Source organism: Conger conger, chromosome 12 (assembly GCF_963514075.1).
Source record: "Conger conger chromosome 12, fConCon1.1, whole genome shotgun sequence".
Taxonomy (NCBI): Eukaryota; Metazoa; Chordata; class Actinopteri; order Anguilliformes; family Congridae; genus Conger; species Conger conger.
The window spans coordinates 3,119,026-3,190,510 of NC_083771.1; the positions used below are offsets into that span (position 1 = coordinate 3,119,026).

General features: G+C 42.6%; 3 protein-coding genes across 7 annotated transcripts in view; 2 read left to right on the forward strand and 1 right to left on the reverse strand.

Annotated features, from left to right (window-relative positions):
- Positions 1-4,252: 4,252 nt before the first annotated feature.
- Positions 4,253-35,545, reverse strand: LOC133142261 (cyclin-I-like). Of its 5 annotated transcripts, none has more exons than XM_061263370.1 (15): positions 35,114-35,545; positions 33,855-33,966; positions 33,600-33,652; positions 32,923-33,018; positions 29,943-30,013; positions 29,552-29,790; positions 28,875-29,006; positions 28,211-28,328; positions 26,994-27,065; positions 26,684-26,819; positions 26,089-26,217; positions 25,823-26,000; positions 24,666-24,803; positions 22,924-24,246; positions 12,993-13,130 (listed from the first exon to the last, which is right to left on the reverse strand). In XM_061263370.1, exons 1-14 carry the CDS (start codon positions 35,258-35,260, stop codon positions 22,949-22,951), a joined length of 2,919 nt encoding a protein of 972 aa, XP_061119354.1. In that variant the 5' UTR covers positions 35,261-35,545; the 3' UTR covers positions 12,993-13,130; positions 22,924-22,948. The 5 variants fall into 5 exon arrangements, 4 of the variants coding, with proteins under 4 accessions (XP_061119356.1, XP_061119355.1, XP_061119354.1 ...); XM_061263369.1 differs by lacking the exon at positions 12,993-13,130 and adding an exon at positions 19,988-20,984; XR_009710167.1 differs by lacking the exons at positions 12,993-13,130; positions 22,924-24,246; positions 24,666-24,803; positions 25,823-26,000; positions 26,089-26,217 and having other exon boundaries at positions 26,755-26,819; positions 28,875-29,014.
- ccng2 (cyclin G2) lies at positions 16,853-22,507 on the forward strand. Its single transcript, XM_061263373.1, has 8 exons — positions 16,853-16,941; positions 17,984-18,114; positions 18,524-18,661; positions 18,961-19,211; positions 19,545-19,623; positions 19,715-19,813; positions 20,307-20,509; positions 21,639-22,507. The coding sequence occupies exons 2-8, from the start codon at positions 18,010-18,012 to the stop codon at positions 21,787-21,789; spliced, it is 1,026 nt and encodes a 341-aa protein (XP_061119357.1). The 5' UTR covers positions 16,853-16,941; positions 17,984-18,009; the 3' UTR covers positions 21,790-22,507.
- A 4,363-nt stretch (positions 35,546-39,908) lies between the features above and the next one.
- Positions 39,909-71,485, forward strand: part of atp8b1 (ATPase phospholipid transporting 8B1) — a 35,608-nt gene continuing 4,031 nt past the window's right edge. Inside the window, exons 1-25 of the mRNA XM_061262277.1 lie at positions 39,909-40,417; positions 54,661-54,830; positions 55,955-56,052; positions 57,334-57,447; positions 58,296-58,394; positions 58,964-59,025; positions 59,252-59,324; positions 59,696-59,766; positions 60,041-60,123; positions 60,810-60,968; positions 61,244-61,332; positions 61,626-61,816; positions 62,887-63,095; positions 63,557-63,600; positions 64,137-64,293; positions 64,702-64,890; positions 66,024-66,136; positions 66,541-66,705; positions 66,974-67,085; positions 67,175-67,250; positions 67,410-67,539; positions 68,089-68,368; positions 68,943-69,166; positions 69,499-69,582; positions 69,781-70,026. Of these exons, the coding sequence (XP_061118261.1) occupies positions 54,677-54,830; positions 55,955-56,052; positions 57,334-57,447; positions 58,296-58,394; positions 58,964-59,025; positions 59,252-59,324; positions 59,696-59,766; positions 60,041-60,123; positions 60,810-60,968; positions 61,244-61,332; positions 61,626-61,816; positions 62,887-63,095; positions 63,557-63,600; positions 64,137-64,293; positions 64,702-64,890; positions 66,024-66,136; positions 66,541-66,705; positions 66,974-67,085; positions 67,175-67,250; positions 67,410-67,539; positions 68,089-68,368; positions 68,943-69,166; positions 69,499-69,582; positions 69,781-70,026 (3,222 nt within the window). The 5' untranslated portion in view covers positions 39,909-40,417; positions 54,661-54,676. The remainder of the gene's footprint in view (positions 40,418-54,660; positions 54,831-55,954; positions 56,053-57,333; positions 57,448-58,295; positions 58,395-58,963; positions 59,026-59,251; positions 59,325-59,695; positions 59,767-60,040; positions 60,124-60,809; positions 60,969-61,243; positions 61,333-61,625; positions 61,817-62,886; positions 63,096-63,556; positions 63,601-64,136; positions 64,294-64,701; positions 64,891-66,023; positions 66,137-66,540; positions 66,706-66,973; positions 67,086-67,174; positions 67,251-67,409; positions 67,540-68,088; positions 68,369-68,942; positions 69,167-69,498; positions 69,583-69,780; positions 70,027-71,485) is intronic.

Below are 71,485 nucleotides of genomic sequence, written 5' to 3' on the forward strand. Positions count from 1 at the left end.
TGCTAATTAAATGGGATGGAATGCACAAGAACATTTCAACCTTACGCCCAAAATAAAGCTGTAACAGGACTTTTTTTCCAGAATAAATTAATCCAGCTAAACAGCGGCCTGTGGAGAGATTTCTGTACCTGCTCACATTCTGTTCCCTGCAACACATCTTAAAACGGATATCATCAAAATGAAGACAATGCAGTAGGTACCTCAGGGCAGACTGAAAAGCAAAAACACATTCATTAACCCAGGAAACTGTGCTACAGGTGGATTTGTTTGACATATCCCTTGTGGTTTTCCACAGGGTTAAGAGGACAGCTGACGGCCAGGGCAGGTACCAGATATAACATGTCGTGAGTGGGTAATTTCAGCCCAAACTTACTTGGAAACTCTTCACACTAATGGGAAACTTTGAATAAGAACACATTGAGTTCCCTTGGAATTGAATAAGAAGATATTGGGAGGAGGGATTGGTGGAACTGAACCAAATAAATATTTGTAAACCTTTCACGTCATGTAGCTAGTTAAAGTCTCAGTTTATTCTGAGAGAGCCTCAGGGCAGCATGTTTCTGTGAAAAAAGTGTGTTATTGTTTACAGAACAACTGAAAACCTGCCTTTAGCTAGCATATACTTTCTGAAAAGGAGGTAAGAATACAGAAATGTTTATGATTGGGAAATCTCCTTTCAATTCTCTGAAGAAAAAAAACCTTGGCTGTTGGAAGACTATTTACTGCAGCAAACCACAAGTTTCTGAAATGAAGGTGAGGAATGATATACACACACAATCTATAGAGAATAATCATTAGTTACAAACACAGTTTTTACAAAGTGGTTTAAAGCGTATTTGCATCTCTTCTTTTGGTCTCCCACCAAACCCTGCAGCCATAATTTCAGCCCCGGGGGAATTCAGTGACCAGCATCCCAGGAATGATGCAACGTTTCTGCGGCCCCATGCTTACACAAAGGACTCGGGGTGACCCGAAACCTTCAACAGGGACTTGTGCTTGAGAAACGCCGCAATTGAAGAATGCCTTTTCACTTTAGGGGACATGGCAACCGGACGCGTCATCAGTTCCTCAGTTGACGCCGGCCGCTTAGGGGCAAAGCCCCCAGTTATGCTCGGTGGGGCCTTGAGGAGATGCAGAAGGTCCCTAGGGCCACCTTTGCCAATGTACTGCCATGGCTTTTTACCGCTGGTGTCCCTCAGGGCTACATTGGCTTTGAACTTGTGCACCAGGAGGCGGACGAGCTTCTTGTGACCGTGGATAGCTGCCAGGTGTAGGGGTGTGTATCCACAGGTGCTTTTGGCATCAATGTCCAGGCTCATCCCCATCTTATTGACCCCGTACCAGAGCGTGTTGAGCACCCGATGGTCCCCGTGCTTGGCAATCCAGTGCAGCACCGTGTACCCAGAGATGAAGTCCCTCTTGGCCAGAAGACCGGGCTCCTCTCGTAACAGCGAGTAGATGTCCGGCCACTTACCGGCAGCTGCCTTCACCATCCAGTCGTGCTCTTTGGGATCGAGAGGCACAGACGTGCTCCGATGGAAACCGGCGCCATCGCTAATCCTGCCACTGCCCTGGGAGGAAACGTCCCCGTTGCTGTGCGTCCGGGGGGGTGCGGCGTACCTGATGCTCATGGAGGACGACAGCAGCCGCAGACGCTTAAGCCGCGCCGAGACCGCGTCCTCGAGGAAAGGCTGGTCTAGGTCCGTCCCCAGGCTGCGACACAGGCGACTCCGGACCTGGCTGCGGGTCCTCCGAGCGCCGGTGCGCGAGGTCGCGCCGGCCGCGGTTCCCAAACCGGCTTCAGAAACCTCAGGCTCTTCGTCATCGAGGTTACCCATGGAGCGGTGCAAGGGCCCCGCTTTCCTCTCCGAGCCGTGCAGCTTGGAAAACAGCCTGGCCTCCTGAGCACGCCGGAGCATCTCGCGCACCTTGGTCCCCTGCCCGCCAGGCAGGTCGTTGTAATTAAGGCTGTCTTCGCTGGACCATGCCTCTTTGGACAAGCTCCGGGGCCACGCGCCGTCATCGTAAGGGGGCTGGAGGAGGTCACCGTGGCTGGAGGATCGTGCGCGGTGATGTTCTGCTAGACCTCCAGGGGAGTTACTTCGGCTGTTATCAAGGGGTAGGCTGTGACGCACAGGCTGGGGCCGGAATAGCACCTCCTCTCCACCGTCTTCCCCAGAGTGGGGACTCAGTCTGTCATTCAACCTCGGTAGGCTGCCGTTGCTGTGGGCTGCTAGCTGGTAATCAGGCAGATTAGTTGCAGATTCTGAGCAATCCAACAGACAAGGAGTGGAACTTGAAATTCGAGGATTACGTGCCAGCAGGTTATGCAAGGGCTGCGAGGCACTAACCGAATCTGAGCTACTCTGCAAGCTTTCATCACTCGGTTGTCTTTGGACATTATTCCAACTAGCATCGTCAGGAACAATAATTTTGATCTCATTGTATCGACCATCTAATGATGAGGATAATGACTCACTTTGCTCAATAGGCTCTTTGGACTGTTCCTGTTCGGCAATGCAAATATTCTCCTCTACAACACCTGTCAGAGCAGGTGATTCTGATGAAGGAAAAACAGCTTCACTATCAACTCTACCAGTCTGTACTTGTTGACATGTATCGCCACTCTCACCTGATTGCAAATGCAACTCGGGTGGTTTCAAAGTACAAGGGCGGTTGTCTGTACTGACGGTTAGGGGTGGCGAATGCTCAGCCGTCGATGAAGGTAAGATATTGGCATTTGTTTCTATATTAACAGTCTCTGTAGGCCTACTGCTGTTTACAATTCCCGCTGCCAACAATACTTTGTCAGAGTTCTTCTGAAGCGTGCCATCAGTGGACGGCTCCTTACCTTTAGCTTTTAAATCTGTTTGACATTTCTCCGGGATTCTACTTGAGTGCTCCCTCGGAAAAGCTTCTTTTGGATTTGAACTTGCGGTTTTTGGTGAGGGGGTATCCCCGACGTATCGAACCAGACTTTTGTATTTTTTCCTGAGCACAACAAAAGACACACCTTCTTCTTGTTTTACCACCGCCACCGTATTCACAAACCTCTTAAACAATTCTCTGTTCTGCGCCCTGTCTTCGTCGTCCCGAATGAACCTTTTGAAGTGAGATAAAAGATCCGCATTTTTTACTTTTCCGTTTTTGCTGCAAAGAAATTTCAAAACTGCGTCCTGAGTCAATTCGGTGGCCATTCCGAACTTATTTTTGCGCAGACGTCTGTTCCTGCGTTCGGTCCGTCTGTAGACGGTTTCTGTTTTTCGGAGACTCCTCCCTATTGCTACTAACTCCACCTGCAGTTGCATACCTGCGTTGAACTGGGCGCGATCATGAAGCCGCACATAAAAAAACACCTTGCACTTTAACGAGGTATTTAAGTTAATGCGTCGGACATCCACGTTCCGTCGAGGACGTTAAGTCCAACAGAACATTGAATGTATTTGGTGCGTTGATTTTCTCAGGTGACAGTAGCCTAGAACACCTTTTACAAAGTAATCTATATTTCAGTTTAATTTGGGACCTGCAATAGTTTAGTATTTCATTTCTAGTCGTTTTAACGTAGCTACAAAGCAATGTAGCCGACCAATCTCTCTGAACAGTGCAACTTCGTGAATGACTGTCACAAAATATTTTAACGATTGCATGATGGGATATGGAGTCCAGACGTTGTGATTTTGAACTTTGTTTGACAAGTTCCAGACTACAATTCCCATGAACCATGTTTCGGAATGCAACCCCCTGTGAAGCACATTCCATTCAGGCGATTTTTCATTGGATGTCCAGAAATCTAAATGGGCACTATGTTTGCACCACTGTATACGTTTATTAGAAAGAACCAGGTGATGACAATTAGCAACGGCTTTTTTGTTCTTTATTTGCACATTTTAAGTTTTCCGAGTGGTATCAATTTAATATTTAATAACATGAACCACTACTGCATAGTTCTAACCCAATGCAACATTTTAGGGTTTTAAGTTTGAGCTCTAGTGACTATTATGGTATCAGCACTTGGCCCTAAACTTACAAATACAAGTTTTACAGTACCAGAGAAATACACACCTATATATAACCAAATCTGACAATGTGCCGTTTCCAGATTGTGGCGATTGGCTATAACCTCTTAATCTGGGACTCTTTTCTAAAAACAACAACAGCCTGCAGCCCGAGTTGAATCAAAAGCATATTTACCTCCCAGAAATTCCAATCTAGTCAGTACTTGTCGTAAAAAGAGTACAGCAGACAAATAGGACTCAGACGATTTCTCTTTATTGGTGCCACAGTGTCCAGCAGTACAGATGCAGTTATCAGTGCCAGGTATAAGAATGAGCTTTTTGCATTAACAGTGAGCTTGTAATGAATGAACAGCAAAATAAATGTGAATGATTTAAGCTTTTTTTTGGTATATTCATTTGTTTTTTTTTTTTTGTTTTGCAGTTAAATTTTTCAGAAAGTTTCACAAACTGAGTCTGCACTATGACTGCCCAAGTTTAATCGTATGTAATACTATGGTTTCTTTGTATAGTATAAGTGACATTTAATGCTTTTTTGTGAATTGTGATAGGAATATTTTGTCAGTATTAATGATAAAATGCGAGTTGCTCAAAGAGCAGTGGGATGTTGTGAAATGAATCAAACCTAGATGGCAATGCAGTCTACACCACAGACATCTCAGCGTTATTCCACACGACTTCACAGCCTCGACCCGGGCAGCCAAACACAAAGTCTACACTTTTTGACAAAACACGTTCTCTTGACATTCAGTTTTACTCTTTGGAGCATGTCCTGTTATTAACTTGGAAACAACACCAACACAACATGCAGCGAGAGACTTAGGAAAAAACAAAACTTGAAACTTCTTGAACATTTTGAAAATAAATCAAGGTGAGAAATGCAATGAGCACTTAAGCCAGACAACTGTAAATGGAAAAAAAACAAAAAAACACAGGGGAAAAAAGTACTTCTACTTTTTTTGGGGGGAAATTTTTACATTATATACTTTTTTTTATTTTTAATCTTTTTTTATTTTTACATTTTCTATTTGTGCTCAAAAATGGTTATGAATCAGCAGCTTTTTTTGTGTTTTTGGCTCGATCCATCCTGGAGATAACGCACCGGACTGCGGCTTGCTTTCCTTCCTGCGGCTCACGCCAGAGGGGTAACGGAGGTGCCTCTTCCGTTCTCTTCTAGACGACGGGGACGGGCTGCAGGGGGGGGCAGGGCGAGCCACCGCCCTCCTGGCGGCCCGCGCCCTGCCCCTCCCCCCCGTCCGGACCGGCGTCCTCGTTGTAGAGGCGCTTGATCCCGTCGTAGAACTCGTCCACCTCCATCTCCTCCACCTTGCGCTTGGCCCGGGCCTTGCAGAGCGGGCGGAGCAGCTGGGGGTGGCCGAGAGGGGAGGGGGCGGGGCCCTGGGGGTGGGCCCTGTCTCCGGTAGGCTGGCCCGGGTGACGGACAGGGTGCTCCCGCGGGGCCGCGCCTGCCCCCCTCTCGCGTGACGCTAGGCTGTGGCAGAGGGGGTGGTAGATGTACACAGTGTTGGGAGGTAGGGAAGCCTGGTGCGTGGACAGGCAACGTGCCACAAGCTCTCGACAGCCGATGAGCTGAGAGCTATCGATCTGGGGGGAGGAAGCAAGATCGAGGTTACACTCGGTGCCAATAATCATTACATTTATCTAGATTAAGCAGATGTCATACCATGCCAACATATACACTCTGAGCACTTTATTAGGGACATATTAAGCAGATGTCATACCATGCCAATATATACACTCTCTGAGCACTTTATTAGGAACATTTTTACTTTACTACACCTACTTATTCATGCGATTATCTAATCAGCCAATTGTGTGGCAGCAGTGCAATGCGTACAATCATGTAGATACAGGTCAGGAGCTTCAGTTCTGTTCAACCAACAGAATGGGGAAAAAATCTAAGTGGCTTGACTGTGGAATGATTGTTGCTGGCAGACAGGGTGGTTTGAGTATCTCAGAAACTGCTGATCTCCTGGGATTTTCACAGACACTATCACTAGAGTTTGCAAAGAATGGTATAAAAATAAAAAATAATAAAACCAGTGAGCAGCAGTTCTGCAGACAGAAATGCCTTATTAATGCGAGACGTCAGAGGAGAATGGCCAGACTGGTCGAAGCTGGCAGGCACATAACAGTAATGTAAATAACCACATATTACAACAGTGGTATGCAGAAGAGCACCTCTGAACAGGCAATGCATCGTAACTCTAAGTGGATCGGTTACAGCAGTAGAAGTCTAAAAAAAATAAGTAATAAAACCTAAATGTGCTCAGTGAGTGTATATATCTTTAATATTTCTATGAAACATTACCACGAGCACTGAAAGAGTAAAACAGACTAAGACTAACCAGAAAGGCCTGTTACTGTTTAAACCTCCAAGCACCGGTCCTGTTGATAAGTTGCTTTATCAAGGTCACCTCCTGGCAGGTGTAATTAGGTCTGCAAGACTGACATGTGACCATATGTGAAGGTAAAAACTACATTCTGATTGGATACTTCTTGCCTTTGATCACTAGGAGCCATTTTTTTCCATTGGCTGAATTAATCAGTCGATTAACTGGGACGCTTCAAACAAGACCTGGGTTGAATATTACATTACATTATAGGCATTTAGCGGACGCTCTTATCCAGAGCGATATGCAATCGTTTTGGATTTAAATAGTTTTCTGTGCTCGCATGATCTTGCCTGGTCCAATTGAGCCAATCAAGAGGACCAGAAGGCAGGGTATGCTCACTTTCAGAGTGTTTCATAGGTTCCAGTCGATACAGATAAGCTCAGTAAAGTGTAGAAAAGTATTTGAATTCAAAACAATTAAGGTCTGCTTCAAATCCAATAATAAACATTAAAGCTAAATATTCTTCAGAATCCAATGCTAGCTATGGACTACTTCCAAATCCCTGCCCTTGACCATGGTAAGTGGCCGGCGGTTTGAAGCAGTCCAGACTGCGACAGAGCTGGTAAGTGCTTTTGGTTTCAATGCGCTGTTCGACTTGAGGTCTAATTATTTGCTTACTGTTACATGGCGTCAGTCTAGCTGAGTCAGGTGTGCTGTTGGAAGTTTGCCCATCTCAAGTCCTGCCATCGAACTTATAACCAAAAATGTCGATGCAAATTCCCCTTCGGGAGTTGGAGTGCCTGCATTTCTGCACAGCAACCAACACGATGTGGGCAAACCCAACGACCTGGGTGTGGGTGATTCTGTACCACTTCCTTTTTCTCAGCACAACAGTGGCAGCATTACATGCATAAAAAGGCTCCAATTTCACATTAAAGGGAAGATCTTTGTTAAAATAGGGAAGATTTGTGTTAAAAAATTGTTACAAGACCATTGCAAATCCCTTCCTATCATTGAAATGGCTTACTGACATGTCAACCCTCTGCCTGTGCTTATAGTCCTTAAATTCAGGTTTCAAAATATACAGTTGACGGCCTGACACAAAACATTGTATAATTGTACAATAATTCAAGCTCATTGGTTGAAAATTGGTTCTAATTGCCACAGCCAGTGGCGTTTTGTGCTGCGGTTTGAAGGTTTTTGTTGCTGCTATTCCTCTCTTGACCATTAGAAATCCAAAATGACCTACTGTACCTTCATGAAGACTGATCCGTTCTTATCCAAAATTAGCTACCTATCAAAAAATTGTATTATTCATTGGAATAATTAATATGTTCATCTAAATAGCCTTAGTCTCTTTTAGAGACAAGAAGGTAATTGGTAAATAAGACGCCTAATGCTTTTGCCCAAATCAATCATTTAATCAAGTTTGATTTATTATAGTAAATAAGATATTGCAGCATCACTCCTCAAAAACCCTGCCCCAGAATGAGACCAGAGTGAACAAGGACGAGGAGAAAATGCAAGGAATGCAAGGAACTGCATAGTCTCCAGAAGAAATATCGGTCGAAGCCGACATGGGGTCTACAGTACAGGGGTCGTGGTGACATGCAAGAGCTGGGCTTACAGTCGACAGTGAGGGTACCTTAGGGGCAGCCTGCAGCCTAGTGGTACATGACTGAGACCCGGGAGGTTGGTGGTTCAAGCCACAATAAGATCCACAGCTGTTGGACCCTAGAGCAAGCCCCCGCATTGTCCCCCGCCTAGTCTAATCGAAGTCGCTTTGGATAGGAAGCGTCAGCTAAATAAGAAACGATTCGCCGTCATTATTACCTGCGCCTTCTTGAGCAGGTTGACAGTGAGAGCCAGCCAGTCGGGACAGCGTTTCTCCAGCTCGAGGGTGATGAGGGCCAGGGCCAGCATGGAGCCCTTCACGCGCAGCAGCGCGCTGTGCTTCAGGCAGTGGTGGAGCTGCTGCGTGAGCAGGCCCACGTGCTGCGACGGGTTCACCCCCTGCAGGCCCTCCAGGAACTGCCACTTGCACAGCAGCACCATGGCGTGGAACTGAGGCAGGACGCGGAGCGGGAGAGAGGGAGGCCATTCGTGTGAGTTCACCTTCGTTTAAAAATCACCCTACTCGCTTCTGTTACTGAGATGTGTGTCGCTCGGTTTTAAAATCGGGAAATGTTGCAGCAAGGTCAATTGTTTAGATCAGTGGTCTCCAACCCCGGTCCTGGACAGCAACAGGGTCTGCTGGTTTTGTAGGGACTGAGCACTTATTTACTCAATTAGAGCAGTTGATTACACACTTAACTCGCCTCGCCTGGTTACCTGGCTCTCAACAGAAACAAAAACCAGCAGACCCAGTAGCTCTCCTGGACCAGGGTTGGTTGGAGACCACTGGCTTAGCTCACATCAGCAGTGGTACAAGTGAGCACACGTTTGTTACATTATATTATACGACAACAAACAAGTGTTTCCAGAAGAAAAGGCAGCAGCAGTGCTTGAGGCCGGAGCCTGGCGACACTCACGATCTGAAGGAACTCCAGAGGTGTAGCCGTGTGCAGGTCCCAGTTCAGCTTGTCCAGAACGATCCTCTCCATCCGCAGGATCTCGGCCGGGGAGCAGCCACAGCCGCTGGTCCGGGCGAGATCTCGCAGGGCCGGGACACGCTGCGGAGAGACAGGACCGGGTCAGGCCACCTTGCTTTTTCACAAAGCTAGAGGTACTACAGTTGTGAAAGCCCATCTGAACATTGCCCTCATGAAGATTCCCCTTTTCTAGCCTTTTCACCAAAGGTGGTTGAAATAGCTATCGACTGTGGAAACATTAGGGCTGCTTAAAATTCAAAATCAAACAGTATTTTTAACCCATTCCGATAGAAATGCCCCGTGTGTGTTTTTTTGTCAATGTGTGAAAGAAACCGAAAATGTTTCCAAGGTGACAGACTAACTTATGTACATTGGCCAATGCTGAACTAAAATCATGGCAAACTTGTGGCAAAGTTCTGATTCCCGCAAGGGCAAACAGGCATCCTGCCATTCAAACAGGTCAAAGGAAAAACAGGTTGAACAGGATTGTTTTTTGTTATTTCTTGTAGTGTCTGTATCTGTAAAACCCTGTATTGACATTGGCTACAGGCTCTTGTGCACACCTCAACAGAGTGGCTCATATACTTGGTGTAGGAATGCTGTTTGCCAGGTCTGCCACTACCACTCAAAGGCAGTTTCAGGTAGCACTCATTTAGCATAGACTCATTTCTTTTAGGCTTTTATTCTTTATTTGGATTATGGACTTTAAGGTGTTATAAAAACACTGTGAAAGTATCAAAACGCAGTCCCCAAATAAATCCACACAATCCGTATGGAGAAAAAGTGCATTTAAATGAGCCATTTGGACTTCTGTGAAATTATGACAATCGTTTGCTTCAGCACGGCCCACATTGTAGCCTGAACAAATCTCACCGGCCAATCAGAACAGAGGTTCATTGATATCAATGAGCTTTAAAGGTACAGTCACTAAAACAGCCTGTTCTTGGTACAGCTCATGAGGCGCTGGACAACTGGATGTGCAACTGGATATTGTTTTTGGTACAACAAAAAAATATCAGGACTGATCATACATCACTGGAAAAGTGTACAACGCGGGACCTTTAAGTCACGCTTCCTCGCTAAACAATCACATTATATACTTTTCTGCAGAAAAGCCCTGGACAGGTAATCCCTCTGGCCTACAGTGGCGTGTTCCCGGGGGTTCACCTCGTCTTCCTCGCAGGTCTTGGCAGCCAGGAAGAAGCACGTGATGGCAATGCAGCGCAAGTACTTTGGACGGGCCTGTGGACAGAGGGAAGGAGAAGAGGACGGTGTCATTACCCTCACTGTTCAAATGGCTAAAAACCGCATACATAGCTGGCGAGAGACACAAGAGGGCATCATCAGCTGCGTTCTCTCACACTGTGGGGCTATTGAAATGGCCACCAGTCCCCAAATCTGTGGCGAGATCTCAAACATGCCGTACATGCAAGGAGGCCAAAGAATATTTCTGAGCTAGGGGTGTTTTGTCAGGAAGAATGGGGGAAAAATTCCAAAAGCGACAACTGAAAGACTGGCCATAAGAGGCATTTGCAAGCTTGTCATGGCTGCCCGAGGAGGCAGGGTTCTCAAACTTTTGCACAGGGCCCTCTTCCTTTTTTCATCATTTTGAAACAGTAAAAAAATCTTCAATGGCTAACTGCATAAAAAGCTGCATCCTTGCTTCCTGGCGAGAGACATTATCAGCTGCATTCCCTCACACTGTGGCCCCACTCATCTCTGACTGAGCAAATTCAACTGGAGAAGAGGACTGCATCCAAGATACAGGAAGAGCAGTCTGTCCCAATTTGGAAATGCTTCCTGTGTGCACTTCCTGGAAAAACTGCATTAGCTATAAACAAAAATATCCCCAACACAACACGGCAGAAAATACAACTCAATCGACTTTGTACCTTTTGGTGCCTTTTTGTAACAGCACTGCCCCTTTAAGAAGACTCCAGAGGCAAGTTAAAAGCACCATATTTTAAAATGGGTATCAGGCATTTACATGCATGACTGAGCTTTGTGAATCCCATCTTGTGAGCCTGGAACTTGCCCCCCTAGCGTACCCCAGCCAGAATCAATGATGCAAAATGATCTTGCAGCTAGCAGCTTTACCTAAGTGTGAAGAACTACAAAACCCCTACTGCAAAGAAGCAACCTTTTCCACTTTCCACTCTCTGACACTCTTAATTTAAGTTATTTGTTGAACTAAAAGTTACTAAGAGTTATTCAATTTTAATGTTTTATTCATACTAACAATTACAACCCTCCACAGATCTGTCCAGAAAAATTACCAGTCAAAAGAGACACCTTGCCATTTTCTGTTTATAATTAAACAATTCATATGTGGTCAAAGTTCAGATTCTCAGCTTTTATTACACCAAATGTACCAATTTTTATACATATTGGTTTCACCCTGTAGTAATAACAGCACTTTCTATACACAGCCCCGCATTTCAATGTTTGAGACAAAGTAACATAATGTCAAATAAAATAGTCATGTTTTGACTTTGGTTGCTAAGTCATGCCTCATGCCTGTGACCTATCAGGATAAAAAGTGCTACAATTACTACATGGTGAAACTAAAATGTATAAAAATTGGCACATTTGGTTTCATAAAAGCTGAGAATCTGCACTTTGACCACATGAAATTTCAATTACAAACAGTAGAAATAAAATATGAATTAAAAAAAGCCAGAAAAAGGCAAGGTGTGTCCAAACTTTTGACTGGTACTGTAAGTATTCATCAACACATTTCTTCCACACATTTCAAACAAGTCACAACACATTTCTTACAGGTTAGCGGTTATCATACTCAATCTTTATCAGACTCCAAGTCTACTTTGACAATCCATCATAAACCATGACACTTTCCTCATTATTTCACCCACCACCTGCAGTAATATAGCAATAAAGGACGCGCGTCTGAACAGCAGTGGCATAAATATTCCCCCTATGACATAAAAGTCAGCATATACCAGCTCACATAAAATAGGTCAACATATACCACACACACACACACACACACACACACACACACACACACACACACACACACACACACTCAGCTCTCCCTCACTTTTTTTTCATCAGGAAAACACTTCAGAAATCAAACATGAATAGGCCCCTACATTTACGGTGGCTAAAAACCTGTGTGGATTCACATGCACGGCCACACGCACACAGCTCTCCCTCACTTTTAAATCAGGAACACACTTGAGAATCGAACAGGAATAGGCCCCTACCTTTACGATGGCTAAAAACCGGTCCAAAATGCTGATGGCCAGGGAGAGGGTCTCTGGATAAAGCCTGAGGCTGCAGTGCATGTCTGAGAGCCACTGGACCGCCTCATCACGCTGAGCAGGAGAGACGTCTGTATCCTGAGGGTGCGCGACACAGGACCGGGAGAGGGAAGGAGAGAGAGGGAAGGGGAGAATAGGAGAGAGCAGACTGGCCTTGAATGACATGCAGTGTGTTTCCCCCTTCCCGTCACTCTCTCTCTGCACCCAGACAAGCTGCACGCTCATTGCTAGGAAACACTAATATGCTTTCAAATTAATTCAACTATTACAGATCTGTAATCACTATAATCAAGCTGAAAATTAAAACTGAAGTTAGCTGACTGACAAATCAGTGTAAAATTTGCATAATACATTTTTTAAAATCCAATCTACATTAAATCGATAGTGGAGTTCTACGGTACATAATGTGTGCAACAAGGATAGCTCTTGTGCTCAAACCACCCTGAATTTCAGTGAACTGCTTTAAATTAGAACCATACACAACAGGCTCATAACTGGACTCTCAAAGTGAATTACACCTCTCCCTCTGGTCTCCAGTATGAAAAGCCAGTTACAAGCTAAATTGTCTTTGCAATTTGGGTGAAAAGTCATCCGTATTATGAACTAGCCTACAAGGAGTAAACTTGTGAATTGAATTGTAAGCTATCAATAAGCTACAAGACCATTGTCCCTTGCTTGTCTGCTCATATTGGTTGAGTTGGGTCGCTTTTCTGTCCCATGACAATCACCTGTTTGGATGGGTTTTTCGGCACGTACACCTTCCACATCTTAGCTTCCCTAGAGGCTGCCTTTTCCAGAAGAAAAGACAACCTCTGGCTCTCCAAGGGTTCTGCGAGTTTCATCACAACCCCTGGATGTGCCTACCACCCCACTGGATACAGCTACCTGCGCAAGACAACAAAAAAATTGGGTTAGCACGAGAGTGTAAAACATGAAAACACAGTTCATGCCAAGCCGCAAATCAAATCAAATAACGCAAATAAAGACTCCAGCTGCTACATCTACAACATGAAAGAGGATCATACATTTCCATAAAATAATGCAACTGTGCAGCTTATAACAAGAACACCCACACTCATTTCAGCAGCAGTGCGTGCCCTGATTAGGACGTTGGCCAGCTGGTCTCCCAGAGGCACAGAAAATGCAGTGACAAATATGACAGGGAAAAGTGAATTTGTTGAAATGGAATCGGGGTCATAATATCTCAACCACACAACCCAAGCCACCCCGCCCCTGCCCCTGCCCCCCCCCCCCCCCCCCCAAGTTAATTACAAATATCCTGTCATGTTGAAATAAATAGTAGGCATTCTTGTCCAAAGAATCAGGAAAATAACGTTAAAACTATTTGATTCTGATATTTTTAAAGACAAGCAGAAAATACAGATATTGGGCAATGTGCTCCAATTCTAAGATATGTTCAAAGAGGTTTGAATAATGTTCATAATGCATTCAATCATACCTGGTATTACAATAAAATGAGAAAGACGTCAGAAGTATGACTTTATGATTACTGGGGGCGAGTATGATTCAATTTTGCGAAAGGAAAAAATAGATCTCAAATTGGACCATACAGAAATCTGCCCTGTGATTAACACCAACTGTGCAAACACCCACACATACGAAATGTGAATGCCATATGTATTATTTCAAGTTGAGAATAAATTTGATTCAAGAAAATTGCAGTGACTGCATCAAAGCGGAACTGAAAGACGAAACATTATTTCAAGAGGGGCATATTGGCAAGCATCCTTTAAAAGGAATGGATGTGTGCAGAAACGTAACGACGCATTTAAGGCAATTTATTGGGAATGGACAAATTATCGGACGTTGACTGGTGTTTGTAATGCAACCCCAAGACCATGACTATAAGTTACCCATATATTCTGTTATAGCTAGCTATGGTAGCAAGCTATGGTAGCAAGCTTGGTAATGCAATTTCACTTTCAATTTTCATCTTATGTGAGCCCAAGAACAACATTGCCGATAAATATGGTTTACTCGAGCAGGATATACACCGAGCATGTTTAACTCTAAATAAACAAAGTGTTTATCATAGCCTTTATAGCGTTTCCCATCAACAAACCATCGACCGAGCTACAAAAAAAGCTAGCTAGTGAGATATGCCTATGAACAAAAGTAACACCTGTCTTTTGTTGGTCAGTATTTCTGCTATCTTGTTTGGAGCAAGACTACCAGTTGGTGATAACGTTAGCTAACTAGGTTATTTTAGTAAATGTTAGCTAAATGCAAAGGTATGTATGTAGCCAGCCTAACGCTAGCTAGTTAACCATAAATGCCAAATAACAAGGAGACACAAAGTAACCTAGCTAGCTAACAACGAAACCACATTCGGTCGTTGCAACGATTGCAACAAAATGCAGCTAAATAGGCAGATAGCGGACTATCGTGATTAGCTCAACAACATTCACTGATAGCTAACTTATCTGACGAATAAACCTCCAGCGAACTTAGTTAGCTAGCTATAAAGACTGGCTCGATGGAAACAATCGAGATGACAGATTAAACCAGCTAGCTCTAGCTAACGTTGGCTACATTCACTGGCACTACCAAATGACAAGTTAAACATTTCAGCTAACGTTAGCTAGTTAGCTTGATGTAGACGGTCATGCCAGCCAGCTTGCTAGCGATTCTTTCCACGAAGAACAGTAATTAACGTTAGCAAATATAAATGTTAGCTAGACTAGCTAGCTGTAATATTTCCTCACCTCCCCTGCAAAGCTGTGAGGGTCACAGTTTGACTTGGCGATCATCCGGTCCATTAAACTGAAGTGAAATTAAAAGGCAAATCTGCTTATGATCTTTTTAATCGTCCATCTTGAATTACTTGTTGTTTTTATCTGGGGGTAGAAAAAAGAAGGGGATCCTTCCCAATTGATATTAAAAATAAAACGGACGGAATATAGACAACACGTCTACTTCCGAGGAGGAGGCAGAAAAGGAAGGACACAGGTCCGCCCACTTTCTATACTGCGCAGTCCATATCAAAATATTCGTGCATTTTCACGTAAATACCGTTGCTTTCCATAAAAATGTAGAAGATATGCAAATATGAATATGTTTACTTTTTAAATCACCAACAGTTGTACTATATAACTGCACATAATATATAATTTGTAAATGTTGTTCTTGGGACTAGTTTCTCTGGCGAACGAACACACTGTAATAGTTGTTCTGTAATTCGTTTAATTCTCCTTCCTCGCAGGAAACAAGGCAAGGGAGGTGACTTACGGACACGGAGAGAAACGGGACTTCACCTGCTGTAATTATTTAATTTGAACATTGTTTTCCAAATATGTATTATTCATATTGTAACGTCTGACTGTAAACGTCCACGATTAATGGCCAAAGAATAGTAAACCAATACACTTACTGTTAGCTCATCACTGTGAAGGCTGTGACTGACAGACTCAGACTGACAGATGTGAACATGGTCCTTGCCATTTCAGTAGCTTGGAAGAAAATAGCGACAACTAACGATATAATGCTTCCAGTAGAATATTCCCATTTATCCCAGTGCTATATTTCTACGTGCAAGTTTCATATGAAGACAATGCAAATGGCATCCATGTTGTAATTATTCTACCACAACAGTCTCATTTTACAACTGCAGTCGAATTGTCTGACCCAAAAGACTTTAAATTACGGAAATGATTACTGCAGTGCATATAGACATCTTGCGACTGAAATTATTTGCTGTAATGTTTTTTTGCAAGACTAACAATACATTTAGCAAACATGAAAATGTAATAATTTCCCAAAATTAAAAGAAATTAGCTAAAATCAATTCCTCTCCTCATAAAGCAATACTACTATTTAGCACAAGTGAGTCTTGGTAATAGATGTGCTGCATATAAAAAAGCTATTTGAGAACTCAGCGCATTCGTTTCTGTCAACATTGCAATTGTATCAAAAGTAACCAGATACATTTACGTTAAATGTTTATATAGCTTCTTGAACGAATTTAGCTTGGCTCGTCAGTAGCAATCTTAAATTCAAAACAAGCCAACAGCTCTTCGTTACCGCCTCTTGAGCTACTGTGGATTAAAATTAGGAAAATGTAACAGTTAGGCTGTATAACGCTCAATAATACACTGGTAACGTTAGCTACATTATTCGCCTCCCACCCCATACCAGAGCAAATTAATTATCTTGCTTCCAACATAGGTAATGTTAAAAAATAAAGGTCCGTTTACGATTCAATTTTCAAACAGGCCCTTATGAAAATGTAAAGGGTTTGCCTAGAATCGTTATCCTGGCCAAAACGCAAGATGCTCTGAACCAATCACAAAGCTTTATTTTCTTATTTGAAGCCAATAGGCGGCGAGGATTTCGGCGGACTTTTTGAACACAACAACACAGACTATTTAAAGCAGTTTTCGCCCAAAATGAACTAAGACGCAAATCATTACAGACGCATAACAACACATTAGTGTGATAGTCAACAAAACGGCTGAACTGATTTGTTAAAATTCTTCAAGAAAAAAAGTATTATTTTATATTAAAGCGTTTAATTATGAAGGCAATAATACATTCTTTCGTTGTGATTGGCCAGTTTACCATGACGTACCCATCGCTGGGCGTGGAAATTACCAACAACAAAGAGGAAATATAAGGAATCAGAAAACGCTCAACTGGCAGTCTTGGACACGAAAAATAATGCAATTCTAGGATACAGGTAATCAGATTTATGAAATAACTATAGTTATGTAAAGGTTGAGTTGAGTATTTAAAATAATGTTGGAATGTAGTCTTGAAGACTGGCTAGCGGAATTTGTTTTTTTAAAGTTGGGCAACGTTCACTATAGCGTCAAACTAGGTAGACTAACGTTCGAGGACATCGCTATTTTATTTTGGAAACGGCTAAGTTGAATATAGCAGTTCTCTCACTTAGTGATTAAACGGAGGATGTAACTTTAAGGTAACGTTAGCGTAGCCGTACTTAGGATACCTAGTCGATGTTACGATAGCCGTCTTGCTTGAATGTTATTGTTACTAGCGAATGTCAATTTACGAATCTCAAAACGAATTTCCAAAAAAACTCGAATGTTATGTCAATAACCGAAACATACTTTAAATTTTGTAGCGTCCAACTGAAATATTAGCCATCAGACCTGTATTCTAGCTATCTTGTTTGATATACTGTCGATTTTACGTTACGTTCGTTTGACCAAAGTTACACAAAAATATCGTATTAAATGCAACATGTCGTATTCGCCGGACAACAGTAGGTAGTGAGTTGCAGACATTACTAGCAGGTTCAATTACGTTAGTTATCTGAATCCGATTCATGTAAAACAAAGCATAGTCGTTATTTAGCGAAATAGCAGGCTAGCTACGTTAGCCATGTCACGTAGCCAGCTGAAGACTGAGCTAATCCAGCCCTTCCCCCCATAGTTGTTTTCCATAGTGGTAGTTCTTCTTCTTCGGTGTCTATTTACTTGGCTGTCGTTTTACTTCACCTCGCTCAATTGATCCCTTATGCTTATTTCCAAAACGATCGTTACATTGTAACCATTTGATATACATTTTCATGTTGGTTAGCTCACGAATTTGACCACATCCTTCATATTTTTTAGGCGTTAGCTGACGAAACCGAACACCAATTCCCTGCTGAGAAAGGGGGTTGGGTTATAAACCTTTCCCCTGAACATACCGAGCGTATGATTGTAGGACATATATAAACATGTATTGATTCCAATTTTTTTTTTTTGTTGAAGAAAACGGGAGACGTTGCATTTGAGACATGGAAGCCTTTAAACTTATGAGGGAGCTGAAGGCAAATTTCGAACAAGAGTCGATCTATCTACCGAGGGAGAAGGGACTGAACCTACTGGAGTCTACCCTGGAGGTAACCTAATTATAAAGCGGCCTTTGACCATGTCCGTACCGTCCATCCCCCCCACACGAAGACGACACGAAGGCGAATTCCTCATATGCCTTTTTAAAAACCTTATTTATGTACATTAAAATGTCAACACGTTCCGGCTGTAAGCAAGCCTTCACTAGGACAGTACTTATGCATCGGTCCCAAGAGAGGCTAGATTTCGCCTTGGATTCTTGTGCCTTTGTAAAACTGCAAGCTAGTGCCGGATTGTGGTCTTGAAAAATATTTATAAAAAAATGTTTGGGTTCCCCCCCCCAGAAATATTAACGGAGGCGGGCATCTGAATTATAAATAACGTAATTTCTTTTTTGTCGAACACAATTCAAATGTTACAAGATTGTAAGATGCAAGTATTTTTTGTTTCCCCCCTCAGAATGACAAACAAATCTCAGCAAAATGCAGGGATGCCAAAGTTGAAGATCTTTGGAGCCTGACCAGTTTTTTCGGTTATAGTACACAGACCTTTGTGCAGGCAGTCAACCTACTGGATAGGTTCCTGGCCATGATGAAGGTGATTATTATTTTCAAGAGTTTTAATCATTGACCTCTGTCATAATGCTATACCTTAATTCTCAGTAAAGTGAAACTTAAATTCCCTGTTTAAAGGCTTAAGTTTGCTTTTGTCAAAAGTAAAAATAAAAAAAATTCACAATGTCCTGAACACAATCTTAACATATTACTGAATATGCTAATGTGGTGATTCAGTTTATTTATAAGTGAGTTGATGTTAACACTACTAACTAGAGTTTTTGGATGGCAGAAATTAATTTGCTGGAATGAGCATTTATCATTTTTCCCTCTCCTCACCAGATCCAACCCAAGCACTTGTCCTGCATCGCCATCAGCTGTCTCCACATAGCAGCTAAACTGGTTGAGGAGGAGTGCAACATCTCATCCCCCCCTGACCTGATTCGCATCAGCCAGTGCAAGTTCAGCAGCACAGACCTCGCCCGAATGGAGAAGATCATTTCAGAAAAACTGAACTTTCAGTGCAAAGCTGTCACTGCCTTCACATTTTTGCACCTATACCACGAAATAACCCTCTTGCATACTTCAGAAAGGTACGAGCATTTTGAAGCATCTTTTTGGGAACTGAAATCAAAGCCTGATACTTTTACATCGTGTTCACTACTTCAGGCCATTATACATATTTAATGGCAGCGGGTTAACTCTGAACAATGTTCCATGTGTGTGTAATCGATGTAAAGGCCTATATGACACTATACTGGCACACAAACAGCTTTCAAGATAAGACATTTGCCTTGCTAACCCAGATCATTGCTTCGAGTCTTGCGTCAGTTGTTGCACAACCTTGTTATAAGTCTCTCTTATGCACAATCTCAAGGGGTCTATGACTTGGCCCTGAAGTTCTTCACCCTTTTTCATTTCCCAAGGAAAAGCAGTATGAGTCTCGACAAACTGGAAGCCCAGCTAAAAGCCTGCCTTTGTCGAATCGTTTTCTCAAAAGCCAAAGTAAGAACCCACTTTGTCCAAATTGCTTTCTGAATCAGTACACTGTCCGATGCCTGGATGCATGTCTCACGCACATCCTCGTCTCTTTCAGCCGTCAGTGCTGGCACTGTCCCTTCTGGCCCAGGAGATCGAAGCCATCCAGTCTGTAGATATGCTAGAAATCGCCCAGTGTATTCAAAGGCATCTAAAGGTAACCATGTGAAATTTGTTCAGTACATAATGTTTGACAGGGGTCACCGACCTTTGGGCAAACATAATGGCGGTACTGTGGTTAACAGGGAACTCAAAGCAGCTCCTGCTGTTATTGGTTCTTTTCAGTTCCCCTGCTCAGACAAATGTTAAGAACAACGACTCTGCCCACAGAGACCATAATAATAAGCATTCAATACAGCTTAAAGTACAAAATGCATTATCCATTAATATTCAAATAAACTTGGAGTACACTTGGCAAGCAGATTTAGAAAAGTTCACAGAACACAAGCATTTGACCTACCTCCTGCATTTTATGGACCAAGTACTCTGAAGCGATAGGATTTATTACAGAAAGGAAAATTGGGAGGCATTGATACGTTGCATGCTATCTTTTACAGTTGGGAGTCGTCCCAAAAAGTTTCTGCTGACCCACATGGATTATGTAACGCAACTGGGGTGTCTAATGTTATGATGCATGTTGGTCTTTCCAGATCGCTGACGGGGAGCTCCTGTACTGGAGGGAGTTAGTGGCCAAGTGCATGACGGATTACTCTTCGCCCGAATGCAGTAAGCCAGACAACAAGAAACTGGTGTGGATCCTGTCCAGTCGAACGGCACAGAATCTACACCGCAGCTACTACAGCGTCCCAGAACTGCCAACCATTCCCGAGGGGGGCTGGGATGAAAGTGCCAGGTAATGAAATCAAAAAGTCTAAAAGCAAAACAAAAATCTCAAAACGCAAAACAAAAATGCACAACAGTCTGAAAAGCAGGATATGAAAATGTCCAGGCAAAAAACGAAAATAAAACTGACAGTAAGGACCGGGAGGGGACTTTGCCTCAAGTTGGAAAATCCCCAACAGACGTAGACTAATGTGTGTAATGTTTAGGGAATTCCTAAAATGTTGTTCAGTGGTTTCATTTGAAGTACTTGTCTTTGTGAGGCTGCTGGTCATGATTACTAAGGAAACCACCCCCAAATATGCAGGGAGTTTCACGTATGTTTAACACGTCACTGCTGTTCACCTCGCCTGTTAGACCAGCCCTGTCTTGCACTGCGACTCTTACATGGTGCAATATGTTCCAATGACGAGTTACATCCTACCGAGAAATGTCCTTAGCTGAGGTCTTGCTCAACTGCTTCCAGCTTAGCCACCCGTTTCCCAGGTCTGAATTTGAAGACCAAAGTGTGATAATTTTAATATTATACATTTGCAGTGCATGACAAGCTCTATGCCAAGCAATAGCAATTAATCTTCCTGTACAACCTTTTTTCATCTGCTAATGTAGTTAAAGGTACAATAGGTAAGATGTGTTAAAACATTGTTACAAGATTTACATTGTAAATCCCTTCCTATCATTGAAAAAGGCTCACTGACATGTTGACTCACCCTCTGCCTGCGTTTATTGTCCTTAAATTCAATTAATCAAAATCAAATTAAATGTTTCAAAATATGCAGTTGATGGGCCGGCACTCTGTACCAAAACATCGTGTAGCTGTACAATAATTCAAGCTCACTGGTTGAAAATTGGTTCCAATTACCACAGCCAATGGCGTTCAACGTCAGCACGTTCACAGAGAAGGGGGAGGATTAAACAGTGTTGAGCGTGTTTGTTGCTGCAATTCCTCTCTTTACCTTTATAAGTCTATTGTACCTTTAAGTACAAAATATTCTGGTTTACAAATTTGATTCAAAATTGCAATTGCACCATTGTATTTTATGGGTCCGATTTGTTTTTTTTGGGGGGCCAAAATGGCTTGTGATGGTACTCAAAAAAAGTGTATATTAATGGAAGTTTGCCTCTCCCTCCCTTGTGCACAGTGAGGATTCCTGTGAGGATATGAGCTGTGGAGAGGACAGCCTGAGCAGTGACATGGAGGGGCCCAGTTCCCCACCCCACTTTCCCCAGCGTCCCTCTGCACTACACAGCTACAGAGACCCCGCATACCTGGGTGCTACCTGTCCTTTCTAGCTTTCAAATCATTTCAATTGGGGGCTCTGTTGTTCTTGTGGCACCTAATCCTCTCAACGCACAACAAATCGATTATACTGTACATCTTTTTTGCGGTTGCGTTAGAAGTTAAAACGTGGACAGAATTGCGTTCTTCAGGCAGCTTGGTGATATTGAACGTCTGTAGCTGTGGGGTGCAGTAGTGTGTGCGTGTTTGGATTCGCCACATTCCAGGTGACTTAACAGCACAAAGCTGAGGTGCAATAAACCTATAAACAAGGACTGTTCAATACTAGGGAGTACTTTCCTAGTTTGTGTACTTTGCACTGTTTTGTATATTGCGCATGATTTATTTATGGTGAATGCTGTTAGCGAGGTTGGCCAAGTCGTGTCACCCTTCCAATTTTTTTATTTTTTTTTCCCGGTTAAGTTTAATATTCATAAGTTTGCATGGTGTAGAAATATTGTGTTTGTGTAAACCTAAAGGTGCCAACTGAAGCATGATTTATTACTGTGTGATAGTCGTCGTTTTGATTATATGGGAAAATAATGCTGACTGAATGTCGCAATGTAAAATATGTTCATAGTGGAAATGTTCCAATGTAACTTTGTAAAAAGGCAAAAAAAACAAACAAACTTTGTTATTAATATGCTGTAGACTAACTTATTTTTAAAACTATTTTCTTGGTTGGCAAAAGGAAACCTGCAAATAAAAAAAAAGAAATACCTTTTCCAGTCATTGCTTCAGACTCTTTGTATTGAAATGCTCTACACTGAACATCACATTTCACAAATTAAACGAAATATTCTCACAGCTGTAGCAATTTTACTTCGAGGACACCAATGTCAAATGTTTCCACTCCATGTCGGCTGACAAATAAGTAACTGACAATGACGCAGATTGTAAACTGAATACACAACCCACCCCACCTTTGACTAGTGGTACATTTTCAGGATATCGCTCCTCAGTATGGCACCATAGAAAATAATGTAAATCCAACGTCAATCGCCATTTACAAATCACAATAGAAATAGTACAGAAAACTCCACATATTGCAGTCAATCGTTGAATATCATTGAACGCACGTGAGAGAGCAAGCCGACCAAAACAGATGCATGCCGTTACTAAAAGGAGACAAAAGATGGATAACTTGCCCCAAAGGTCCATCCTTTCCAGCGATCAGAAGCCCATTCGTGGCCTTTTCTTTCGGGGCTGCGAGGACGTGGAACCCTTGTTAGACGCAGCCACACAGGGGTTCCTCTGGGACAGGGAAATGGCAGAGCCCTGAGAGCAGGACGCGAGAAGCGGTGGCAGTCCGCTATCCTCGTGCCCCTCCGACGGTCCCCGAGACCCAAACAAGGAGCTGAGGTAGTCCTTCTCTGGCCTTCTGGCCTTCCTGGGTGTCGGCTGTAACCGGTCAGGAAGGCCGTCCGCCGTTTCCAGCGTGGCAAGCGGCGAAACCTCACACCTGCTCTCTTGGGTCGACGACACCTTGGCCCTTTCGGGCAGCGGGAAGGCGTCGGGGACGGAGGGATTAGTGGAGATGCTCTCCACATCCGAGCAGGCGCCCTGGCTGTTGGGGCCCGAGGACCAGCCCGACAGGTTGTCCAGGTCGGACTGGAGGCTGAGGGAGGAGGCGAAGCTCTCGGACAGGCCGACCCGCCAGTGGGCCCGGGCCCGTTTCTGCCGCTGCCGCTTCCTGCGCAGGGCTGCCACCTTCTCCTGCCGGTTCATCCCCAGTTTGTCCTCCCACCAGCTCTTCCAGCGTCCTCCCCAGGACACCGACAGCCTCTGGCTCAAGTTGTCGCTCCAGTCGGCGGTGGCGACGGGGTCGGGCAGGGGGACCGCGTCGAGACGTCGCAGGCGCGTTTCACCGTGCACCAGCACGTCCTTCCTCTTCATCGCTTCCTGCAAATCCTCCCTCAATCTCCGGAGCTGGTCTTCCTCTGGAGGGTTTCTCCCGGGAGCCTGACAGGAGATGAGGCCTTTGGTTTTCATGGTCCAATGGGAGAGGACTCCTTCTGAGGTGGGCCTCGGACTCTCGAAAAGAGCCTTCAGCCACCAGTCCCACTTCGACGGGACCTCCTTGCTGACCACCTGTATCTTCATCGGGTCTTGTCTGAGACTGGAGCCTGTCTGATTGGCAGAACACTCGTCCCTACTGGGCATCTCAGTATTGGAAATTCTAGCTATATGCTCATCATCACTGATAAGCTCCACGTCACAGCGAGAGGTTCCAACTCCCTCACTCGTGGATACACCTCCAGAACATCGTCCACTGTTGTGCGAAGCATTTGAGATATCTGTGGTCACACTGTGTTCCTCATCACCCCCTGTGGAATCCCTTGGTTGTTGTGTGTCTGTGCTGTCCTGGGCTGGTTGGAGTGTCAGAGTTTGGTAAAAAATGTCCCCAGTTTCAGAGAGCTGCAGCACACACAGACACTCCTCAGTCTTGTTGTGGTGTATGGCTGTAAAACCTAGGGTGAAAAAAAACATGGTGAGCCATTTCATCTTATAGATGGTGGGAAATGCCACAGAATAAACACTACATTCAAACAAGAAAAAACGTAACTGAAAAAAACGAAACACTGCAAGCATTAGTACTAGCAATGTAGTTTTGTAAGCTGCCCTACAATTGCAAACGACTTGCCCACTTCCTCATAAAGACGTCAATAAATAGACTTCAGGTTACACAGAAAAATTTCAGTTTTGTAAAAAATACAAATAATTTCAGGTACACATTCCCTGAATATAACGATTTCAGGAATGGAAGCGGGAGCTCATTAGCTCCCTGCGACTCGCGTTAGTGACCCCATTCCACGGTCAGACCTTGCATAAGAGGGCTGAAACCTGAAACCACAGGCCTGGAGGGCGTAATGAAGGGGGAAGGGCTCACCGGCAGTGGGCTCCCCCAGCCGGTCCCGTGCCTGCTGGAGTCTGTGGGGAACATGGAGGCGGAGGCTGCCCAGGCCATCAGCCAGGCAGGGCAGTTTCAGTGGAGGTCCCATAGAACGGCAGGCCGCTTCTTCACCTCCTGTCAAGAGGAGCAACGTTACATTGCATTACATGTTATTTAGCGGACGCTTTTAGCCAAAGTGACTTCCAGTTGATTAGAGTAAGCAGGGGGACAATCCCCCCCTGGAGCAATGTTGGGCTAAGGGCCTGCAAGGGGGGAAAGACAGTGAACAAACTTAAACAGAACTGAACCGCTCGCAACCTCTATTGCAACTAATCTCTGCTTTGTGCCCAATTTTCTTTTCTTTTTTTTTTTTTTTTTTCCCCATCGGATGACTTTGGAATGTTTGATTAATTCATAAAAACCCCCCTCACTTATTTTTAGTGATAATAAAAATACACCACGAAAAAAAAAAAACACTAGTGAGGATTTCTTGAACCACACCCCAAAAAAAAAAAAAAGAATCTCCCCTCCCATTCCTCAACATGCACTCATGAATTACTCCTGAACTGCTTTCTTAAATAATCGCCTCTTCCATTTGAAAGTGCATCGATGCGCTCCTCTCTTCTTCATGCATGGAATATTGCATTGTGGGATTTCCCTTCTTGCTGGAAGCCAGCATTTTACACCCTTGGCATAAGGGAGGAAAAATGAGGGAGCAAGGGAATATAATTGCTACCTCCCGTTTCATAATTCGGAAACCGAACCCCCACTTGGCATGGCCTCAGCATACAATTTGGAATCGAACCCTGGACTAAACGCTCAGCTACCCTGCACTTACCCTCAAAAGAAACTAAAGCTTCCCTCACCCCGACTTACCATACCTTGATTCCATCCACCATTAAATAAACCCTTTGCACTAATTGTGTGGACGTGGACGTTGTTTGTTTGAGTCTGATAGGACATGATATACAAATAAAGCTACTTATAGTTAGAATTATATAACCACCAGTTGTATAACCGCCAAAAAATATTTGAATGGTATGAATGTATTGCATGATCCTTTTTGCACTGGGTGACCCACATTAAACCATACGCAATTAAAATACGTGTTTTGAGTGTCAAATGTTGCCAGTGTCGGGCTGTGTGGAACTTACCAGAGTACTGCAGGAACATCAGCTCCTGGGATCGCTGGGAACCCAGTAGCACTTTGTTGGTTCTGCCCTGTGGCGAGCCAGCCAGGACTTGGGTGAACAGGGGCGGATCCACCAGCATGTGGTCCCACTTGAGCATGGGCAGACAGGGAAGGCGCTCGTCCATGATGTAAGCAGAATGCTGCGGAAGAAAACGCCTTTCAATTTTCCAGATGATCATATCCCAAGGTCTAAGAGGCTAACTCAAAAACAGAGGCAGGCTTCAATACCTGAGTGGTGACGAGGTGGTGATAAGCATTGACGTCATTCAGGTACTTGGACAAGATCACCCTCTCCCCACTCTTGCAGTTGGGAGTTTCTCCAATGCGAAATAGAGTGTAGCTGCACTTGTCTGAGGACTGGAAATGGCAGAGTTGAGGAATACCAACCAATGCTGACAACTGAAGCCTTTCCTTTACAAAAACTTTGGTTATCAAGCTGAAGAAGACCATCCAACACATCATTGTGTGTCAACTGTATTAAATACCATGGAGCACTGTTTTTTTGGGGGGGTTTTTTGGCAGGATTTCGCTTTAATCCAAAGCGACTTACAAGTGCATAGGTTCTTCCACAAGTTAAAGCAACACACCCATAACTCGTAAAATACACATGAAGTGCTGTTCTAAGCATACAGTCATCATAAGTCATCAAAAGCTTAAGGAAGTTGTTACCATAAAGATGAACAAGCACTGCTTCTATTACAAGACATGTCACAGTGTCTAAAGAAAGTCATTTTGAGGTTCAGTTACATTACTGTAGGAGGGTGGTGACAATTGTTTGCAGTAGTCACATATTACATTGAATGGCAAAGGCAGAGGTCCTCACCCTGGTGTCTGTAAGCTCCATTCCGGTTCGGTCAGTGAACTGAATCACTTTTGGGTGGGCAGAGAAGTCACACCATCGCCATGAGGACTGGGCATTAAAGTACAGGTTTTCCTCTTCTTCACGGATTTTCGACAAGCTTAAATATATACGACGCAAACAGTTTTAAAAAAACGCCATGCAGGAAAAATACATTCTCAACCCAAAAAGGCACAACTCAACTCAGTAGCCATTAACAAAACAGTTATTGCAGCACAGCGGACAACTTCACAGTGAAAACAAATCGATTGAAAGACGTCATTTAATGTCTCACCCCTTTCCTACAGTCCAGAGATAGACCGCTCCATTCTCACTCGCCACCAGCAGCTCTCCAGGGATATGGGGACTACATGAACAGGAAATGGACACTGAGGACACAGGTAATCCATTACCACCATTTACTAAACATCTACATGCCAGCATTATAGTGCAGAAAGTAGCCTTAGGCAACTCAAAACACTCTTTAGCTCTAGGAAGAACAAATGGGGAGTGAAAATTTTATTTATTTTTTTTTAGAAAAAAAGTGATGTGTTGAGAACGTAATATTCATTGCGCAAACTCCACACAGACAGGCCCTGGCCAGGATTTGAACCCAGAACCTTATTGCTGTGAGGAGACACTGCTATTCACTCAGCCACCATGTCACAGAAACAGGCCAGCATGGCAACTGAAATTTCTGCAAAACATTTCTTCAGCTAGTGCCGTTTTGGTCTGGGTATCAGCGTACAGGGATGCATTTCCAAGCATATCGATTTCTGTTCCTTCCATTTGCACTTCATTGAGCCTTACCATGTTCACCGTCAGCCGAAAGGAGATTCAATCGGGCACTGACACCACAAACAAAACTAAACTAAACTATTTCCAAAGAGACATGATGCGTGTTTTTACATAATTATCAGATGACATTGCTAAATGTGAACACGGAGAACTGACTACAGGGGGTTGACTGCAGGTAATTGCGCTCCGGGGGCAGGGGTAGTGATACGTCACTGCTCTACACATTACAGGAATTTGGCAGACGCCATAACCAGGGACAAGTGCCCCGAAAGACCCTCGAGGGACGTACAGTTCCAAGTGCTAGGAATGACCACAAAGATAAGAACTAGGGCCTTGATGACAAATGGGAGAAAAAAGTTTCAGCAAACAACGCTAGTGATAACAAAGCAAGTACACACACATGCAGGAACAACAGTCTACATAGCCAACAAATAGCAATAAAACTGAGTGAACACAACCCTAGTAATAGTACAACAAGTACGCACAATTGTGAGAACTACAATAGCAGCTAACCGCTCATTAGAAATAACAGGGAGGCAGGGAGGGGTTTGAGCTGCACGTCTTCTTTGCGAACGTTTCGAGGGCGTTTCGGATACTGAAATCAGGAAGAGAATGCTGACGTGCGTGTGCCTTTAAGGTTTAAGATTGAGCACATATGCACGGGACAGCAAGGCTCACTTCAACACAGGACACAACAGAAGCCGTCAAACACACCTGACGCAGATGCACGTGGCAACCCGCTCTGTCCGGATGGTCTCCAGAGGCATCACTCTCCTCTGGGGGGAGGCCAGCCAGACGCCACAGTGGTAGTCCGAGCGCACACCCACGTGGACTGCGAAACCACACAACCAGAACAGGATGTCACAACATATGGCATCGCATGCCCAACAAGAACAACAGTAACGGGTCATATCAAACCTCTTTACAGATAAGACCGCAACAGTGCAAATGTTGACAAACATAAAATCTTGTTTCATCAAGCAAAGGTCAGCGTATACGTACATTATAAGCACTTGGTTCAGCTGCTCAGTCTGCAAAGTATGCAACGAGATAACAATTCCACTGGAAAGTTGGCCGGTTTTTACAATCAGAACGTTAACTTTGTACTTCCTTATATTTTCATATTATTTTATATTAATATTCTTATATTTAAACACTGATTCAGTGCTAAATGGCCCGACTAATGGCTCAATTTCCCTGGAAAAAAGAAAGAAAAAAGAACAGCATATTTTGCATAAATTTGTTTAGAAATAGTTTTCACAAACCACCACACGTCACCAAGAATACACCATAACAACAGGCCGGTCAGCGCACCCGGTTATGAAAGCTCACATTTATAAACTGCCGTACGAGGGCAGCATGCCCTCATGTCGCTCACCGTTTTCTTGCATGTCGCCGACACTGATCTGTCGTACTGCGCCACTGAGCTCGGTGACGAGAGGCGGAGAATTGCCTGTGCGGAGCCGGGGAACCTGAGCTTCGTCAAAGTCCAGCACCACCTTGTGGAATTCTGGGGAACTACAGTGAAGGACTCCGTAAAGGAAACAAAGTTATTTCCAGGTATACATATCCATATATACTGCATGCATAGCTTTGATGTCATGCAAGTAATGAGCCTTGCTAACTCATGTATGCACAGCTGTCCACAGCACATACCATAGAGAAGACGGTAAAGGGGAATGTTGCAGGAACGTCAAAATACTGTAAAGACTGCTCCAACAAGATGTGTGGGGGGGCTGGGAAAACAGGAAAGCCTGTAAACCACTGGTCTCAAACCCTGTTCCTGGAGAGCTACTGGGTCTGCTGGTTTTTGTTTTCACCTTAAACTTAGAACCCTGTTGAGAGCCACGTAACCAGGTGAGGTGAGTAAAGTGGGTAAACAACTGCTCTAATTTATTCATTAAGTGCAGAGCAACAACCAAAATCAGCAGACCCCGTAGCTCTCCGGGACCAGAGTTGGAGGCCACTGCTGTAAACCTTAGCTGCCGAGTCGACGTGCATGAGAAGGCAGCCCCTGTGTCAATCGCCCAATGGTGCAACGCAGGAGAAGGATACTGAGGGAGGTTTCTTCTGGAAACACGAGACAGCCCTCCTGAGAGCCGTTGGACACTCGGACCGGAAAGTATCCTAGAGCACCCCCGGTGGCCACTTCGTTGAACTGCGCGCGCTCCGACTGCAGCAGCAACTCTTCGCGGAGTAATTCAGCCAAGAGAAAAGGTGGGATGTCGTGGATGACGTCATCAAGCAGATTCATGTAGCGTCTGGCTCCCTTTCCAAAGTATGTTAATGGACACCTCAGAGGAAAGGAAAAGACATTCAGCATTACTTTTAATATTTGTCTCCTAAAAGCATTTCATGAAAAACAGCTTTTACAAACACAAAGTATTTGAACAACTGATAAACAAATTATCAGCAATGATTTCAGTCCGTACACATTCATACTTACCTTCTATAATTCACTGTACTTAGAAAATGTTTCATCCTGCTCATGTGGACAGTATTCTTCTTTGCAGATGCCTAAAAAAAGCATGTTGAAAAAGTCAGTAAAACATCAAAAATCACCCCATCATAATCAGTGACCATGCCCCTGTGTCCTTCAATCTAAACCCTATGCAATTCAAACTACCCATGACCAGATGGCGTTTCAATATCTCACTGCTTAAAGATGCTGATTTCAACACCTTCTTCACTAAAGAATGGGCATCCTTCTTGGAAATAAACGATTCTCCAGAAATTCCACCCTCAATACTCTGGGAAACTGCCAAAGTAGTGCTGCGAGGAAAAATTATTTCATACTCTTCATGTAAGAAAAAAAAAAAGAACTTGAACACAATTTCGAACACAAACTCAAAGAATTGAATGGCATGTATGCTTGTAATCCCACAGAAGAAATACAGAACAAACTAGCGGCAACCACTTCTCGACTAAACAATATCATGAACAAAAAGACCCAATACAAAGACTAATACAAAGACTTAGACATGACAATTTTGAACACAATAACAAATCAAGTAAATATCTGGCAAACCAACTCAAGCGAAACAAAGACAAATCTCTCATCTCAGTCATAAAGAACTCAGCAGGGGAACCCGTGACCACACCCACTGAGATTAACAATACATTCCGGGAATTTTACAACAAATTATATACCTCGGATCACGAACCAAATTTAGTAGATACCCACTCCTTTCTTAACCATGTAGACCTACCTCGTCTTAATGAAAAACTAGCAATTGAACTAGATGCACCCCTAACACTGGAAGAATTCTATAAAGCAATTAACCAGATGCCTAACAATAAAGCACCAGGACCTGATGGTTTCCCAGCTGAGTTCTTTAAGCACTTCTGGAACACAATCTCACCACTCTTCTTCAGAATGACAGATGACATCAAACTAAACTCAAAAATACCACCGCACATGAACACAGCCCTCCTCTCAGTATTACTGAAGCCTGACAAAGACCCAACCCTATGTTCCAGCTACCGCCCCCTATCGCTCATCAACACCGATCTCAAAATTATCAGTAAAGCACTAGCCACCCGAATTGAAATGGTTACCCCATCACTAATCCATCCAGATCAAACCGGATTTATCAAAGGAAGACACTCTTCAAACAATATGCGTAGACTTTTCAATTTAATTCATACATCAAATCAAAACTAAGCTAAAACAATAATCACTTCACTAGATGCAGAAAAGGCATTTGACAGAGTAAACTGAACATTCCTGTTTAAAACACTCAACAAAATCGTTTATTCAGTGGATAAAAATATTATATAATTCACCAATAGCCACAGTTTCTACTAACGGACTATCACAGAGTTTCACACTGCACAGAGGGACCAGGCAAGGATGCCCACTCTCACCAGCTTTATTCGCCTTGTTTATTGAACCACTAGCTGCTGCAATACGTCAAAACGATAAAATAAAGGGAATCCATACCCCCTCTACACACCACAAAATCAGCCTTTACGCAGACGACATATTGCTCTACCTACAAGACCCATCAAACTCCCTGCATGAGGACATCAGTCTCATTAAATCATTCTCTCAAATATCTGACTACGCTATAAATTGGACAAAATCAACCATTTTACCCATAAATAGTGCCGACTGGACTCTCAGAACTCACCCCTCACCTCCACTAGCAATATCAAATATCTGGGCATAAATATTTCCACCAAGCTGTCAGAACTGTAAAAATGACCATACTACAAAAAATGTACTACCTCTTCACAATGATTCCAACCCAGCCCACCACAAAATGGTTTAGTTCATTAAACACCATCACAACTAAATTCTATTGGAAAAATAAAACGCCCCGGATCAAACTTTCTACCTTACACAAACTGAAAACTTAAAGAGGACTGGAAGCCCCAAACTTTTATCAATACTATTTGGCAAACCAGCTAAATTACATCACAAACTGGATTGGTGATGGTCAACTGTCTCAGGGCATTGGAGGAGATCCTGAAGGACGAAGGAGGCGTGGTCATAAACAAACCAATCGCTCACCACCTCCTCAACAGACTGAAGGACCTGGACTGCTGGGGCAATGCCTCCAGTACTTTCAATTAAAATCTGTTTTAAAATATTAAATAAAAATAATGAACAACTACTTACAACCACCTCCGCTAATGTATGAAATTAATAAAATAATCAACACCAAAAAAGTTATCTCCAAATTATACAAACTAGTATCAACCAATAACAATATCCCTCCCCATCCAAGTCTGGGAAAAAGACTTATCACTCAGCTACAATTCAGACTTCTGGACTCAAATCTGTAGGAACACCTTCACGATGACCACCAATACTAACCTGCAACTAATGCAATACAAGGTAATTCACAGAACTCATATCACCCACCAAAAGATGTATAAAATGGGATTTGTGGACTCAGACACTTGCACTCACTGCTCTTTGAACACCCCAGATAATTACTTCCACTCGACCTGGCTCTGCCCACCAACTCACCATTTCTGGAAACAAGTCACAGACCAAATATCTCTCATTATGAGCTGTAGCATTCCACTCTGTCCATCCCTCTGTCTACTAGGAGACCTCTCAACAATCAACCCACCAAATCAAAATACCAAACCTATACTCATTGCCCGAGCTATCGCCAAGAAAACCATCCTCTTAAACTGGAAAACAAGACACAAAATAAACATAACACATTGGTCTAATCTACTCAAAGAACACATATCCATGGAACTAATTTCACACCAGCGCCAAAGCTCACACATGGCAAACATTTGAGGGTCCTTTCATAAAATCATTCAATTTGCCTGTGGATTAACCCCCTAACACCCAACCTAACCAACATATACTCACATGTGAATATAAAAAATAAAATAAAATAGTGCCACCATGTCAGTCTGACTAATATAAACGCTGTAATTGATCATTCGGATTCACCCACCCGTAACCTTCTCTCTCCAAAATGGAAGTGTTCTCCAAGAACACTGCTCATAGTGCTGAAGGCATCCTCATAGTTCTCCAAGTAAAAGTTCTGCATCTACAGAGAGAAAAATAAAAAAATTAAAAAACAAAAAAACAGATGTTTGAATTTTTAAAGGAATACAAACAGAACTGAAAAGGAACTTAATGCTTTTTGTGAATCTGTGATAGAACACATCATGAGTTCAAATATTTGCAATAATGCTGTTGCAACCATGTCACCGATATGATAAATCCAGCTGTACAAGGAGAATAAACCAAGATTAATATCAACCACCTTGGAGAAGATCATTTGAAATGCAATAAATAATCAGATTGAATCCAAGGCAAATACAGTGAATTTGCAGGTTTTTAAGACCACGGTCCTGAGCATAAATAAATGCTCGTTAAGATTAACTGCATAATAATAATAATAATAATAATAATAACAACTTGTCATTTAGTTAACACTTATCCAAAGAGACTTATAGTTGATTTGACTAAGCAGGGGACAATCTCCCCTGGAGTAATGTGGGGTTAAGGGCCTTGCTCAACAACAGATCCTATCGTGCCGACACTAGGCCTTGAACCACCAACATTCCAGGTCTCAGTCATGCACCTTAGCCACTAGGTATAAACCACCATGCTGCAAAGACTTACATGTTCTGGGAAGTCTGCTGCAGATGGGACAGGACCAGAAGCACTCCCGTGTGCTGAAAACAAGTCAAGAGAAGAACACAGTATTTTTCTGCTTATACTGTATGAGATGCCCCAGCACTCCAGTAGACCCCTGATTTTACACCCTGTGGCTCAAGTTTGCAAAGCCCCCATGTGGAGACAATAGATTCCCCATTGTGAAAGTGCTCAAATATAACAGTGTGATCACAAAGAAGACCATTATAGCCTTTCTGTTACCTTTACTCGGTGCCATCAAAGGAACAGGCATAGGTTCTACTGCCTTCCATGTCTCTCCCTTCACTTTGCACTGAGTATCAAACTTCCAGTCAGCCAACTGCCCAGGATCACTCTAGGATTCAAAACATGCAAATAAAAGATAATGTGACCAAAACAAATTTGACACATCAACCAGGGGGGGGGGGGGGGGGTGTGGAAGCAGGCTTAATGCACCTAACAAAGCAATACAAAACTTAGAAGTAATTACTTTTTTTCCTTAAATCGTGAAGACTCAAAAGACTCGGTGAAAATATAATAATACGTGCTCTTACAATCATTTCGATTCCCTATGGCGTCAGGTGAATCAATGTTCTTTTTTCCCCCACATCACAATCAGTGATGGGCCAGTCTGAACTAGCAAAATAACTACCTTTTCGCCGGTCACATGGGTGCTGTCAAGCCATGCTCACAGAAATATGATATACTTCGGACAGACAAATTTCGTTCCAGAAATACTGATGGCAACATAGCATGTGGACAGGGATCACTGGGACGTTAGGGGCATCAGCAGAGCATGGGCTGCGTAATACCAAACGACGTGAAATTGACTTAAATACGTAGATATAATGCGTGCATACATGGCTGTGGGAGAAAACACATTTAGGAAGTATAAGCAACAGTTGTTTACTATATAACATAAAATCGGAGCGGAGTCGGTAATGTCGTGATGGCCATGTGGCCAAGTTTGCTGAAACGCAGTTTTCCCTTCCACTCAGTAAAAATACTCCCTCCTCCAATTCTACAGATACAAGTTAACTAGCTAACAATGTGATAAGTTACGTAAAATACATTGGCATTCATAAAATGCATGGTGAATGATGCATTTAGTTAGCTAGATTTGGTTCGTGTGGGGTGTGAATTCTTGTTGAACACTACCGACGCATAGCATTTTGTTCACTTATTTTCACATCTATAATCAGTTCGGCTAGCCCTGTTACCTTGTACGGGGTTTCAAAACAACCCTAATGTCAAATTTTGCTAGCTCCGTTACTGTGAAATCGGTACTAAATTTTTTCAGATTTGGCTAACTGTTAGCAGTAGAAACCAGTCAACAAAGAATGAAAAAACAGTAAAGGGTAAGCGTTCAGATGAAAGGTTAATGTCGTTTTGTCTTGTTCACCCACCTAGCTAACGTCAAACTACTTAACAGTGGTTCGTTCTTGCACAAGTTGGCTAACATTACCTAGCTAATTTTAATCGCAGAAACAACGTGAACTCACCTCCGACAGGCAGTGATTGACTTCAAACGCCTGATTGTAGAGTCCCCAGCTTCCAGATTTGACATTAGATTTTGCGTTCGGAGGCCCGGTGTTGTAAAAACTGGGAAATAGCTGATGTGGGAATTTGTTACCATCCATGCCGGTCATGCCAAATTAGAGCCGGAAAGCTCGGCCTATTCTAAAGAACATGTCAGGACAAGTCTTCCAGTGGCTGTGCTCCAGACATTGCCACAAACATAAAGATTCCTTTTTAACTTTTGTTGATGGCATTTCCAAGACAGTTGTTAGCTAGATTTTGACATATTTACTACATGTCAATGCCCAATTTGGCCTATGTTGTACAATGAACCCTAACACGGCACACATCAAGAAGACACGTGTACTCTCGCCCATAACGTGTTGGCTAGACCTTTGATAGCCTGTCGTCAGCTAAACACCCTATTTTGAAAAGACTGCGCATGGACAAAAACAAGCCAACCAAAGCGGCGCGTGTAAAAAAAGATCGACATTCAACCAATGAGGTTTGTGGATGTCTTGAATTAAACGCCCACTTTGTTGGGCACATGACCGGACAAACCCGACGACGATGTCATGTTGCTCAAACGATCTGATTCGCTGGTTCGAATTATCTACATATATGAGACACTTCACCGCGCAAATAGGCTGTCAACGTTTTGTTGAAATCAGACAGGACAACACCATGTGATAGGACAGTTTTTTTTGAAGACTTGAATCAAATCAAATCATATCTGGCATACGCACAGAACTGTAGCTGTGGGCAGAGGCTTTGCATGTTGTTGTTAAATTGGCGGATTCGTTTTTGCCTGGCTGTCACTACAAACCCATGCCATGATTTAGTTTGTTTGCAGTCAGGACTGGATTAATCTCGCTACCGCGAATCAAGTGCCCGTTTGATTTGATAAACATTAATGCAAACTTTTTTTCATTCATTAATTTTGGTTTAAAATATTCTGTACTAGAAACAGTTTTTCTAGGTTGACGTGCCACTTTTCACACCTCAAAAGGTTTGCATGGTAGAGGAAATAAAACCCCCAGCTCCTCTCATTCACTCACATTGCTTTACATTTTCTTACAGGTTAAAAACCTTTTCTTTTTAAAAACATATTTAATTAATTGTACGTACTTCAACATTTAGACATTTAAAGTACAAAAAAGTATTACTAAGATAATATCTAACATTTACATTTACACCAATGAGAACTGGAAACCGAAGCAGTGTTATATTTTGTATTTTTTATTATTATTATTTTTTTTTACAAATTATTACAACTAATAAGACATTCACAAATTTCCGAAACTTAAAATCCAAAAATTTTTGGGTTAAAAAGAGCCTAATAGTAAAAAAAAAGGTACATTTTGCTCGGGTTAGTGCAGGTGCTGGGACTATGACTCTCGGGCAGTGCTTCTCAAACTCGGTCCTAGGGGACCGCTGGTTTTTGTTCTAACCACAGTCACATTCCCAGGATTTTAACAAGCTGTGCATTTTTCTTAATTTGATGCTTTTCATGCTTCAAGGGATTGTATAGCCACATTTTAAAAATGGCTACGCAAGCCATCATGCCATTAAGAATAAACAACCCATGTTCACATTGTGCGTATTGTGTCATTTTGAAAAACAAAACAGGTATAAAACTGATGAAACTAAAGACTGAGGTGACTCAATAGGCTTCTAATTGGTCGCGAAAACTAGCAATTTGATAGATAGCAAAGAATTAAATGATAAATCCCATGATAACGAGTTAAACCTGCATTGTGTTAAAATGTTAAAAGAGAAAATACTAAAAAAAACCTAAACACCTGTGTTCAACAGCCTTAATTGAGCAAGAAATTAGCTGTAACAAAAGCCAGCATACACAGAGGGGGCTGGACTATATTAGTTCCTTCCAGTGGTCACCCCCCCATCCCATTGACTATATTAGTTTGTTCCAGTGGTCCACCCCCCATCTCACTCTTGCCATGGTCTTATTTACATTAATGGCATTATTAATGTTATTTGTTTTGAAGTCCACCAACACGCCATCTTGGAGGAGGTTTTGGATCCTTATTCACACACATTGCAAAAACTGCCTTGCAAAAAGCCAACCAGCTCATCAGGAGCAATTGAAAGTTAGGAGTCTTGCTCAGGGACACTTCAACAGCCAGACTACTGATCTTACCTGAGCCAATGTCACCTCAAATGTACTCACTGTCACTTATGTACTGTGGTAAATGATTGATTTTGGAACGGGCTACATTTTTTATTAATTAATTAATAGACCTACAGGTGAAATCAGTGAAGTCTTCCATGCTGAATATGTATACCTGGGCGTTGATACTAAACCATATGTAGAAAATGAGAAGTCCAAGGACTGAGGATACTGTAATGAGTCAAATCAACCATATGTTGGTCTGTTTATGGAACACACTTTCAATTCCCTTAATTAAAGCAAGATTTGGTGGAACAAAGACCAGGGCTATGTTCAGCACCAGCAAAACATTTATTTAAATAGAAGCAGGGGTGTGTTGAACATCCCTACTATGGTGTCTGAGAAGGCGTTCTCTGACCTTTAAAGCATAAGCCTACATCATTATTGATTCGGGCTTCACCTCCGACACACCCACCAAACAGGAGCAAACATACCTCAAAGCCTGTTTCCAAACATTGCACACCGTTGGGAGAAAGCATAGGCCCTATTGCTCACTGCAGAAACTGTAGCAAAATGTTTTCTGTTTGAACGTGCCCCATCATATGCCGGGGTAATCTTGGGCCAGGGCTGAAAACAGCTGCTCTTGGGTTTGAGCCAAAATGATTTTAACTCGCACTACCAACTAAATCCTTACAGGGTCACTGTCGGCATTGGATTTTTACAGTCACCTTGTTATACAATTAGAGATCAAATCTGACCCTCATAAGAGCAATTCATTGACATAATAGGCTACACTAGGTGATCGAGAAGGATGTGATATATGTAGTGTATGAAATGTCTGAGTGACTGGGTGCAACAGTACTCGTATTAATGCGTATGAATCATTTTGGAGGGTACTGTATCTTAACAAATTTTAATCTTATAAGCCTTTTTGTGAGAAGCCATAACCAGTCAAGTTCATTGCCTCATTACCACCATTTTATAAAATTGAAACTGATCTTATGCTGTCACATATCTTTGTCTAGACCTGGTCAGTAGTTTTGAATATATGGTCCTTAGACCATATATTTGTTTTTTGGGAGGAGGTTGATTTAGAGATGTTGGCTGTCTACACCTTGGGTGACTCCACCTGGAAGCCCACAGTGTATACAGCCTGTAGCGTAGTGGTTAAGGTACATGACTGGAACCCGCAAGTTGGTGGTTTTTATCCCTGTGTTGCCACAATAAGATTGAGTAAGGGCCTTAACCCCACATTGCACCTGGGGGATTGTCTCCTGCTTAGTCTAATCAACTTTAGTTGCTTTAGCTTCAGCTGAATAACTTATTATTATTATGAAAAAAGGACTGAGTGGGAGCAGATTTTTATTTTAGTCCAGCAAAAGACCATGATTAGTTAATTAGTTGAATCAGGTGTCATAGTGTTTGGCTAAAACAAACTCCTGTGCCTACATCAGTGCCTGCACCTTGGATAAGCTTGGACACCCCTGCGAACCTTGTCTCTTGGTGCTTGAGCACCTAACACAGTGGTTCTTAAACTGGAGTACCCCTGTAACCGCAATTACAATCCAATTTTAACAAGATGTTAATTTAGGTGCTTTTCATGTTTATCTTTAATAAAGGATTATTTACTACATTAAACCACATTATGCCAGAAATAGCCTTGCAATGCCAAGGAATAAAGTTTGAATTCTTCACCATCTTCCAGATGGTTAGTTTTGGTGACCAGGTGTCCACACTTTAATCAAATAGGAGCTTTAACATCATCAGAAATAATTTGCCACTTTTTATGCAAAATGTATGCATTGTTTGCAATGTAGAACAATAAGCACAATATGAACATGGAAATTAAACTCTTCAAGGCATGCATAGCTATTTATGAATCTTAGAGTAAGTACCTCTAAACCAGGGGTGTCAAACTGAATTCCCAGGAGGCTGCAGTGACTGCAAGTTTTTGTGGTTTCCTTTCAATCAGCTGCCAATTAAGGAATTTAAGTACTCCAGGACGAGTTTGAGAACCACTGCCCTAACACAATACACAAATATAGTTATTAAAATAATAAAACTGGGCCCTAATTTCTTGTCTGCATACATCCCTCCCACCTGCCAACAAAGGGCCACTTAACAGGTGTGGTTCCTGAACTCATATTTATTGGATCTGAGAGATCATGAGGCAGCTAATAGACAGAACATGCTTTCACGAGGTGATCTGCATTGCATTTCTGTGGAGTCACTGGTCCTGAAACACAGCTCACTCAGTAAATTCTGATCCAGATCAGTTGAGTATCAGTAGATTTGTGCAGATGGAACATAGCTCTCATTGAGCAGAATATGAACGAATGATTGACAACACTCTCCACAATAAATAGCTTTTAACTATTCAATTTGTACACAGTATTGTAATGCAATGAGGTATATATGGCGATGTTGTAATACGGTGTTGGGTCCACTACTATTTGGGTGGCACGGTGGCGTAGTGGTTACCACTGCTGCCTGACAAGAAGGAGGCTCTGGGTTTGCGTACGTGGGGCCCACGGGGTTCACTATAGTATGTCTATCTTAATCTAAGTATATATTCTTTGGGGCGAAGGCTTCAGGGCAGGAATTCAGACATGCTTTTAGGTTACTTGCAATTGGGTGAGCAAAATGTCCTTCGTGTGTAGCCCACAATTTTAGCCCAAATCCTTTATAGATCTTTCAGTTAAATGTGTATTTTATGAACTGGATTTTGTCTTCCATCTCGGTCCAACTGGATATTGTCTTTAGATCGGACTTTCATCACTATGCAAATAATGCACCCTATTTGATTATGAATTAGAAGATACCCCTGGCGCTTACCTGACTGGTCACATGTTAACGCTTTATCAAAGAGAAATTTTACATTTTGAACACACTAACATTCCTCATGATTGAGCTGTCTAAACTCTTTTAAATTCTGGCTACTGTGATTTTAAAGGATCGCACAACTTCAGAAGTCAACCTGTCGGACCAGTTTGTCAAGTTTTCATGTCAAGGTAGCCATTACGCAGGTAAAGGGAGTGAACAAAACCAAACAGCTCTTTGTAACAGGGAAGTGAGCTAGTATGGTTTAGATCGTGGGAATCGAGAGAAGAGCAAACATTTAAAGTGAAGGAAGAATATCTGGAACTAAGGAAAACTGGTGAGTACGTTATTTTACTTCGTAAATTAGTAAAAACGCTATGTGCATCATACTATGGTACGATGTGGGGGTTATTGACACTTGGGCGCAAACTACCCAGCCATCCTCGAGATGTGGCTATCGGTGTTTTATAGGTATGCTACATGGTAAAACGTCGCAATGTTCTTCAGTATTGCAGGCGATCGGTGTTTTAAAATGAATCTTGGATATGAGTAAATTGTTTAGACTGATGCCATTTATTGCGCATGGATCAGGGAGGGAGATACGAAAGCCCTTCCCAGTCTATATTCTAAACATCAAGCATACAGAATTGAGTAAACACTAGGCTATTTTCCACTTTTTCTTTTACCGTACGACTCTATCCGAAGCGTCTCAACTTTTGAAAAAACTTTCGCATGTTTCGTATTTAAAACATTGACTTTTTTTTATTAGGCTATATTTTCTTGTATAAATATACAAATATGTAGATGGCCTATATGCAGCTGTTTGTCAACTATTTTTCTGGAGATTGGGATTTTACATTACATTACATTATTGGCATTTGGCAGACGCTCTTATCCAGAGCGACGTACAACAAAGTGCATACCCATAACCAGGGATAAGTTCGCTCAAAGACCCTAGAGGGAAGTACAATTTCAACTGCTACCTGTACAACAAAGATAAGGACGAGGGCCAATTTTTTTTTTTTTTACCCAAAGCGTCCGAAAACGAAACAAAAATCCACAGTTGGGACCCCATTTTAATTGACCCCATTTTATTCTACCTTTACCTTACCCTACTCTTACACTCAGCCGTTTATTTTCTCATCGGGCGCTGTAATACACTACTAATAGACTACTCCTGGGGGAATGATAAGATACACGTGTACTTTCAAGGCTTTACACTTGTTAGTGCGATTTATGCGGATTTGGAGCATGGCATTTTGTCTCATTATGTTTGATTACATCTTTGTTGGTATTAAAGGATATCGGTATACTCGTTCTTACCTCTTAATGATAGGTTTAAGTTTCGTTGAAAGTAAACCACTCGCCACTTCTTTAACGCATAATTTTGCGAACACCAATGTTCAATTCCAGATTTACGAAATTAACCTGAATGTAAACTCCCTTATTTTAATTTGATAAGAGAGAAACTCCAACATATCCTCCTGAGACAGGCAAATGAATTGCTGTACCCTATAAGGGACATTAATATCTGGTCTTATCATACATTCCTCTATGCTGAAACCTACACAAGTGGCATTCAATACAAATAAACTAAATGATCTTTTTGAAAATATATTTATTGCAACATGGTTTTGTCATCCAAGACACTTGTAAAATACTTCAACGTTTTTCTTTCTGCTGGCTCTCAAGAGGCTTTAACAAACTGATTGTTGTTCTGAAGCTGTCCGAACCATACCTTGTTTTCCCTAATGTGCAGCATGTGTAATGTCCAGATGCTAAGAGTTTGCACCTGCAAAAGGCTTTGAATTATGTACTGAGAAAAATGGAACCTTGTTTGCATGAGATGATAGTCAGATGGTATTTGGATGCCAGCATTGCATTGCGTTGCGACGTTGTCTGTATATCCAATAATTGCAAGCATAATTACGGGCATAATACTATTGTATTTTACTGAGGTTCAACTCCGAGGAAAAAATACATTGAGTCGACCTGGAGATTTAATTACTGTAAAGAAGTGTCCGTGTCATAGGGTAAGTGTACCCCTTATGCCATTTCAATTAATACATCAATTATTTGTACTATTTAATGTGTCAAACCAAGCTTGTTATACCCACCCCAGCCAACAGGCAATCTTGCCTCTTGTCACGGTGAAAGCACTGGGCTACTGAGAACCTATGCTTGGCATTTGAAAAGTTTTATATGGTACAACTCTATAATAGGGGGGATTGCATCTCAAATAGGCTTAATAGGCACTACACCATCCTTCCACAATGTAGTAATCTACATTTTGTTTTAATGGCTCAAAGATTTGTATCTTTTACTTGGAAAGTTTTCACCCTTTTTATCCGTGCAGGTTATTGGGACCACCATGCTTCTGTTGAGCCCTGTTGATAAGAATATATTGAAATTTGAAATGCAAGGTAGCATGATAGCTGATGATTGTGTTGTTTTCCCCGGCATGCAGTGAACTTATAATAAGCTCCAAAAATGATGAACTGTCTTGATGAAGAGGACGCCACTTGAAATCTCTGCACTGTCTAAACATTTTGAGCAGGCCAGCCACAGTTGTGACGATTCAGAAAAAATATACAGTATAACTGCTGAACTATTATATACTACTAACAGTAAGTTATGTCGCGAGTGTTGGTACTGTACAATACAGTAAGACGACTACCTCGGAAAAGCAATATTTATTTTTATTTGATAACCGGCGCTTGCGTTTTGAGTTTCTATCACATAAGCTTACAAATGGCAAGCCATTAATCTCACAGTAAAAATTGCAATCGCAAAAAGGTCTGGAAAATATTATCCAACTATTCACTCCAAGTTCTGGCTAAACTCTCAAAATGTGTGGCATGGACACAACAAAATCTTCACAGGAAAGGGTTCCTGGGAATGCAGACTTCAATATTTGACTTTTTTTGAATGTGCTTGAATAGCGTAGTATTAATTCTATTCTCTTCGATTGATAATTCATGAGGTGATCTCATTTGGAGCAACCATTGGTTTGACTGGTATATCAGGTAGATGCACCCATGTGACAGTGTGTAAAAATAACTCTAAACTTAGATGGTGGGCTTAATGGGTATACTTATCTTTCTATCACAACATGCTTTTATGTATCTGAAGCGCTTGCTTTTGGGCTGTGCAGGTTTCCCTGAGCTAATGTTTGTTTTTATAACACCCATGTTCCAGAGATGAGCATAGGTGGAGATTCTGGACGGAGTAAATACATTTGAGCAAGAGTATCGCATTTAAAACTTGTGGATAGGTTCTGACACAATCCTGTAGCCAACTCCAGCTTGTGTTGTGGACATTCTTGGATACTCCACTTTTTCTAGTGTTTCTGGGGAACGGCCTTTGCTAGATATTATGTAATACAGCGAGGAAGGATCAGTATTTGTTGGAAGGCCACAGATGCCAACATCCTGAAAACATTTTCTCTATGTGACTATAAATTCCAACTGTCCTGGGAGTGGAGTGACTCTTCGGGCCTTTCTAAAAGCTAAATTCTCATTGTGTGGATGGTAAGAACCGCTCTTAATCGGCATGAATGGGCTCCTTTCTATCCTGAGTAAGAAGAATTTGCCTACATCAGTTACAATCTTAAACTGGAACCTGCCATAACATCCCTTTAGTTTTGTAAGAGTTTGAAATTGAAAGGAATGTTGTAACTGACACGATGGGTTTGACATTTTGGATTTCTGTTCAAAACATGAAAACACCTCAGATGTAAAGTTTTCATGCATGCATGCATTCAATGTTGGAACTTAACTTGTTTAACCTAAAAACACTGCTTATTTTGCAGATGGGCAAATCTGGTATAAACCTCTGACTTCACCATCTGTTGAATATGATGTGGATACAGGTGTTCAATAGCAACCGTTGAATTTGCTATGCCATCTTCCACATGCCGTCCACTGTGTGTGTATTGGCAGTCATGATGAAAACAGAATGCAAATTTGACCCTTATGGTGTCTGAAAAGGTATCCATTGGAAAAAATCCTAAAATCGTGGAATAATAACAATGTGAAAGTACTTTGATTGAACATACCAATTGGTCAAAAATTTCTGGATTTTTTAGGATTGCATTTTGGAATAATGTATGTCCTTTCTGGTCCTTGTGACCAGTAACTGGGCAGTTTCCAGTTTTACTTGTTGCTCTGAAGTAGTACGTCAGCCTTGCTGTTGTGAAAATATTCGCAAATGTCATGGTGTGTTTGACACTCTCCTGAAATTCGCCAAGGTGTACTATTTCTGAATAAAATGTAGCAGATTTGTCATTATAACCGCAATTGTAAATTCTCAGTAGTTAACATTGTTAGAGAATGAATGGCTTCTGTATTAACACTGGCGTCTGTCAGATTGTCAGTGTCATGGCGGGGAAGTATGTGTGTGTGTGTGTGTGTGGGTGTGTGAGCATGTGCAGACACATGCTGCTGTGTGTGTGTGTGTGGGTGTGGGTGTGTGAGCATGTGCAGACACATGCTGCTGTGTGTGTGTGTGTGAGGGCATGTGCATATTAGGGTGCTGTGTGCTTTTGAAAGAGAAGACGCGAGTGCCGCGTTCATTGCTGTCGTCCTGCGTGGAACAACAGGCATATTCCGGAAAAGACTTGGCTGCCGACACGCCGTCCGGTATCCCCTTTCAGCTGTGACTCTGCATCTCTAATTAATGGGAGGTAATATTCCTTTAGCACTGATGGCTGTAAAACAGGGGCATGGGTGAGCAGGCGAGCTTGGCCCTCGGGCGTCCGGGCTGAACTGTGCGCCGGCACCCATACGGGCTGGTCCAGCCCATCGTGCTGTGTGCCCTGAGAGGTCTGATCTGCTGCGGACCGGGCCGAGACACTCGCACGCCCAGCCTGTGTTCCGGTCACGGGGCGAGACTTCTGACATGGCTGTAATGGATCTTGGCAAACCGCTTCCTGTTCACAGATCGTGTTCTCCCAGCCCCGCCCCCCTGCTCCTATCTCTGCAAAATCGGTGATTGGCTGAGAGATGTCATTGTTTTGGAATCCGTCTCCCCGCTTTGCATTCTCCCTGGGACAAAAGGGACCACACCCCAACGTCATTTGCCTCAGTGTGTAGGGTTTCTTTATTTGGAGACTGTTGGCAAAGTTTCTATTGTGGTCCACGTTAACGTTTCAGTGTTAAACTTGTGTTTCTACCATTTGCACCATTGATACTGGTCTGGTGCCCATGATGTCTGTGTTATTGTTCTCAAATCTCGCTTCTTTACTTTGGACATCACATGTCACTCCCTTTGACCTTTGGAAAGTTCTTAGTGAACTCATGAAGTCTGATAACCAGATTGGAGCCGCCTACCTGAAAACATTTTTCAATTTGGTAGAAACTTTGGAACTGACTGGCATTTTGATGATGTCTGCACTCGAGAAAATGGAGCCATTAGTGTCTTGGGAAACAAATACATGGCCGCACCTCCTCTCTGCTTGTCATATAGAGCATATTCATCTCTAAAGAACGTTTGTCTTTGAAATACAGGTGTTATAGGTTCATGGATGTTATGCAATCCAACTTCACGGACCCTCATTGGTAGAACATTGCAAGGAATGCTAGCAATCTAACTGACCTGAGGCTATGCACACAGACAGGGCTCTGAAAGGCTTTTAGTTTGTACCGTCTCATCACACACTGACCTGAGGACAGACGTAATCGATGCTGTAAGGACCTCTAGAAGTGTAGCTGCAGTAGGCCTGTGGTTTGTACCTGTATTTGGTGAGTTCACTTCAATAACAGCCTAGTTGAGTCTAGCGCTTATGGCTATGTGATTGTAAGCACCTCCCTTATTCTCTTCATTACTGCTGGATTTTGCATTCTTGATGAAAACATCCTGCAATTCACTCAGGATAAAAGCATTGACACTCAGTGAGCACTTTATTAGGTAGACCCGTACACCAGCTTGTTAATGCAAATATCGGCCAATCACGTGGCAGCAGCTAAATGCATAAATGCATGCAGATGTGGTCAAAAGGTTCAGCTGTTGTTCAAGCCAAATGTCAGAATGGGGAAGAAATGTGATCTTGTTTGACTTTGACTGTGGACTCCGTTTGTGGAAAGTCTAATGAATAGCTAATAAAGTGCTCACTGAGTGTATGTTGTAATGCCTGTGGCTGAAATCTGTGTATGGAAATATCAGGGGTACAACAACATGAGCCGTCCTTGGCGTTACCATGTACACTGCTGTTGGCAAAATATGGTTTCATGTTGTGTGACAGGAGGCTACCAGAGCCAGCTGGTTCAAAACTGATACGCTAGCTCTGGCACGTTCTATTCAAAAGGTCCAACCGCCACAATCTGCCGTCTTCCTGCTGTACCTGGATCCCCTCCATTTGTCCTCCCGCATGACTGTATTCATTCAAAACAAATTAAGTTGAACACATTTTCATGGTCCAGAGGTCACGCTGAGGTCAGGCTCCACCATATCCAAATTCATCACTTTTAGCTCTTAGCCACTGTGGGTGATTCTGAACCAACGTGCTAGCTTCTCTTTCCTAACCGGAGTGTCCGTTCCAGTTGACTTCAGTTGCTGGAGTGTGAAACCACACCCAAGAAGCACGGTCACGCCGTTCTTCTCTCTTGTAGCAGAGAGCCCTCCAATGAAGTCCTCCATTTTGTTTCCTGCCAATCTGGACTCTCTCTCCAGTCCTGGACAGTCTGAGTGTTCTTGTGCCTCTTAAGCCTAGTAGGTTTCATTAATATACAGTGAGTTGTGGGCGACACTGATGGTAAATGGCGTATTTGTGGCCTGCAGCCCCGTTGCTTTTATTTTAAGATGGCGTACACTGGGTTTGCCTTTTTTGGCAGCCAGCTCTTTTGAGTAAGTCCTAGCAGCATGACAGGGACCTGTGAGGTATGAGTCGGTCTCCATCTCAGTTCAAATGTAGTTTGTTTTGTTCTGAGAGTACTTCATTTGGTCAGGCAAATTCAATTCCTGAGATTTTACTGCATTCACTTTCCATATGCCAGGCCAAGACAAATGCATCACTAGAGAAAGGCGAATATTTGAATTTTCGGAGCTGTGAAGTGATTGGGCTAAACTGAAGCAAGTTAATCAATCACGTAGCTGGGCAGGGGTTTGGGTATAACATGTTGTCTGCCCATCCTGGAGAGAACCGCAAATGGGCAGAAGTCTGCCACATTCAGCTATCTGCACCACAGGCAGATATGTGCATTATCCTGCTGCAAATGGACAGACACATCACAAATCCCCACCCTTTATACCCATATGCCCACCCCAGGATGACATTATGCTAACTCCACTGCACCTGGGTAGCTAAAAATGTATTTGTTTGCAGCTTATAATCAAGAATGTCAAGGGTTAGTTTGTTTGTTTGAGGAACAATGTCTTTGCTTTTGCATATTCGCTTTCTTAGGGCATCCTTGAGTATCCATGGCTTATGGTGTCCTTCATTAGTTACTGTATTTGTTTCATGTTCCAGTCTGTCTGGATCTATTTTTTAATAATAGCTGTATACAGTCAAGTCCATAAATATTTGTACTTTAAAACTCTTTGCATTTGAATGGGTCTCAATGGGAATTGGGGGTTGGGGCTAGATTCAGCTGTAAATTATGCTAAAGAACACATTTGTCGCCTAAATGGCTTCAAGTCGTAAGGGTCAACGGTAGAGTTTCAGTATGGCTTGTGGGACAACCTAAAAATAAGATATCCATACTGTGATGTTGATGGATCATGGACATCAGGAACTCATGGCATGCAAAGGATATGCAGCCAAGTATTTAAAAAATGACAGTTTAATCAATGATTGTCAATTTGTCAAATTTGTTTTTGTGCCACTGCAGTTGCGGGGAATATGTATAAACAAGTGAATGCACTCAAATGTAAGATGAAAGTCTGCACTTTGAGCTCATATTCATTATTCCAACTCCAACATCCTGTGGTAAGGCGGCTAAAATAACAATAACTTTGTCAATGTCCAAATATTTATGCACCTGACTGTACATTCTTATGCATGTTCTGCCCTTGCCGGTTATGATTTTGCATCTTTACTGTTTGCAGGGCTCAGCAGTGCTTTACATATTCTGAAGGGTCATTGTATGTTTGTCTCAAAGTGGGTCTTTGACTCATCCTCGGATACAAAGGAACTTTGCTTATGACTGTGATTGCAGGGTTAAGTCCGGGTTGGAGTATTGCCCTCACGTATTTGACCATTTGGGCCTGACCTTCTTCATTATACAGTATATGTAGCCATATAAATAATGTCTACTAAGTAGAAAATGGTAATGATAATGCCGATTTTTATTATCATTAGTATTATTGATGATGGTAAGTTTAGTTTGGATGGTAGTAATGGTATTGGTCATGGTGGTAGTAGTTGTTAGTATTTATTTCTACACATAATACAATATAATTCTCAATTAGAAAAATGAACTCTGCCCATAAACTACACAAATTCCATACCGAAAATGTATTCGTATAGTTTAACAGGGTCTACTGGCCATAACGACAGGTAGGCCAGGTGTGTCCACCACGGCTGTTTGCCAGCAGGCTTTCATGCATGGATTCTTTGTGGAAGATGCCTGGTGAGTGGTCAGGTGACGAGTGGCCTGTCTGTGTTGTCGTAGCAACGTTCCTCTCCATCCTGAGGAAGGCATTGTGAGGGGGGGCATTATTAAATATTGAGATGGGGGGTGGAGGGACTGCCTTTGTCAACGCCGCGTCTCGGGTTTCCAGTGTGCCGCTGTGCGAGGCTCCTTTTGTGAAAGCGGTCTCTGTGCCTCTATCTCTCTCTCTCTCTCTCTATCTCTCTATCTCTCTATCTCTCTATCTCTCTGCCTCTCTGCCTCTCTGCCTCTCTGCCTCTCTGCCTCTCTGCCTCTCTGCCTCTCTGCCTCTCTGCCTCTCTCTCGCTCTTTGCCTCTCTCTCTATCTCTCCTTCTCTCTCCCTCTCCTCCTCTCTCTCTCTCCTCCTCTCTCCCTCCCTCTCTCTTTCTCCCTCTTTATTTCTCCCTTCCTCTTTCTCTCACTCTCCCTCACTCTCTTTCTCTCACTCTCCCTCTCTCTCTCTTTAACCCTTCCTCTCTCTCCCTCTCTCATTCCCTGTCTTTTTCTGTCTCGCCCTCTCTCATTCCCTCTCTTTCTCTGTCTGTCCCTCTCTGTCCCTCCCCCGCTCCCCCAGTTCTGGCTACGCTTCAGGCGCCACACACAAACCTGTTCGCCTAGACCTGTTCGCCTCACCTGTCCCTGCCTCGGATGGGAAAACAACCAAGTATGTGGCGGGGCAAGGCTTAGCAGCACGCTCGATCAGCAGGCTTTGGGGCCTTGTGCTGTGCAGGTGTGTGGCTCGATCCCAATATCTCACAGAGGCTGGCAATTGGGAAGAAGTGGGAAGTGCTGCTCCTTTTTGGAGGTAGATTGTGTGACGAGTCCAGCGCAAGGTCTCCTTTGTTTGGTTAAAATGGCAACGCTTTTGAATGTAGCTGGAAACTGTTTGGCCTAAACTGAGCCTTGGTAAGGCTGCGGTGTACCAGGCCTCCTTCACCGTTTGACTTTATTATTACATGCTGCACGTATACACGCTAAATGCTGTGGGGAGAAATGGAAAAGTAGGCTGAAGTTGAAGTCAGTTATGAGGGCAACAAGCCACCAAGCTGAACAAGAGGCCAATGGAGCTCCAGAGTGATTTGGGTACACCAAGGTACATTCCTTCAAGAGCTGAGTCCTCTAGCCTACATATTACTGAATCTGCACTACTTTCAATCTGGTTGGGGTCACTAGGGTGGTCTGTTAGCCATGTGTCAAGTTACTAACTACTAGCCACACTATTCCCCTGGTCGACTGTCTTCTGTCAGAGGTGCTGAGACTGGCATTGATCATTCTTCTGTATGCTGTGTGGTTTGTAGTGTGGGTTACAGTGTAGAGTGTATTACTAGAGAGCACACAGCTTTTAGCTTTAATAGGTGCATATGTGATGTGACAATGGTAAAAAGAGCTATCCCCTTTTAAAATTGTACACAGAAAGTCGTCAAACTGGACTGAATGGCTGTTGCTACATTTACTGTGCATCAGACGATAACCGATTATAATGCATTTCTTGTCACCTGGCTGGTTTTTGCTTTCTTTACATTGAGATATTCATAAATCTGTCCAAAGGTCCTGTTTACTTTGGTGAAAAAATGGAAATGACTGGCCTCTACTATAACTGCCTTTTCAGTCCGTTTTATTTGTCATGCGAGATTTATGGGTTTATGAACAAGTAAATATTACCCGCATGCCAAATTGGTTGTGTGCTACTTTTGTGCTGTACTGACAGTTGGATGTCTGCCTACCAGCTGGCTGGAATTCACTTTATTGACAAATGGCATGCGCTCTAGGCTTTTTGACATCCTATATTACTAGAATGGGTGCCGCATACTGCATAAATCATGATTGTTACAAAGGACAAAATGTGTATAATTTGCTCCGTAAAACCTATGGCATGCTCTTGTGCAATGCAATTGGAGAGGGCGTATACATTAAGCTGGGCTTGACGGTGGTGAATGGCAGAATGCTGTCACCTCACAGCGAGAAGGTCCAACGGGTTCGAATCCTGACTCAGGGCCGTTCTGTGTGCACTTCTGCATGTTCTCCCTGTGTCCAGATGGATGCTATAAACACATGCATGTTATAGTTATTGGAGAGTCTAATTCTCCCTTAAGTGTGTGTGTGTGTGTGTGTGTGTGTGTGTGTGTGTGTGTGTGTGTGTGTGCGCGTGTGTGTGTGTACCCTGCACAACATATCCAGGGTGGACAATATTTCTCCCTCAGTGAGCCGTGACGTCGGCAGTTCGAATCCGACCGTCCGACATTTGTCGCATGTCTTCCCCTCTCTCTCTCGCTCCCATTATTCCTGTCTCTCTATACTATATACTGTCCAATAAAGCTGAAAAAGGCCTAAAAAAATATCTTAAAAAAAAAAAAAAAAAAAAAGAATTATTTCAATGAACAATTCTGGCAGTAGTGCGTTTACTTTCACCCCAAATCTAGAAAGACTCCTTCTTCGTCACTATCTGTTAATACCCATGGATGGCGTGTAGTTCTCCATGGACCGTGTCGATTTGAGATGATTCATCACTCATCACTGTACGTGCTGAATGGGTAGAGCGATGTTTGTTTGCGTTATGGGAACTATGCGATTATAAGGATGAGCCAAACAGGACGCCTGTACAGGTTGGACTACATTCCTCTTCTGCAAGTCTGCCAGGAAATGGAAACAATAAAAAAAGAAAATCAAAAGTATCTGTAAACATGTTGGCATTTAACACAAGATGAAAAATCCTTTGCTTCATTCCTGGCATTCCCTTGACAGAATATACCAGGGCTTATTTGAACAACAGTACATTAATTCATTACGTAGTTTCTAAATTTACTAAACCAACACCTTTATTCAAGGTGAGCTTGATTAGTTGCAAATGTACTTTAACCTGCTGGGGCTGGACCTGCACTCTACTGATATAAACCTATTTCACTACCTTTACTCCATACACTAGGAAACCAGATCCCCTAATTCTTTACCTTAAAATACCATTAATCTTCCCATTTATAATGAAGGCTATTAAGGTGAATTTAATGGATTTTTGCATGCACACATTTCTTTTTAAGTGCTTCTTAATTTAAATTAAGGGAGTTGGTATGGTTTCAAGGGTAAATTAATGTAGTATTATTATTATTATTATTGAAGTATATTTTATTGCTGCCATTTGTATTGAGATGCGTATTTCATAGTGATACTGCCACTCTGACAACCTGGCAGCTTTGCAACAGCTGGTACAGGTGTTTTTATGGAGAGCAATAAAGTATACTTCAAGTATCTTCAGAGCCACGTCTACAGTAGTGGTTCTCAATCCTGGTTCTGGAGCTGGCTTCTGAGCCGCAGGCTGTGCTGGCTTTCATTTTTGCCATGATGTCAGCAACCAATTTACACCCAAGAAAGCAGGTGAGGTGAGTTGACTGTGCACGTAACTGCTTGAATTGATCAATTACGTGCCGAGTGACAATAAAAACCAGCACACCCTGCAGCTCTCCTGGACCAGGAGTGAGAACTGCTACTGTGGGAGTTGCTCTGGAGATACTTGAAGTATATTTTATTGCTCTTGACAAAAAAGGACCACTGTTCCACAGCAATGATTTCCCCTCAGAGGTTGTAGTACAATTTTCTAAAGAAATAATCTTATTTTTGGTTTGAGCCATGTCCTATGGAACTTACAATACCGAAGAGGTAGCCTACTGGCATGATCTAAAAATTATATTTAGTATGCAAGAAATATAAAATTAATCGGGAAAATATTGTACAGTCTTTTGAACGGTAACAAGTTGCAAGCTGCTTTCATTTCTTGTAATGTAGTCTCTTGCTTTGGAAAACAAACCCCTGGATGTCCGTATACCGGCTGTTGTAAACAAGCAAAGTCCACCAACTTCTATGGGAGGAGCTGACCGCATTCTTAAGATGGTTCCCACTGCTGCATCTGAGAATGAAATGACAAGAATGCTACTTTTGTTTGGTCTATCACAATGGAAATCCACCAGTCATAGCATTGAATGCAGTTTGAAACTGTTACCAACTCAACCTACTGGATTGAATTGATAGTGTTGTCATTACATTTCTGTTATACTCTTCCTACCGCACACCGCGCCAGCCAGCGGAGGATGTGCTCCCCCCTCTATAGCCGGGTCCCCACATTTTTTTCTTGTTTCGATTTCAGGGTCTTTCTCCCCACAAGGAAGAATTTTTTGCCTTTTGGGATTTCCCCTTTTTCTTCCCTTCCGTTTGTCTAAAAGTACTAGCTACATTTGAGAATGTTATGTAATGTCTATTTTATTTTTTATTTTTTTTCCATAACAAGGTGCAAAGTTGATATGGCACCTTATCTATTAACCAGATAGCAATTCTACCTGATCCAGTGTTTAATCTTATGCGTCATAGTTCTTTTGGCTATATTTTTATGTGTTTACCTGTTGATGGCATTCAATAGTGTGTTGAGCCTCACTTCTGTACAACTTCCTTGTTGAGGGTTTTAATGTGTACAGTACTGGTCCTGAGAAACTAGTTTGACATAGATGCAGTGAGTTGGCAGTTTTTCTTTCCCCAAAACTGCATACAGTAAAGAATTTTGTTACTTTGTGACAAAATTCTGGATATATCTACCACCAATTTGTTGTTCCTTTTAGAGCAGAGATGCGCAAAACTAATAAAGGGCTTAATTATTAAAGCTACTTGCAATTTCTTTTGGCAAATTATGAAATTATGTTCTCTGAAACGAGTGAGCAGTTGTAGACCTGAAAATAATAGGATTTCTTGTGAAAGTGGTTCACTGGATGTGCCACACAGTAAGTTCAATGCTATAAATTCTGCTAGTTAGATTGACCCTGGGCCTTTACTAGGTAGTTACACACTTGATGACCCTTACCCAATTTCTTTGCTGTCAAAAACAAAACGTATGCACTCAGACACACTTATGCTGTGGTGTTGATGACAATGTAGTTTGATAGCCGGGACAGTAGTTTTAAAAATCTAAAACGTTTAAAAAACGTGAGGTTTATTTTACCTGGTTACTGATCATTTCATGTGTCACTACACACTACTGTATATTATGTGAATCTGCATATATTCTGGTAACATTGATAGTTACTTAGTTACTTAGTTCAGGAAGGGAGGACAAACATTTTGGATGATTGTGCTTGGTTATCATGATTGTTTTGTTTCCCTGGCTCATGCGCTTCCTTGTTGTGCTGGAAGTAGATTATGTTCCATTCACACCGTGTTCCAATTGTACAAGTTTCACGCATTTTTCTAGCATTTCCTTTTTAAAAATGTTTTATTTTATTTTTTTACATTTTTATAAAAACAGTCTGTATTTTTTTTGTATTTAATCAAGCAACTCTCATAGAAACTTCAATCTATCTCAGAAACTTCAATAAATTGGTAAATCAAAACAAGCACCGGTTTTTACTCCTACTGCTTTATAAAAACCATTGCACAGATGTTTTAAAGAATTAGTTCACTCAGCGAGCGTTTTACCATGAATGTTTTAACGATAATCTTTGGCGGACGTGAACTTGTATCATTGAAGTGACTGATAAGACGGAGTAAATAGTTGAGTTTGGGGAATGCTCTGAATGATCATGCACTGCTGCCTGCTTGGCAAAAGCAGGGCACATAGAAGAGGCATTGGACGTTCCTGTGTGACTCGGAGAGATATCTATGGGGTGCATCAGTTGGATAATGGCATAACCAGAGCCATCCTGCTTTAAACCTTGGATGAGCTGCCATACCGGGCTGCTTCACCTTTTTTCTGTAGCCATCGCTCATTGGGGCGACAATGGCTCAGCTAGTCTGAGGGTTGCCGGTGTGGCAGTGTCCCTGAGCAAGACCTAACCCCAAATGCTCCTAATGAGATGGTTGGTGCCTTGCATGGCAGCCAATCGCCGTTGGTGTGTGAGTGCGTGTATGAACGGGTGAATGAGAAGCATCAATTGTACAGCGTGCTTTGGATAAAGGCGCTATATAAATGCCAAACATTTACCATGATGTTGGTGTTTCCCTCCTTCACCTCCGCAGACTGCCTGACCTCACCATGAGTCGCAGGCGGGCAGACTCCCAGGGTTCCCTGGGGCCTGACGATGAGGTCATGCCCTACAGTGATGATGAGACGGATGATGAACTGGAGCCCGAACTGGAGCCTGAGGAGGAAGTTGCCGCCCCTCCCGAGGTGGAACCCAGGCCTGCTGGTGAATGACCCTGATATACACTGTATAACCCCTTACTGTGGGTCGTCCTGCATGACCCTGATATACACTCTATAACCCCTTACTGTGGGTCATCCTGCATGACCCTGATATACACTCTATAACCCCTTACTGTGGGTCGTCCTGCATGACCCTGATTTACACTCTATAACCCCTTACTGTGGGTCGTCCTGCATGACCCTGATTTACACACTATAACCCCTTACTGTGGGTCATCCTGCATGACCCTGATTTACACACTATAACCCCTTACTGTGGGTCATCCTGCATGACCCTGATATACACTCTATAACCCCTTACTGTGGGTTGTCCTTCATGACCCTGATTTACACACTATAACCCCTTACTGTGGGTCATCCTGCATGACCCTGATTTACACACTATAACCCCTTACTGTGGGTCATCCTGCATGACCCTGATATACACTCTATAACCCCTTACTGTGGGTCATCCTGCATGACCCTGATTTACACTCTATAACCCCTTACTGTGGGTCGTCCTGCATGACCCTGATTTACACTCTATAACCCCTTACTGTGGGTCATCCTGCATGACCCTGATTTACACTCTATAACCCCTTACTGTGGGTCATCCTGCATGACCCTGATTTACACTCTATAACCCCTTACTGTGGGTCATCCTGCATGACCCTGATTTACACCCTTTTTTAAAGTTCTCTGAGGAAACTTTTGAAAGCCTGGAGGAATCTATGATGTCTTGTCCCATAATAAAAAATAATACATTAATAATAACAATAACAACATTGGTAGATCATACAAACATATTGTTTATAATGCATAAAATAAATGTGTGCATATCACTAAATCTATAATCCATGACAATTAGTTCAATGTTGAGAATACATCCCGGAAATCAAGACATCCCAGAAATAACAACTTCATTTCTTCAAGGTTCTTCAAGCAACCCTAGAGTGCGTTGGAGAACCCTTTTTAAAGTGGGGATAATTTTTATTACTTACAAATATGAACTGTTGACAGAGGAAAGGTTCTTCTTGAACCTTAAGGAACCTATAGGTTTTTTATTTATTTTTTTTAGAGTGTAAAGCATGGGAGACCATGGCCTCACTTGTGCTGTTTTGTTTACAGAGGCCGGCTGGAGGGTGAAAGCCAATGACCGGGACTTCTGTAAGCTCCCTGAATTTCAGAAGAAGAAGTTCTTGTGCATCAAGAAGAGCAAATATTCTGTAAGTTCCACCAACAACAGCTATTCATGTACTCCTTTGCAAAACCAGTCCAACTCCTTTTGGGTTGTGACAAAGCTGACCTCAAAGTAAAGCCAAAGCTTTTTAGTTAATTATAGCTTGAGGTGTACATTCTAATAATTCTTATTTTTGTGGACAGTCATAGCACTTGGAACTGTACTTCCCTCTTTCAGCGCATTTGACCTTGGTTATGAATATGTATTGGTGTACATCACTCTGGATAAGAGCATCTGCCAAATGCCTGTTATATAATGTAATAATTACTTAAAGTTGTTACTTTACTTACTAATAATTATTATGAACATTTACTTTATGGAAAGTGGACTATGCTGAAACTACGCCGTATTAATTTGAGTTTTCTAATGTATCGATGCATCGTTGGGTCCTTTGAATAGCATAAAAATGTAATTCAGTTTTACACGCTAACTCTTTTGCATGAGAATTTGCCTTGCCAAGCTAATATTTCAGTCTTGTAGTTCTTCAGTTGAGTGATTTGTTACAAAGTTGACATTTTGTTCCTGCTTGACAACAATGACTCAGCTTATTTCCTTGTGGTTTATGTACGCAGCCTTTGAAAGTTACACAAAGATGTGTAACCCATTTGTGTTATATCTGAAGATGAGACACAGGCAGCATTGTTTTCTCAAACGAAAATGAGATCGCCTGGAGTGTCCAATCTCATATGCACATTCAGTGAACTGTGAGAATGTAGCAAAGGGGAAAGGTGGCGTACTCAATGGTTGCCTGGGTTGCTTGCATATTGCATTATCCAATCGTTCCCACCCCACTCACTTATAGCAACAAGGGTTGAAAAGGCTATGGCCTTTTGTCTGTGCTGTACTGTCACTCGGGGAGGGCACTAACTGGCACTTGACATCAGTCATGACGCTGCAGTTGTGAAACCGATTTTCTCGTTAGCGTGCTTGCCTTTTCCCCTAAACTATCTTTGATTACCTAACACTTATTAAATCACCTGCCAGTCCTCGCCTCATTACACAGCACTCACCTATGGGAGCCATGTTTGACTTGGCATTGGATGCAGGTCTGCCTCCGATAACTACCTCTGATGTCTGTATCGTTTAAAGTCAAATAAAGCAATTCAAGGAGGGAGGTTCCACAAGCCCTGTAGAAAAGTGCTTGTTATTTTGAGAATATGAAAAATTGGAAATCTACTTGGATATTTCCATATTTTGTGGACAAAATATGAGAGAGAGAATAGAGACTAAACACTCACACACCCACTTGTTGGTTTTTTTTCCCCAGGGGAACGGAATCAGGACGTATAAGTACAACGCATTTACGTTCATACCCCTGAATTTGCTTGAGCAGTTCAAACGAGCAGCGAATCTCTACTTTCTGGCTTTGCTTGTCCTACAGGTGAGTCTGAATGGAAGAAAAATGGTTGAAAGTAGCATGTACACGCATGATGAACAATCACAGCTACTCGTCATTAGGGGGTTGCGTTACGATATGCTGGATAGGTGTAGGAAGCTCAATGATTGCATAATAGAAATACAAACGGCATACTTTAAGGTAATCTCAGAATGTGTTTAAAGGCAGGCCTCTGTTCTCTAGCATGTCAGCTTGTGTTTCCATTCACACTTCTTCTGGAATGCCGATACTGGCTGTCATTCACACACGACCCCTGAAATGGTAGCATTGTGGGACGTTGCTGGGTAAGGCTGCAAGTGTGAAAAAGATTATTGATGTAGAGAGCAAACAAAGATGACATGACAACATTGTGGGGCCGATCGTTTGGTGGGAGGAGATGATGTTAAAAGAAAACCGTACCCTACCTCAGCACTTGTCTTTTAATTCAGGGTGCGGCTGAGAAGCTCACACCAGGTGTCATTTCTAGTTAACATATGCCCCGAAGGGCCGTCCCCACCAAGAATTAGAACTGTGTAAGGATAACTACAGCAATGTTGTTTTTAAAAATAATTCTAACCGAAGTGGATGGCAGAGACCACACCACAGCTATAACAACAACAGCAGTGATGAAGGATATCAGTGGGATCACTTTCAGAGTGATTTTTTTTTTTCAAGCTGCATAAACAATAAAACTGACAGGCAATCAAAATCTAGCTGAATTTACAGGGCATTATTATTATTATTATTTTTTGCTTATTTATAGTAGTCAGGTAAGGCGGTATGTCCAGTGGTTTGGGTATTATATGTAAACATGAACAGGTGGTTTCCCAAGCTTTCCATTGTATGCCTTCCAGATTATTCCTGAAATCAGCACGTTGCCTTGGTACACCACTTTGGTGCCTCTAGTTCTGGTGTTGGGAATCACGGCCATTAAAGATCTCGTGGATGACCTGGTGAGTCAAGTGTCATGTTGTCACTGCACGATAAGTGGTCAAGTCTTTGAGAGTATGTGCAGGCGGCCATTTTGTGAGCGTTATGTTTTCTTTCATTCAGCATTTTTTTCTCCACACAAACAAAAGCATATGCTTTTGTGACAATATACCATAATCTATGAAAAAGGGTACTTTAAAACTTAAAAATTATTATTATTATTTTTTATTTATTTTTTATATACACATTATTGATTATTTATTGGCTAAGGTGCTTATTTGGGCAGTACTTGGTATAAAGCGAAGTCTATCTCATATTGGTGGCTAATGGCACCTGGAGATGATTATGATTTATGCAAGCACAACTATAGGCCTACTGTAATATTGCTCCTTGATGTTACCGTGCCCCGCTCATTAGTTAACTCCTGACCCAGCCCCAATTAACAAATGGGATGAGGGAAAATAACATTGTCGAAGTACTGAGAGGGTCAGGGCACTGTGCAGAACTCCAGGCGCATGTCATATTCCTGTGTCAGAACTAGCCTGCTTTGAGGCAGCTTGCTCATAGCAGTCATGTGACCTCTCTCTAACAGGCACGCCATAGGATGGACAAAGAGATTAACAACAGAAGGTGTGAGGTCCTTCTCGATGGCAGGTAAGGTCGTCTCCTCAGATTTTCTTCTGGGGAATGTGGTGTGGAAAATTATTACATTCATTTAGTAATGCTTATAGCCAGAGCAACTGGTCTTAGAGGCATAGGACTAGTCATTCCACATATTTCTGGGGGTCTCATTATTTTACTTTGGTAAAGATGTCTATACTGTATGTTGTCAAAATACAGTACATGGAAATTAACTTTTTATTGATTTACTTGAAATCAGATTCCAGGAGTCAAAATGGATGAACATCTCTGTTGGAGACGTGGTTCGTTTGAAGAAGAATGACTTCATTCCTGTAAGATAAATCAATATGCTTACTTTTATTTCAGCAATCATACATGGATTTTTTGGTGACCTTTGCGGTTTCAGTGCTGTGTGCTTGCTGTGTTTCTGCTTGTCTTTTGCTGTCTCCCTAAAATGGTAGTACCATGCAGATATACCACCAAACCCTGAGTGGTGCACTCTGACCTTATTTTACGTCCCTTCTGGCCAGTTAGACTTCATATTTTTCATGTCATTCACGTCTGCTTAATTTTGACTCGTTTTTAATATATATCCATGCGTTCATTTGTTTGTTGGTACATTCCAGTGATTTGTCTGTGTGTTTCTTCTGTTCATTTAATAATTTACTCATTATTTGTGTTATTTCTGTTTTATTTAATTTAGGCTGACATTCTGTTGCTGTCCAGCTCAAATCCCAACAGTCTTTGTTATGTAGAAACCGCTGAGCTTGATGGGTAAAAGCTTTTTGAGTATTTTTAATTAATGTCATCATTCATGTTATTCGTTCTGCAATGGTTTTGTTTTTATTTGAATTCTAATCACACAATCATAGTCTTGCATTATACTTTATTGCACCAATGGTGAATTCAGGCATAAGTTAATGCTAATAAATATATGAAATCAATTTGAACATTAATAATATAATCAGAAAAAAAAAGCATAATAAAAACAACAATCATAATCTTTCTCGCAATGCCCTGTGCATTCATGTAAATTAATGTTTTTCAGGGAAACCAATCTGAAGTTCAAAATGGGCCTGAAAGTGTCTCATGAGACCCTTCAGCAGGAAGCCCAGCTGACACGTTTTGACGGTAAGGGCGCCGATCAAAAGCTTGGTGTGGTGCATGCGTGCGTGTGTGATGTGTGCACAGCCAATGGTCTGATAATACTCCCGGATTTAATCGTGTGTGCTCAAACTGCAGTATTTTACTCCTGCTACTTAAAAAAAAAAGAAAAGTAAACTAATGATAAGATGAGACTTAGAGGCAGGAGCTGAAAATGGTGTGAAGGAATGGTTCATGCCGACATGTCATGTATGGCAATGTAATAAGAAGATATTACCCATGGTGTTCCACATTTCCATAAACATTGCATGCAGCATTCTTAGGAATGACTGTGTGTTGTTCCACTGTGGCATGACTGGTGATAAGGCTCACACAGCAAAAAACAGATGAAGTTGAAATGAATTAACAGGTTTTGTTTTATTTTTGCTGGAGTTAAGAGAGGGGTAGTGTATATTATTCTCTTGGAATGGATTGAGTAGATCACGCGAAGAAACTGTGGTCAATTGAAAATTTACACCGAAACTGTAATATTATCACATTTAGTGTTTCGCATGGAGATAGTTTTGCAGTTAACAGCCGAAAGTGCAACTGAGCTTAATATGAGAGATAATTGTCCCAGAACCTGGCTTATAGCCTCTTTTCCTTATGGGCGGAAAAACGTCCTTGACAAAAACTGAAGTGCTATAGCGACCCCCTGCCTTGTCTTTCCCTAGCTATGATCATTTGCGAGGAACCGAACAACCGCCTGGACAAGTTCACAGGCACCATGAGGTGGAAGGAGGACGCCTACCCGCTGGACCTGGACAACATGCTGCTGAGGGGCTGCAAGGTTCGCAACACGGATGAGTGCCGTGGCCTCGTCATCTTCGCAGGTCTGCCACTACCCTTCCCTTACTGTTTAATAACACAATGTGCTATTTAGCTGATGCTTTTATACATTGTGACTTATAGTTGATTAGACTAAGCAAGGGGACCCCCCCACCATGTATAACTGTGTATATATGACGTATAATGGCTTGAAACCAACCAAAACACAAACCCCATGCTGTTATCAGTGGTAGCTGAAAGTCTGAAAGTTCTGTTGAGTGCTCTTAACACCATGCAAGCCATACCAGTGCATTTAATAAAATGTCTTGTTTCGTCATAGGTGCCGATACCAAAATCATGAGGAACGGTGGCAAGACCAGATTTAAGAGGACTAAAATTGATGAGTTGATGAACTACATGGTTTACACGGTAAGAAGATTTTTAAAGGCGTCTACTGAGACATTCTATATAGTGGAACACCGCAGTGCCAATGTTTGCTTTGGCCATCTGTTCCGTATGTTGGGAATACGGATTAAGAGCTTGTGTGTCCTATATGTAGTTGCCAGAGTACATATTTGCTTCAGGCTAAAGCCAATGCATGTCCATGTTTGGAAAGCATTTAAATGTTTGTTAATAGAAATAGAAAATCGTAGCGTCAATGTCAATAATATACCTTTGGAAAACGTACACGCCCAAGCTCATGTGATTGTATGGTCTCCCAGATCTTCGTTGTCCTCATCCTGGTTTCTGCTGGCCTTGCAATCGGACACACGTTCTGGTATGAGGAGTTTGGCAGCAAGGCGTGGTACCTGTTTGATGGGAAAGATCAGACCGCCTCCTACAGAGGCTTTCTCAGCTTCTGGGGTTACATCATTGTGCTCAACACGATGGTGCCCATCTCCCTCTACGTCAGGTGAGGCACCACCTGCATGTCATGGAAAATCCTCATATTATGCTTATTGAGCTATATTGCAAGCAATTGCATAAGAGAGGCTATTTATTTTTCTCTAATCAAATGGAAGAGTGTGATGAATTAACAGCTCCCTATTGGTGAAATGTGGGCACCTGGCTACTAAACTAAAAATAACCACCTGGAAGATGATACAGAATTCAAAAGCAATGTAAATGACAACAAGCCAAACCTGCATTGTTTTGATATATTTAAGGAAAAATGATGAAATAAATTAAACCAATGAGCAACCTCATTAGGATTCTATTGCTCACCCTCAGTCTATTTCGATAAAGTTATCTCTTTATGTAATGGCTCGCAATACAAGCATGGGAGTTTTATTCTTTGTGGCATGCATAGCTACTGTATGTCTGAAATTGTGGTTGGAACAAAAACCAGCAATCGCAGGGGGGGACCCCAGGACTGAGTTTGGGAACCACTGCCCTACACCATTTCATGCTGGTACCCGCTCTCATTGGATGGGAATTCTTTGCATTCTTTCCTTTGCTTAAGCCTGCAAACGTCATTTCCCTCAGTGAATGATTGGGACAATTCAACTTGTTAGCATTAGACTATTAACACTATTGTTATTGTTCTTGTTTATAAGTCACACTTTACGATAAGATGAATGAATTGACATTGACAAATGTAGTTGTTGAATTTCAATTGGAAACTGAATTCATGTACATATTCTTTCATTATGAATAAATTGACGTCATTTGTTACTGTATTTGCTAACTGCTAATGTATTACTTGCATGAATATTTATAGATTAGCAAACCATAGGATACACTTCTAATTACTTAACAGCTAATGTTTTTGTTAATGGTTTTTTCATTCCAGTATGAATTGGCATTGACTAATGTTGTCGTTTACATTAATTAATGATGTACAAATACATTAACCCAGCTATACAGATTGACTTCTCAGTAGCTTGTTAATTACCAACTCCATTAGTTAATGCCATTTCATGTCACCTTATTGTAGTGTTACTGTTCATTGTGTGTCTGAATCCTATATTTCATGCCCTGTAGTGTGGAGGTGATTCGACTGGGTCAGAGCAAGTTCATTAACTGGGACTTGCAGATGTACTACGGCGATAAAGACACCCCGGCCAAGGCCCGCACCACCACCCTGAACGAGCAGCTCGGTCAGATCGAGTACATCTTCTCTGACAAGACCGGCACCCTCACGCAGAACATCATGGCCTTCAAGAAATGCAACGTTGGTGGCAATACCTATGGTAGGGGCTTGCTGAAACAGAAGCCTCCCTGAATGGCTTGTGGTCCTGTGATTTGTAGTCTTTCCTCCCTTTGAAATTGTATTTACAATCCTGCCCCCTCTTTGGCATCAAAACTGAAGACCTCGCAAGATAACGCCAGATCCACATCATTGTAACTGTTCTTTAAATTTGATACAGTGCTGTGGCGATTTACAGTGGTTTGGCTCAGTATAATTGTTGACTTTCAGGAGGTACGGTAGAGATCTGCAGTATTGAATATGAGGCTGTGCGTTTGCTTTAGTTCAGGTTATTGTCGGGGTATTGCTAAGTAACTAGGTCATGTTTCATATCTGTTGCTTCTCATATTATTTAGCAGTCATTAAGAGAACAAAGTCCCATGTTAGCTAAGAAGTTTAATCTCAAATTAGTTAAAGATGTTTTTTTTATTATTCATTAATTGATTTATTTATTTATTTTGTTAGGTAACCCCACAAATGCAGATGGTGTAACACTGGACAAATCACGGGTGAAGTATAGTATTACAATTGTTCTTCATATTACTGATCAAACAATGAACATATTTGTTTGCATTATGGCCAAAAAAAACAAAACAAGACAATATGGCTTCCAGTATCCTACTAGTCCGTTCATAGTCTCATGCTTTCAGAACTGCCACGTTCATCTGCCATTTTGACTGGATTTCTGTTGTCATTCTGCTGGGTGCCCCATCAGTAGTGTTTGATGTGGGATTCTCTCTGTCTGGAACTGACTCCTGTATAGTTTGATTATTATTACAAATTGGCAATTGTATTTGTGTGTGATCCCTTCCAAACTGAATATACGATGCGGTGAGCTCATTACAGACTGACGTCACCCTGTCATTGTAGTCTTGAATGCTGAGATGTTTTGATATAATTGTGCTGCTTTAGTTGGAGATTTTAGCTCCTTTTCAGAGGATTAAGTTTCAGTCATAACATGGTTGTGGCTGCATTAACTATATACTGTACCATGCCATAATTGTTCTGTAACACTTTATAATGTTTTTTTTTTTTTTCTGGTCAGCCGGTGGACTTTAGCTGGAACAAGCATGCGGACAAGAAGTTCCAGTGCTTTGACCACTCCCTGGTCACCCGCATCCGCTCTGGAAAAGACTCAGAGATGCTGGAGTTCTTCAAGCTGCTGTCTCTGTGCCACACCGTCATGGTGGAGCACAAGGACGGTGAGAGACCCTGTGATCGCACTGTAGAGCCTTATCCACAAACTAGATAAACACTGAGTGTAGCAATTACCACTGGCTTTATTTGCCTCTGCTTCAGCCAAAAAATATGCTTAGTTTGTCAAGTTTGTTAAGCTCAGTCAGCCCAACTTTCATTCAGCTAAGTTATTCAGGTTTGAGTAATTGTCATATATCCATTACTATCGCTGTATTATAAGGTACTCTTGCCTGGGAGTCTGGCTTTCATAGACGTTTTTACTTTAATTATATTTGATTTATGTAACGTAATCATATTTAAAATTCACTTTGAGGAATCCCTGAAAACACTATTTTAATGCAGATGTCCCTGAGAATTATTATTATTTTGTGTGTTTGCTTAACCCCTTCTCTTGTTTACGTGTCCTCCTCCAGATGAGCTGGTGTACCAGGCCGCGTCCCCAGACGAGGGTGCGCTGGTCACCGCCGCCCGAAACTTTGGCTTCGTCTTCCTGTCTCGCACCCAGGACACCATCACCATCAGTGAGATGGGCACGGAGACGACGTACGAGATGCTGGCTCTGCTGGACTTCAACAGCGACCGCAAACGCATGTCCATCATCCGTAAGTTTGGGGGACAATTGCCAGGGGTTCTGTAAACCAATCATCTCAAAGCCATGTGCCAATATTCTGTTTTTGTTGCAATGAACAATGCTATTTGCAGTTCTGGTTGAGTTGGCCTTTATTCAACTGAGTAATTGTCACATTGATTACTATCACAGTATTATACAGCACTGTGCAGAAGTATTAGCACCCTAGACCAGGGGTCGGCAACCCTGGTCCTGGAGAGCCGCAGGGTGTGCTGGCTTTCGTTGTTACTTAATTCTTATTATTAATTGATCAATAAAAGCCGTTGATTACACAGTTAACTCACCTCACCTGGTTTCTTGGGTCTGAATCGGCTGCTTAATTTAAGGTGGAGACGAAAGCCAGCACACCCTGCGGCTCTCCAGGACCAGGGTTGCCGACCCCTGCCCTAGACTTTATTATATATATGTTTATTTTTGTGTGTGTTCGTATAAAAGAACACATTTGAGATTTCCAAATATTCCACACATTTAATTTTATATTTAATTTAAAAAAGCAATTGACTACTTTTTACATAAAAACTTGATCAAGGCTGTCTGAGATCAGAAGCAAGGAGCCAACCAAAGTCTGCAGAAGAACTGTTGCAAGTTCTCCGACATGCTTGGAACAACCTCCCTGCTGATTGTCTTATAGAACTGCAGGACAGCGTTGGGCGTGATGCAGTTTTAACGCCGAAGGGTGGTCACAAAAAATATTGATTCAATTCAGTTTTTAACTATTCTGCCAAATTACTAAAATGTAATGTAAAATGTATAGTACGTTTATTTAGGAGCTGTCATTGAATAATTTTTGAAAGAATCTTATCTGTACAGAATGTTATACAGACTTTTGCACAGTACTGTAAGTATCCTACTTTCCCTAACTATTACAGTATTATGAGGTATAGGGCGCAGCCCAGATCCTAGCATAAGGTACTCTTGTCTGGAATCTGGCTTTGATTTCGATTTGGTTGCAAGTGGTTTCTCTGGTCCAGTGACATGATGTCCTATAGTTCATCTAATAACTACTAAGAGGAACATAAAACCATACACACTTTACCCTGGCAGGACTTGGTCATTCCTGACTGACATCCTTTCCCTCCTCAATGTAATGCGTACTTGTTTTTCCAGTGAAATTCCCGGACGGACGAATCCGGCTGTACTGCAAGGGGGCAGACACGGTCATCTATGAGCGTCTGCACCCCGGATCCCAGCACAAGGAGACCACTCAGACCGCGCTCGACGTAAGGGCGTGCACCTCGTTTATGTCTCAAAGCCCTCTCCACCCTCTGGTGGAGCTCGAGTGTTCAGAGGGAGGGAGACCTGGCCTGAATTACTCCAATAGAAATGTACTGAAGCACGGCCCCTGGAGATGAATCATCTCGTTTTCAAGGGGGTCCAAAAAACGCATGTACACATACTGTAATGTAAATCAGATGAAACATAAGTACAGTACAACATACACAGAGGCTCACATTTACTCACTCTCCCACTCATCCCACCCACATTACCCACCTAAGGTACCTACTCCATGAATCGGTAAATGATACAAACGAGTAAATAACTCGGGGATTATGTATGTATATGCTTTCCAGAGAAGCAAAAAATGTTAAAGCATGTTCCTCATTGCCTTTCCTGCTCGTCGTAGATTTTTGCCAACGAGACCCTGCGGACCCTCTGCCTGTGCTACAAAGACATCAGCCAGCGGGAGTTTGAGGACTGGTCCACGAAGCATAAGGCTGCTAGCATCACCCTGGGCGACCGGGAGGCTGCACTGGACCGGGTGTACGAGATGATCGAGGGCAACCTGATGGTACGTCAAGAGGGCCGGGGATGTACCTTTTAGCCACCTGAGCACTTTAGAGAAATGGCTCATTGGAACAATTTTCAAATTATTGTTTTCCATTGGGCACCTGGGTTCATATTCCATTGCATTTCCACTGAGAATGTTGCCTAAAATCCATCTACATCTTTCTCATGACCATACCCGCTGTTTGAGGACTCATTGGGGCCTCCTGCTGTAAAGAGTGAAAGATGCCTTCAGTTCATGGACTAATGTTTATTGGCTTTGGTTTTTCCAGCTGATTGGTGCAACGGCTATTGAGGACAAGCTCCAGGAAGGGGTTCCAGAGACTATTGCGAAACTGGCCAAGGCTGACATCAAAATTTGGGTTTTGACCGGCGATAAGAAAGGTATACACGATTCAAATGGCTTTCAGTTAAGGGGTTTACTTTGTCCCTCAACTAACGTATATAAATATTTTATTTTTCAATCCATGTAGAAACTGCTGAAAACATTGGGTACTCGTGCGAACTTCTGACGGATGACATGCACATCCACTACGGAGAGGATGTGAAGTAGGTGTCAAACTGTAATGTCATTTGCTTTTATTGAAATATTTTACAGAAATCTGTAAAATGGTAGGCTCCCAACTGGAGTGCCAGTTGAGTTGGTAATGTGCCACTCGCATATCTGTCCATCCTCTCACGTTTTCCCACTTTTTTTCTGTGTGGCAGTGAGAAGCTGGGAATGCGGCAAGCTAACCGAAGGAACCAGGGGCCATTGACACGCCGAAACAAGAAGGCTCAGGATCCCTTCTTCACTGAACCTGGAAAGAACGCCCTCATCATCACCGGTGGTTGGCTGGTACGTTAGCATCAGATATGAACTGCTGACCCGAAACGTATATATGTTTGGGTAAATATGGTGTTTGGATAGACAATGCCTAGTCTTTCAGTTCACAAGTACTGTACAACTTTTGGGGCTCAGGCGGTAAGAGCGGTCGTCTGGCAGTCGGAGGGTCGCCGGTTCGATTCCGCCCTGGGTGTTTCGAAGTGTCCCTGAGCAACAAGCCTAGCCCCTAAAATGCTCCTGATGAGCTGGTTGGTGCCTTGCATAGCAGCCAATTGCCATTGGTGTGTGTGTGTGTGTGTGTGTGTGTGTGTGTGAATGAGAAGCATCAATTGCCAACCATTTACCATTTGAATGAAATTCCTCAAACCTGGTCCTGTTACACAAATGCTGCCAGCAGTTTCTCTGGAACAGAACAGAGCAGAACGTCTAGAATTGTTGGCAGCACGAGTTCCACGAATAACTGAATTTATTTGAGGACGTAACCTTTCCGCAGGAACCTTCGTGTGCCCACAGACGCGCCTCCGTTGTGCCTGCACCTCTGAATCCTCTCCCTTCTCGCAGAACGAGATCCTGTACGAGAAGAAGAAGAAGCGGCGTCGCTTGAAGCTGAAGAGGCTGGGGAAGAAGCACACCCCCCCGCAGGACGGCCAGCCCATCGACGAATGGGAGAAGGAGCAGCGGCAGATCGATTTCGTGGACATGGCCTGCGAGTGCAGTGCCGTCATCTGCTGCCGCGTCACGCCCAAGCAGAAGGCCAACGTCGTCAGCCTGGTCAAGAAGTACAAGAAGGCCATCACCTTGTCCATCGGGGACGGGGCCAACGACGTCAACATGATCAAGAGTAAGCGGAGCCCTGTTAGCGCCAGGTGGCCTGTAGCATAGTGGTTACGTAGTAGGTACGTGACTGGGACCCGCAAGGTCGACGGTTGATCCCCGGTGTAGCCACAATAAGATCCGCACGGCCGTTCGGCCCTTGAGCAAGGCCCTTAACCCTGCAGTGCTCCAGGGGAGGATTGTCTCCTGCTTGGTCAAAATCAACTGTAAGCCGCTTTGATAAAAAGCGTCTGCCAAATGAAATGTAATGTAATGTAGGTGAAACTCTTCTGAAAAGGAAAACTTTTCTTGAGTCTACTAAAATGTACTAATCCATGTGAATGTTCACTGTTCACTGTCTTTATGGTAAATGTCAATCCATTCACAAATTTCCATTCCTGTTAAAGATCTGACTGTTACACTTTGCCGTTCTAATATTTAGTGAAAAATTTTGCATGTTGCACGTGTAGACTTAATTACTTGCAGGAAGTTTTTATTGTTTTTATTGGATTGTTTTTATCTTGTAAAAATAAGATCCCCAGATATTGACACTGTCATTGTGGAACAGTCCAGCCTTTCTGACCCCTCTCCACCCTTTTCAGCGGCAGACATCGGGGTGGGCATCAGCGGTCAGGAGGGCATGCAGGCGGTTATGTCCAGCGACTACGCTTTCGCCCAGTTCCGCTACCTGCAGCGCCTCCTGCTGGTGCACGGCCGCTGGTCTTACATCCGCATGTGCAAGTTCCTCCGATTCTTCTTCTACAAGAACTTCGCCTTCACCCTGGTGCACTTCTGGTACTCCTTCTTCAGCGGATACTCCTCACAGGTGAGAGCGACGGGTCCTGGCGGGTCCTGGCGGGTCTGCTGCCAACGCGGCTTTGCTTCTGGTACTTCCTGTCCAAACCCCGGGACGTTGTGTAAATCAGGAAAATTATTTGGTGTTCTTCACCGTGCTTACAAAATTTACAAAGCTACGAGAAGGTGCTACATTTAAAATTAAGACATGACTTTTCTTATTTGGAAAATGTGATATTGCGGATTTGCTCCTGCATATTTTCTCTGATTTCTCACTGAAGTAATAAAACTGAAATGGCCGTTTTTTTGTTTTGTTTTTGGAGAATTCTGAAGTGTAAATAAAATGTTTTTGTCATTTTACAGGTGGCGTATGAAGACTGGTTCATTACTCTGTACAATGTCTTTTACAGCAGTCTTCCTGTCCTTCTGGTTGGCTTGTTAGATCAGGTATGCCTTTGTCCTTAAATACTTCTGCTGCATCACACCTTTTAAATAATAAAAATTCTAACCTGTTTGTGGAAGAAGTAGACATTTCACAATTGAAAGTTTCCGGCACGTTTTCGAACCTCACATTTTTGAACCTCACGCAGTTACCCTGGCTCGACGGGGAGGTTTGACGGTGCCCCTCTCTTCTGTCTCCTTTAGGACGTAAACGACAAACTAAGTCTGCGCTTCCCCAAGCTCTACCTACCCGGCCAGCAGGGGTCGCTATTCAATTACAAGAACTTCTTCATCAGCCTGTTCCACGGCATCTTCACGTCCCTCATCATCTTCTTCATCCCGTACGGAGCCTTCCTGCAGACGATGGGGCAGGACGGGGAGGCTCCGTCCGACTACCAGTCTTTCGCCGTGGTGACCGCCTCCTCCCTCATCTTCACCGTCAACCTGCAGGTACTGCCTTCACTCGGCCCTGACGTCTCCCCCTCTCTGTGCCTTTCACCTTATCCTGCACCTTATGCTCTCTGACTGTGCCTTACCCTATCACTCTCTGTGTCTCACTGACTGGACCTTACCCTATCACTCTGTGTCTCACTGACTGTACTTTACCCTATCACTGTGTGTGTCTCACTGACTGTACTTTACCCTATCACTCTGTGTCTCACTGACTGTACTTTACCCTATCACTGTGTGTGTCTCACTGACTGTACTTTACCCTATCACTCTGTGTCTCACTGACTGTACTTTACCCTATCACTCTCTGTGTCTCACTCACTGTACCTTACCCTATCACTCTGTGTGTCTCACTGACTGTACCTTACCCTATCACTCTGTGTCTCACTGACTGTACCTTACCCTATCACTCTGTGTGTCTCACTGACTGTACCTTACCCTATCACTCTGTGTGTCTCACTGACTGTACCTTACCCTATCACTCTGTGCGTCTCACTGACTGTACCTTACCCTATCACTCTGTGTGTCTCACTGACTGTACCTTACCCTATCACTGTGTGTCTCACTGACTGTACCTTACCCTATCACTCTGTGTGTCTCACTGACTGTACCTTACCCTATCACTCTCTGTGTCTCACTGACTGTACCTTACCCTATCACTCTGTGTGTCTCACTGACTGTACCTTACCCTATCACTCTCGGTGTCTCACTGACTGTACCTTACCCTATCACTCTGTGTGTCTCACTGACTGTACCTTACCCTATCACTCTGTGTGTCTCACTGACTGTACCTTACCCTATCACTCTGTGTGTCTCACTGACTGTACCTTACCCTATCACTCTGTGTGTCTCACTGACTGTACCTTACCCTATCACTCTCGGTGTCTCACTGACTGTACCTTACCCTATCACTCTGTGTGTCTCACTGACTGTACCTTACCCTATCACTCTGTGTGTCTCACTGACTGTACCTTACCCTATCACTCTGTGTGTCTCACTGACTGTACCTTACCCTATCACTCTGTGTGTCTCACTGACTGTACCTTACCCTATCACTCTCTGTGTCTCACTGACTGTACCTTACCCTATCACTCTGTGTCTCACTGACTGTACCTTACCCTATCACTCTGTGTGTCTCACTGACTGTACCTCTTTCTACTTCACTGTTGTGCTTTTAATGGTTGGAAAACATTTTAACTTGGGCCTATTTTTGTTTGTTTGCTTGAACGTAATTAAATAGCATTTAACTTAAAAAAACAAAAACTTTTAAATAAAGTTAAATTCTTTTTAAAGATCTTAATCTTATTTGTGGGCATACTAGCACCGTCCTGCATTGATGCCTAAAAATCTTAAGCGCGAATTAGCCTGTAACATTAGGCACTGTGCTAAATTGAGGGATCCAGCTCAGAATGATGAAGTGCCCTGTGATTGAGTTTGAGTTTGAAGCTCGCTGCACTGT

Coding starts and splice junctions, on each gene's coding strand:
- ccng2 (XM_061263373.1), top strand. CDS start 18,010: ATGGAAGCCTTTAAACTTATGAGGGAGCTGAAGGCAAATTTCGAACAA. Junction 18,662..18,960: donor GGTTCCTGGCCATGATGAAG/GTGATTATTATT, acceptor TCTCCTCACCAG/ATCCAACCCAAGCACTTGTC. Junction 19,212..19,544: donor CTCTTGCATACTTCAGAAAG/GTACGAGCATTT, acceptor TCATTTCCCAAG/GAAAAGCAGTATGAGTCTCG.
- LOC133142261 (XM_061263370.1), bottom strand. CDS start 35,260: ATGACCGGCATGGATGGTAACAAATTCCCACATCAGCTATTTCCCAGT. Junction 29,007..29,551: donor TCCAGAAGAAACCTCCCTCA/GTATCCTTCTCC, acceptor GTAGTTCCCCAG/AATTCCACAAGGTGGTGCTG. Junction 24,804..25,822: donor GATGTTCCTGCAGTACTCTG/GTAAGTTCCACA, acceptor TCCTCTTGACAG/GAGGTGAAGAAGCGGCCTGC.